The sequence below is a fragment of the Staurois parvus genome, unplaced genomic scaffold (assembly GCF_062004578.1).
Source record: "Staurois parvus isolate SC_StPar_1 unplaced genomic scaffold, SC_StPar_1.0 ptg000603l, whole genome shotgun sequence".
Lineage (NCBI taxonomy): Eukaryota > Metazoa > Chordata > Amphibia > Anura > Ranidae > Staurois > Staurois parvus.
The window spans coordinates 21,067-93,155 of record NW_028318399.1 but is presented as its reverse complement, the minus strand read 5'-3'; the positions used below and the strand labels follow the sequence as shown (position 1 = coordinate 93,155).

The window sequence follows — 72,089 nt, the reverse complement described above, 5'->3', positions numbered from 1 at the left end:
GAAACTCGAAAAATGAGAATCTGGTGCAAAAGTTCATTTATTTCAGTGCAGCAACTTAAAAGGTGAAACTAATATATGAGACTCATTACATGCAAAGCAAGATAGTTCAAGCCGTGATTTGTCATCATTGGGATGATTATGGCTTACAGCTCATGAAAACCTCAAATCCACAATCTCAGAAAATGAGAATATTGTGAAAAGGTGGAATAATCTCGGCTCAAAGTGTCCCACTCTAATCAGATAATTAAGCCATAACACCTGCAAAGGGTTCCTGAGCCTTTAAATGGTCTCTCAGTCTGGTTCAGTAGGAATCACAATCATGGGAAAGACTGCTGACCTGACACCATCACTGACACCCTCCATAAGGAGGGAAAGCTTCAAAAGGGAATTGCAGAAGAAGTTGGATGTTCCCAAAGTGCTGTATCAAAGCACATTAATAGAAAGTTATGTGGAAGGGAAAAGTGTGGAAGAAAAAGGTGCACAAGCAGCAGGGATGACCGCAGCCTAGAGATGATTGTCAGGAAAAGGCCATTCAAAAGTGTTGGGGACTTTCACAAGGAGTGGACTGAGGCTGGAGTCAGTGCATCAAGAGCCACCACACACAGACAGATCCTGGACATGGGCTTCAAATGTCGTATTCCTCTTGTCAAGCCGCTCCTGAACAACAAACAACGTCAGAAGTGTCTTACCTGGACTAAAGAAAAACAGACCTGATCTGTTGCTCAGTGGTCCAAAGTCCTCTTTTCTGATGAGAGCAACTTTTGCATCTCATTTGGAAACCAAGGACCCCGAGTATGGAGGAAGGATGGAAAGGCCCAAGGACCCCGAGTATGGAGGAAGAATGGAGAGGCACAAGGACCCTGAGTATGGAGGAAGAATGGAGAGGCCCAAGGACCCCAAGTATGGAGGAAGAATGGAGAGGCACAAGGACCCCGAGTATGGAGGAAGAATGGAGAGGCACAAGGACCCCGAGTATGGAGGAAGAATGGAGAGGCCCAAGGACCCCAAGTATGGAGGAAGAATGGAGAGGCCCAAGGACCTCGAGTATGGAGGAAGAATGGAGAGGCCCAAGGACCCCGAGTATGGAGGAAGAATGGAGAGGCCCAAGGACCCCGAGTATGGAGGAAGAATGGAGAGGCACAAGGACCCCGAATATGGAGGAAGAATGGTGAGGCACAAGGACCCCGAGTATGGAGGAAGAATGGAGAGGCCCAAAAACCCCGAGTATGGAGGAAGAATGGAGAGGCCCAAGGACCCCGAGTATGGAGGAAGAATGGAGAGGCCCAAGGACCCCGAGTATGGAGGAAGAATGGAGAGGCACAAGGACCCCGAGTATGGAGGAAGAATGGAGAGGCACAAGGACCCCGAGTATGGAGGAAGAATGGAGAGGCCCAAGGACCCCAAGTATGGAGGAAGAATGGAGAGGCCCAAGGACCTCGAGTATGGAGGAAGAATGGAGAGGCCCAAGGACCCCGAGTATGGAGGAAGAATGGAGAGGCCCAAGGACCCCGAGTATGGAGGAAGAATGGAGAGGCACAAGGACCCCGAATATGGAGGAAGAATGGTGAGGCACAAGGACCCCGAGTATGGAGGAAGAATGGAGAGGCCCAAAAACCCCGAGTATGGAGGAAGAATGGAGAGGCCCAAGGACCCCGAGTATGGAGGAAGAATGGAGAGGCCCAAGGACCCCGAGTATGGAGGAAGAATGGAGAGGCATGCTTGAAGTCCAGTGTGAAGTTTCCACAGTCTGTGTTGATTTGGGGAGCCATGTCATCTGCTGGTGTTGGCCCACTGTGCTTCATTAAGTCCAGGGTCAACACAGCCGTCTACCAGGAGATTTTGGAGCACTTCATGCTTCCTTCCGCAGACCAGCTTTATGGGGATGCTGACTTCATTTTCCAGCAGGACTTGGCTCCGCCCACACTGCCAAAAGCACCAAAACCTGGTTCAATGACCATGGGATTACTGTGCTTGATTGGCCAGCAAACTCGCCTGACCTGAACCCCATAGAGAATCTATGGGGCATTGCCAAGAGAAAGATGAGAGACATGAGACCGAACAATGCAGAAGATCTGAAGGCCGCTATTGAAGCATCCTGGTCTTCCATAACACCTCAGCAGTGCCACAGGCTGATAGCTTCCATGCCACGCCGCATTGAGGCAGTAATTGCTGCAAAAGGGGCCCAAACCAAGTACTGAGTACATATGCAGCTTCTACTTTTCAGAGGTCCGATATTGTTCTATGTACAATCCGTGTTTTATTGATTGCATGGAATATTCTCATTTTCTGAGATTGTGGATTTGGGGTTTTCATGAGCTGTAAGTCATAATCATCACAATGATGACAAATCACGGCTTGAACTACTATCTTGCTTTGCATGGAATGAGTCTCATATATTAGTTTCACCTTTTAAGTTGCTGCACTGAAATAAATGAACTTTTGCACCATATTCTCATTTTTTGAGTTTCACCTGTATGTATGTTAGTAAGAATTATTTTTGGGCTGCTCCCTAGTATATATTACTTGTATTTTCCTGATTATAGACCATTGAGGTTTTGAACCTTCAGCCATTTTTTGCGCCCCCATATCTGGCCTGTGGAGCGGCCCCTTGCCTTGTGGAATATACAGAGGAGGCCTACCCCTTACATACGGAGGGTGTTGCTGCTGCACGGTGCATATTGATATCATATGTAAGTCGTATTATGTTAATATATGATTGTGCTTCTTTTTCTTTTTTTCTTGACTAGTGCACCCGAGATAGGTTCATCCAGACCCCACTACACCACCATTACCCTTCCATACCAATCCCCTTTACTTACTATACTTAACAGAAAACACAACACCAATTTTGGAGTAAATGGCCAGCACGGCCTTTTATTAACCAATCAAGTTTAAACACATCAACCATTCCTTATAACAGAAAACATAAAGAGTTGTCGTTGATCTTTGAAGGCACCACCAAAACGATCCGAAATGCACCTGCGGACAACCATATTCCACTAGGCCTCCAGCCGCAACCAACCAGCTCGGAGACAACCATACCGTCCGCAGTGCAGCACCACCACCTTCCAGTTAAACCTTGGTTAACTGGGAATGTTCCCGGGCACACCATACCAACGATGGGTCCCACACCATTTTGTACCTCCAAGATAAGAACCGCCTCCAAAGACCAACCACCGCCCAGGAACCAAAATCACCCCCCCCCCCAGGAGGAACACAACATTCACCAAACAGGGCGGGCGGGAGGGAAGCTCTCTTTCCCACGTCCAGATCCCAACTGACGCCCCTCCCCAGAACACTCCACCCTAAAGTGCAGGAGACCCCACCTACACTCTCCTCTACCAACCAGATCCCCCAGCTATCCTTTACCAACCCTAATACTAACATTAACCCTCACACGTCTTCCTTCCCACTCTGGGCCTAGTCATGCCTGCCCTGCGCTAATTCTTTTCTTCTTTTTCCGCTGCGGGCATTTCTTTTTGTTATAATTATATGTTGTAATCTGATTTCTTTTAGATTTTACTACTAAGCCCCTGAGGAAGTGATCATTGTCGCAAAACATGTTGGGCCATTTTCCTGTGATTTAATGTCCCCCCCCCATGGGATTCATCTGGTGGCTATTATGTCTCCAACCACAGAGGTGTTCTTTGTACACGGTGGGCTGTGGGACATGGTCTGCGGGGATAGTATAACTATGATCTTTTAACTGCAAAATGTTTTTCCACGACTTATTGTCATAATAAAGTACAAATGATTTTACCAGGATGTGTTTGGAATCTCTGTGCCTTTAAAGTCCATTTGCAACCTTTTTCCTGCCCTTTCCCTTCAAATTTTGATTATTACAATTAGGACGTGGCACTCAAATATTACTTCAGTTCTGGAAGTGATCTGCCACCCGGATACACTCCAATTTATTCTTGTGTTCCATTCTCTGACTCATGCTGTAGTATGTCCCAAGTCTCTGACAGTCTCCTGTAACAAGTCCCCAATCTCTCACTATTTCTGGTGTCCATTCTCTGACTCAAAATTTGAAGGGAAAGGGCAGGAAAAAGGTTGCAAATGGACTTTAAAGGCACAGAGATTCCAAACACATCCTGGTAAAATCATTTGTACTTTATTATGACAATAAGTCGTGGAAAAATATTTTGCAGTTTAAAAGATCATAGTTATACTATCCCCGCAGACCATGTCCCACAGCCCACCGTGTACAAGGAACACCTTTGTGGTTGGAGACATAATAGCTAGAGATGAGCGAAGTATTCAAAAATTCGATTCGGCTGATTCGCCGAATTTCAGGAAGAAATTCGATTCGATGCGAATTTATTCGCTACGAAGATAACTTATAAAAAGGGTTTCTAGGCTTCAGAGAGCCTTTAAATTAGTGCAGAACACTGTACCTTTAATTTAAATGCCCTTGGAGATGAGGAAGGAAAAGGAGAAGGAGAAGGATGAGAAGAAGGAGAAGGAGAAGGATGAGAAGAAGGAGAAGGAGAAGGATGAGAAGAAGGAGAAGGATGAGAAGAAGGAGAAGGAGAAGGAGAAGGATGAGAAGAAGGAGAAGGAGAAGGATGAGAAGATGGAGAAGGAGAAGGATGAGAAGAAGGAGAAGGAGAAGGATGAGAAGAAGGAGAAGGATGAGAAGAAGGAGAAGGAGAAGGATGAGAAGAAGGAGAAGGAGAAGGATGAGAAGAAGGAGAAGGATGAGAAGAAGGAGAAGGATGAGAAGAAGGATGAGAAGAAGGATGAGAAGAAGGAGAAGGATGAGAAGAAGGATGAGAAGAAGGAGAAGGATGAGAAGAAGGATGAGAAGAAGGAGAAGGATGAGAAGAAGGAGAAGGATGAGAAGAAGGATGAGAAGCAGGAGAAGGATGAGAAGAAGGATGAGAAGAAGGAGAAGGAGAAGGATGAGAAGAAGGAGAAGGATGAGAAGAAGGAGATGGAGAAGGATGAGAAGAAGGAGAAGGATGAGAAGAAGGAGAAGGAGAAGGATGAGAAGAAGGATGAGAAGAAGGAGAAGGATGAGAAGAAGGATGAGAAGAAGGAGAAGGATGAGAAGAAGGATGAGAAGAAGGAGAAGGATGAGAAGAAGGAGAAGGAGAAGGATGAGAAGAAGGAGAAGGATGAGAAGAAGGAGAAGGAGAAGGATGAGAAGAAGGAGAAGGATGAGAAGAAGGAGAAGGATGAGAAGAAGGATGAGAAGAAGGATGAGAAGAAGGAGAAGGATGAGAAGAAGGATGAGAAGAAGGAGAAGGATGAGAAGAAGGATGAGAAGAAGGAGAAGGATGAGAAGAAGGAGAAGGATGAGAAGAAGGATGAGAAGAAGGAGAAGGATGAGAAGAAGGATGAGAAGAAGGAGAAGGATGAGAAGAAGGAGAAGGAGAAGGATGAGAAGAAGGAGAAGGATGAGAAGAAGGAGAAGGAGAAGGATGAGAAGAAGGAGAAGGATGAAGAAGGAGAAGGATGAGAAGAAGGAGAAGGATGAGAAGAAGGATGAGAAGAAGGAGAAGGATGAGAAGAAGGAGAAGGATGAGAAGAAGGATGAGAAGAGGATGAAGAAGAAGGAGAAGGATGAGAAGAAGGATGAGAAGAAGGAGAAGGATGAGAAGAAGGATGAGAAGAAGGAGAAGGATGAGAAAGAAGAAGAAGGATGAGAAGAAGGAGAAGGATGAGAAGAAGGAGAAGGATGAGAAGAAGAAGAAGGATGAGAAGAAGGAGAATTCCAAGCCGGCAAAAAGTGTATCTGCAGAGCTCCGCTATTTCTTAGGCTATTTCTGACAGTTCTGTGACATTCACTCCATACAGCGGTTGAAAGCCGGCAAAAAGTGTATCTGCAGAGCTCCTCTAAGTGTATCTGCAGAATAGAGGAGCTCTGCAGATACACTTTTTGCCGGCTTGGAATTAATCTTATTTTCATCCTACTTCTTCTTCTTCTTCTTCTTCATCCTCATCCTCTTCTTCTTCTAAGGATGAGGATGAAGAAGAAGAAGAAGTAGGATGAAAATAAGATTAATTCCAAGCCGGCAAAAAGTGTATCTGCAGAGCTCCTCTAAGTGTATCTGCAGAATAGAGGAGCTCTTCAGATACACTTTTTGCCGGCTTGGAATTATTCTTATTTTCATCCTACTTCTTCTTCTTCTCAGGATGAGGATGAAGAAGAAGAAGAAGAAGAAGTAGGATGAAAATAAGAATAATTCCAAGCCGGCAAAAAGTGTATCTGCAGAGCTCCTCTATTCTGCAGATACACTTAGAGGAGCTCTGCAGATACACTTTTTGCCGGCTTGGAATTATTCTTATTTTCATCCTACTTCTTCTTCTTCTTCTTCATCCTCATCCTCATCCTCTTCTTCTTCTTCTGAGGATGAGGATGAAGAAGAAGAAGAAGAAGAAGTAGGATGAAAATAAGAATTCCAAACCGGCAAAAAGTGTATCTGCAGAGTTCCTCTATTTCTGACAGTTCTCTGACAGCTCCTTCACATGTACAGCGGTTGAAACATCTGTTTCCGAATAAAAACATCTGTATCCTAAATGGAAACAAATAGATACAATGTTTCAACCGCTGTACATGTGTTCCTTCTGTCAGAGAACTGTCAGAAATAGCGGAGCTCTCTGCAGGGACACTTTTGCCGGCTGATCGGGAAAAATCCGATTCGCGCACCCGAAGTAGGCTAATATTCGGATTCGCCCTGAAATTCGGATTTTTCCTGAAATTCGTATCGAATTCCGGTTCGCCTGGTTCGATTCACTCATCTCTAATAATAGCCACCAGATGAATCCTATGGGGGGGGCATTAAATCGCAGGAAAATGGCCCAACATGTTTCACGACAATGATCGCTTCCTCAGGGGCATAGTAGTAAAATCTAAAAGAAATCAGATTACAACATATAATGATAAAAAAAAAGAAAAAAGAAAAAGAAGTACAAGGTTCAAAACCTCAATGGTCTAGAATCAGGAAAATACAAGTCATATATACTAGGGTGCAGCCCCAAAATAATTCTTAGTTACATACAGTATGTATACTTGCAAGAGAAATAAAATGTCTCCTAAATTGGCCATCCCAGCAATGATAGTAGTGTGTTCAGCGTTACCTTTAATAGAAGTATTTGTATCACAAGTCAAGCATTTCCTCAGGAAAAAGAGCCAATCCTCCCAGGAAGCAACAATTGCCAAAGGAAAAGGAGGGAGATAACCTCAGATATTCAAAAGCTGAAAACTTTGAAAAAACATCTATGTAGGACGGATAACTAACCCCCCAAGTAGTCACTTGTATAATATCACCAACTATAATGACATACCAGCTAGGAGAAGATGACTCCCAGTCAGGGGCGGACTGACCATTTGGAAACTCTGGCACTGCCCGAGGGCCCGGGATCAGTAGGGGGCCCCATGAGATGCCCCTGGTACCTTTTTCATAGGCTTGTTTAAGTTTGGGCGAGGACACAGGGTCCCCATGATTTCCTATTACCTGGGGGCCCCATGAGTTGTCAGTCTGCCCCTGGTCCCAGTCACGATAATGCGGCAGGACAATACACCTGGGCCTGCTCGTCAATTATATGGGGGTATCACAAAAGTGTTGGCCCAACCGCAATCTTTCACCAGGAGGCAGGTCTAAGGGTGTAAATATAAATAAAGACAGTTTAATATCTTATGCGTCTCTCAGTGTATATTAATTCATCCCAATAAGTTCAAAAAGGCATCTGACCACAAAGCTCAGTTTGATCCAGCAAGGAAGCAACCACACCCCCAGAGGGCACAAGAAAAAGTCTACACCGCAAGGCTAGTAAATCTGGTAACTGGCAGGGCTTCACCTCCCTAAAAGAATGACATTGGGTGGCAGAGGCGGGCTGACCATTCGAGAACTTGGGTACTGCCCGAGGGCCCGGGGTCAGTAGGGGGCCCCATGAAATGCCCCTGGTACTTTTTTATAAGCTTTTTTTGAGTGTGGGCAAGGACACAGGGGCCCCATGATCCCCTATTACCTGAGTTGTCAGTCCGTCCCTGCTGGGTGGCTAGTGGACCTAAGCCTATATAGTGCCCCAGGCGCGGCGCGTCCACGTCATGATGCTGGCGTACCACTGCCATCCGGCGCAGCGGGCTCGGCACGCAGAGGTGCATGGGAAGGGACGGAATGTCCCTACCCAGCCGCGGAAGTCCGGCCCCTAGCAGGAGGGCCACAAAGGATACCGCAGTCACTCAGCCGCATTTTGGGCCCAAACGATGGCCCGGGTCCAGTGAACCACAAATGTGCAATAGCAGGTCCAACAGCCAAAGGCCATAGTGGGAAACAGCAGCAGGATGCATATCCATATACAGACAAATTCACAATTTATACAACATTAATGCTGCAACAGCATAATATCCAACATTATAAATAGAGTCAACATGATAATAAAGTTTACAAACAGGACATCGGTTGTATCAGGACTGGGCTATATGAGTAGGGGAAGTATCATACACAGTTATAATGATCCCCACAATATAGTCACTACATTACGATGGTGACCCAAAGGAATATACAAAACCATAAAGATTTATGGGAATTAGAGAATAGAAAGGATTCATGGAAACACAGTGTATCATAATATATTTCTGGGAAGATTATCTACGTATTTAAAGCCCACATGTCTTACAAAATAGCAATAAGGTCACCAAAAGAGGAGAATCCCTAATAATTGCTAAAATGTCATGTACATTCAGTCCAAAGGAGAACAAGACCAAAAACAAGACCATAAAATAGCCACCAATCAGTCTTATCATTTGCTTTATAATAAATTTGATACTTCACAGGCTAAATTTACGGTCTTGGAGGTGGTTGCCGGGGACCCACGTGGTGGTAATTGGGATCAAAAAGTACTATGTAAAGAAACTGTGTGGATTGAACGACTTAATGCAACTAGAGATGAGCAAATCGAAGTAGGCGAAGTGGAATTCGAGTCGAATATCGGAAAATTTTCGATTTGCGCCGAATCCGAAAAATAGCCTACTTCGGACGCGCGAATCAAAATTTTTCCTAAAATGGCGGCGGACATGTGCGGCGACGGAGCGGGGATGTCTGGGAAGGCGCGCAGACAAGGCGCGCTGACCCATAATGCATTCATTAATGACATGTGATCGCATTAGCCAATCAGCAGCCAGCCAGCCAGCACTGTGTAATGGTCGAGCTATAAATAGCGGCCATTTTAGAATTCTTCATTTGCCTGCAGTCATTGAACAGAGGCAGACCGCTCTGTATTAGGGACAGGGACAGAGTTAGGGCCACAGAAACGTTACTTGGGGACAGAGAAACGTTACTTAGGGACAGAGAACCATTACTCAGGGACACAGAATTGTTAATGAGGGCCACAGAATCGTTACTTAGGGCCAAAGAAACGCTAGTTAGGGCCACAGAATTGTTACTCAGGGACAGACAGAATTGTTACTGAGGGCCAGAGAATTGTTACTTAGGGCCACAGAAACGTTATTAGGGCCACAGAATTGTTACTCAGGGACAGACAGAATTGTTAATGAGTGCCAGAGAATTGTTACTTAGGGCCACAGAAACTTTAGTTAGGGCCACAGAATTGTTACTCAGGGACAGACACAGAATTGTTACTGAGGGCCACAGAACTGTTACTTAGGGCCACAGAAACGTTATTAGGGCCACAGAATTGTTACTCAGGGACAGACAGAATTGTTACTGAGTGCCAGAGAATTGTTACTTAGGGCCACAGAAACTTTAGTTAGGGCCACAGAATTGTTACTCAGGGACAGACACAGAATTGTTACTGAGGGCCACAGAACTGTTACTTAGGGCCACAGAAACGTTAGTTAGGGCCACAGAATTGTTACTCAGGGACAGACACAGAATTGTTACTGAGAGCCACAGAACTGTTACTTAGGGCCACAGAAACGTTATTAGGGCCACAGAATTGTTACTCAGGGACAGACAGAATTGTTACTGAGTGCCAGAGAATTGTTACTTAGGGCCACAGAAACTTTAGTTAGGGCCACAGAATTGTTACTCAGGGACAGACACAGAATTGTTACTGAGGGACACAGAACTGTTACTTAGGGCCACAGAAACGTTAGTTAGGGCCACAGAATTGTTACTCAGGGACAGACACAGAATTGTTACTGAGGGCCACAGAATTGTTTCTTAGGGCCACAGAAACGTTACTCAGGGACACAGAATTGTTACTGAGGGCCACAGAACAGTTACTTAGGGCCACAGAATTGTTACTTAGGGACAGACACAGAATTGTTACTCAGGGACACAGAATTGTTACTGAGGGCCACAGAACCGTTACAAAGGGCCACAGAAACACTACTCAGGGACACAGAATTGTTACTGAGGGCCACAGAACCGTTACTTAGGGCCACAGAAACGTTACTCAGGGACACAGAATTGTTACTGAGGGCCACATAACCGTTACTTAGGGCCACAGAATTGTTACTCAGGGACAGACACAGAATTGTTACTGAGGGCCACAGAACCGTTACTTAGGGCCACAGAAACGTTACTCAGGGACACAGAATTGCTACTGAGGGCCACATAACCGTTACTTAGGGCCACAGAATTGTTACTCAGGGACAGACACAGAATTGTTACTGAGGGCCACAGAACCGTTACTTAGGGCCACAGAATTGTTACTCAGGGACACAGAATTGTTACTGAGGGACACAGAACTGTTACTTAGGGCCACAGAATTGTTACTTGGACAGACACAGAATTGTTACTCAGGGACACAGAATTGTTACTGAGGGCCACAGAACCGTTACTTAAGGCCACATAAACGTTACTCAGGGACACAGAATTGTTACTGAGGGCCACATAACCGTTACTTAGGGCCACAGAATTGTTACTCAGGGACAGACACAGAATTGTTACTGAGGGCCACAGAACCGTTACTTAGGGCCACAGAAACGTTACTCAGGGACACAGAATTGTTACTGAGGGCCACAGAACCGTTACTTAGGGCCACATAAACGTTAATCAGGGACACAGAATTGTTACTGAGGGCCACATAACCGTTACTTAGGGCCACAGAATTGTTACTCAGGGACAGACACAGAATTGTTACTGAGGGCCACAGAACCGTTACTTAGGGCCACAGAAACGTTAATCAGGGACACAGAATTGTTACTGAGGGCCACAGAACTGTTACTTAGGGCCACAGAATTGTTACTTGCACAGACACAGAATTGTTACTCAGGGACACAGAATTGTTACTGAGGGCCACAGAACCGTTACTTAGGGCCACATAAACGCTAATCAGGGACACAGAATTGTTACTGAGGGCCACAGAACCGTTACTTAGGGCCACAGAATTGTTACTCAGGGACACAGAATTGTTACTGAGGGCCACAGAACTGTTACTTAGGGCCACAGAATTGTTACTCGGACAGACACAAAATTGTTACTCAGGGACACAGAATTGTTACTGAGGGCCACAGAACCGTTACTTAGGGCCACATAAACGTTAATCAGGGACACAGAATTGTTACTGAGGGCCACAGAACCGTTACTTAGGGCCACAGAATTGTTACTCAGGGACACAGAATTGTTACTGAGGGCCACAGAACTGTTACTTAGGGCCACATAAACGTTAATCAGGGACACTGAATTGATACTGAGTGCCACAGAACCGTTACTTAGGGCCACAGAATTGTTACTCAGGGACACAGAATTGTTACTGAGGGCCACAGAACTGTTACTTAGGGCCACAGAATTGTTACTCGGACAGACACAGAATTGTTACTCAGGGACACAGAATTGTTACTGAGGGCCACAGAACCGTTACTTAGGGCCACATAAACGTTAATCAGGGACACAGAATTGTTACTGAGGGCCACAGAACCGTTACTTAGGGCCACATAAACGTTAATCAGGGACACAGAATTGTTACTGAGGGCCACAGAACCGTTACTTAGGGCCACAGAATTGTTACTCAGGGACACAGAATTGTTACTGAGGGCCACAGAACTGTTACTTAGGGCCACAGAATTGTTACTCGGACAGACACAGAATTGTTACTCAGGGACACAGAATTGTTACTCAGGGACACAGAATCGTTGAATTAAAGAGTATGTCAGACAACATGCAGAGGAGTGGCAGAGGAGGCAATGTTTTAGGAGCGAGCAGACGTGGCAGCAGAGGAAGGGGTCGAGGCAGCACTATTCGCAGCCAGAGGCCAGTGCTCCCGGTGTCATCCAGCGGTCGTGTCTCCACCGACAACCCTGCCGTCATCGATTGGTTGGCTCGGTCATCTTCCTCTTCCCAGGTCACCTCTGACACCTACAGCCAACGGTCGGTGGGTACGTCAGACACAACCGTTAGTTGGCATGGCCCGGGAGCAAGCCCACTGAAATCACATGTCCTCTACCTGCCCCTGTCCTTTGCTGTTCCCTCACCAAGCGATGTATCGCATGCTGTGGGCTCAGCCCCACTGTACAGTGAGGAAGAGCTAACAGAGGGCGGTCAGGAACGGGGGGAGACATCCGCCTTTTCAGCAGCCAGGCGAAGAAGTACTGGCGAGGAGAGTGGCCCGGTAGCCGGTCTAGAGACAGGTCTGTCTCCTGACCCAGACGCAGCCGAGGGGGCTAGTAGTGAGGCGGAGACCCTACTTGATGATGAGGAGGTTGATCGCACTTGGCTGCCTCGTCGTCATCAGGCAATTTCTTCCGCATCATCAGGAGAAGAGGGTGCCAGCTTGGCAGCGAGCGAACAGTCGGTGGGTTGCCCCGGGAGGCAGCAGGGTCGCATCAGTGTCAGTGGAGCCAAACGGCCACGGAGTAGAGCACCAGCTCCACTGCAGCCTACCACCACGGCCAGTAGTGGTGCCGGTGTGCACGGAGGAAGTAGCAGTCAGCCAGTGAGGAGTAGCGGGGGCAAAGTTTCCTACTCGGTGGTGTGGCAATTTTTCGTCAAGCCTCCCGAGGAAGTAAACGTAGCCGTATGTCGGCTATGTGGCCAGAAATGCAAGCGTGGCCAGGGGGCCCATGTGGGACTACAGCGTTGCGTCAGCATATGCAGCATCACCATTCGGTGGCCTGGGAAAACCGTGATAAAGATACGGCGGTTCTGCCTGCCCCAGCCCCCGCTCCATCACCCGCTCCGTTACTTGCTCCGTCACCCGACGTCATCAATCGCCCTCTATCAGCCAGTCAAGGCTCCAACACCTCTGCTGAGGGGAGTTGTCGCTCGTTGGCATCTTCTGCTCGTTCAGATGCTCCTTCTCCTGCTACTCCTCTTCTCGGATTCCGTCAACAGTCTTTCTTGGAATCCGTTTCCAAGAGACAACAGTTTGCGAGCACGCACCCGACGGTGCAAAAGCTGAACGTCCTCCTGTCCAAGTTGCTGGTGCTGCAGTCCCTCCCTTTCCAAGTGGTGGACTCAGCACCTTTCCGAGAAATGATGGCTTGTGCCGCGCCGCGGTGGAGAGTGCCAAGCCATCATTTCTTCGCCATAAAGGCAGTGCCAGCCCTGCATTCACATGTAGAAGAGATGGTGGGCCAGTCTTTGAGCATGTCGGTCTCTGCCAAAGTGCACGGCAGCGCCGACGTGTGGAGCTGTAACTACGGTCAGGGACAGTACATGTCATTTACGGCCCACTGGGTGAACGTGGTGCCGGCACAGCCGCACCAGCAACTTGGACAGGTCACGACGCTTTTGCCTCCACGTTTGCACGTCCTTGGTCCAGCAAACATGTCCGCCTCTACCACCTCTTCTTCCGCCGTGTCCTCAGCCGCCACCCCCGTGCCAAGTCCCATTACCCGACCGGCATATCACATGTGCAGGGCGCAACGGTGTCACGCTGTGCTGCACCTGGTATGCCTTGGCGAACGTAGTCACACAGGGGAGGAACTTCTGAGTGTAATGAACAGAGAAATCAACAGATGGTTGTCTCCGCGCACACTGAAAATCGGAACCATGTTGACCGACAACGGAAAGAACATGGTGTCTGCTCTGCGTCAAGGAAGGTTGTGCCATGCGCCATGCATGGCTCACGTGTTCAATCTGGTTGTCAAGCGGTTCCTAAAATCCACCATCCCACTGCAAGACATCCTTAAAATGTCACGTAAACTGTGCATGCATTTCAGCCATTCCTACACCGCAAAGCACACCCTCCTTGAGCTGCAGCGGCAGAACGGAATTCCACATCATCGCCTGATCTGCGACGTTGCAACAAGGTGGAATTCAACCCTACACATGTTAGACCGCCTTTACGAGCAGCGAAAGGCCATCACCGATTTCCTGATGTTACAAGCGGATAAAGGTACTCCCTGTGTAACTTCGATGTCAGCCATTGGCAGCTCATGCGTGACACCTGCCGCTTGCTCAGGCCCTTTGAGGAGGCCACGCTATTCGTGAGTCGGCAGGACTATGGGATGAACGACGTCATTCCTCTGTTGCACGTCCTGGAACAAATGCTGTTAACAATGGCTGGTCAGGGTGCGGTAGACGTGGCGCACAGATCTCAACGCCACATGACCCCTGTGGGGGCAGGACAGGAAGAAGAGGAGGAGGTAGAGGAGGACATTTGTGCTCAGGAATTATTGAGTGAAATGGGTGGTTTTTCCACTCAGCGGACAGGAGTGGAGGAGCAGGAGCATCTGGTAGAGGAGGAGGAGGAGGAGACAGAGGACCCAGACGCACCGTGGCAGTATGCTGTGGAGATGGAGGCAGGGAGTCCCTCGCATTCCTTGGCACAAATGGCCCATAGCATGCTCGGTTGCTTGCGTAGCGACAGCCGAATAATAACCATCAGACAGAGGGATGACTTTTGGCTGTCCACCTTGTTGGACCCTCGCTATCGTTCCAAAATGGTGGCCTTTTTCACACCTGCTGAGAGGGAGGCCAAAATTACGTACTATAAAAACCACCTATGTAGTCAGTTGGTCTCTGCCTTTGTGCGCCAACGTCCATCCTCAGACACTGTGGGCCCTGTGCGCTCGCGTTCCGCTGCCATGGCAGCAGGGGAGGGGTGGGGTGGTAGGAGCAGTGGCAGCTCCACCAGCAGCGGCTGCCTCAGTCTGCAGTCGATGATGAGTAGCTTTCTTCACCAGCGCAGTGAGGAAACTACTAACCAGCCGCAGCAGCAGTAGCAGCATCAGGTGGACCTGGAGCAGGAGCTCAAACAACAGGCTTGGGCCTACTTGGACAGCACCCTGCCAACCGAGGTAGACAATCCCCTTGACTACTGGGCAACGAAACTTGACCTTTGGCCCCAACTAGCTGAATTTGCCCTTGAAAGGCTGTCATGCCCGGCCAGTAGCGTGGCATCGGAGCGCGTGTTTAGTGCGGCAGGAGGTATTGTAACTCCGCGGAGGACACGACTGTCCACCCAAAGTGTGGAGAGACTCACGTTTGTGAAAATGAATCAGGCGTGGATTAGTCTGGATTTCAAACCACCAGTTCCTGACACAACTGACTAAATCCGCCATGAATCATGCCCCAAACATGTGCCACTTTCAGGTCTCCTCACACACTGCTGGTGTGTTCCATTTTTTGTCATAGGGTGCTGGCAGATTACGGGCCTCCCATTGCTGCTGTCTCCATCGCCACACTCTGCCATGTGCCACATTCAGGTCTCTTCACACTGCTGGTGTGTTGAATTTTTTGACATAGGGTGCTGGCAGATTACGGGGCTCCCATAGCTGCTGCCAGGCCCCTAATCTGCCATGGGCCCCTGTACCGCCTCCTCATGCTGCTGCCAGGTCCACAGTCTCTCATGCCATGTGCCACTTTCCGGTCTCCTCACACTGCTGGTGTGTTGAATTTTTTGACATAGGGTGCTGGCAGATTACGGAGCTCCAATAGCTGCTGCCAGGCCCCTAATCTGCCATGGGCCCCTATATACCGCCTCCTCATGCTGCTGCCAAGTCCAGAGTCTCTCATGGGTCCCTGTACGGCCTCCCATTGCTGCTGTCTCCATCGCCACACTCTGCCATGTGCCACTTTCCGGTCGCCTCACACACTGCTGTTGTGTTCAATTTTTTGACATAGGGTGCTGGCAGATTAGGGGCCTCCCATAGCTGCTGCCAGGCCCCTAATCTGCCATGGGCCCCTATACCGCCTCCTCATGCTGCTGCCAAGTCCAGAGTCTGTCATGGGTCCCTGTACGGCCTCCCATTGCTGCTGTCTCCATCGCCACACTCTGCCATGTGCCACATTCAGGTCTCTTCACACTGCTGTTGTGTTGAATTTTTTGACATAGGGTGCTGGCAGATTACGGGCCTCCCATAGCTGCTGCCAGGCCCCTAATCTGCCATGGGCCCCTGTACCGCCTCCTCATGCTGCTGCCAGGTCCACAGTCTCTCATGCCATGTGCCACTTTCAGGTCTCCTCACACACTGCTGTTGTGTTCAATTTTTTGACATAGGGTGCTGGCAGATTACGGGCCTCCCATAGCTGCTGCCAGGCCCCTAATCTGCCATGGGCCCCTATATACCGCCTCCTCATGCTGCTGCCAAGTCCAGAGTCTCTCATGGGTCCCTGTACGGCCTCCCATTGCTGCTGTCTCCATCGCCACACTCTGCCATGTGCCACATTCAGGTCTCTTCACACTGCTGTTGTGTTGAATTTTTTGACATAGGGTGCTGGCAGATTACGGGCCTCCCATAGCTGCTGCCAGGCCCCTAATCTGCCATGGGCCCCTATATACCGCCTCCTCATGCTGCTGCCAAGTCCAGAGTCTCTCATGGGTCCCTGTACGGCCTCCCATTGCTGCTGTCTCCATCGCCACACTCTGCCATGTGCCACATTCAGGTCTCTTCACACTGCTGTTGTGTTGAATTTTTTGACATAGGGTGCTGGCAGATTACGGGCCTCCCATAGCTGCTGCCAGGCCCCTAATCTGCCATGGGCCCCTATATACCGCCTCCTCATGCTGCTGCCAAGTCCAGAGTCTCTCATGGGTCCCCTGTACGGCCTCCCATTGCTGCTGCCAGGAGGCAGCAGGGTTGCAGCAGTGTCAGTGGAGGCAAACGGCCACGGAGTAGAGCACCAGCTCCACTGCAGCCTACCACCACGGCCAGTAGTGGTGCCGGTGTGCACGGAGGAAGTAGCAGTCAGCCAGTGAGGAGTAGGGGGGCAAAGTTTCCTACTCGGCGGTGTGGCAATTTTTCGTCAAGCCGCCCGAGGAAGTAAACATAGCCGTATGTCGACTATGTGGCCAGAAAGTCAAGCGTGGCCAGGGGGCCCATGTTGGGACTACAGCGTTGCGTCAGCATATGCAGCGTCGCCATTCGGTGGCCTGGGAAAACCGTGATAAAGATACGGCGGTTCTGCCTGCCCCAGCCCAGGGTTCCATTTTGTCATAGGGTGCTGGCAGATTACGGGCCTCCCATAGGTGCCGCCAGGCCCCAAATCGGCCATGGGCCCCCGTACCGCCTGGTCACGCTGCTGCTGGTCCCACAGTGTGACCTGGGTCCCTGTACGGCCTCCCATTGCTTCCACTCTGCCATGTGTCACTTTGAGGTCTCCTCACACTCCTGTGGTTTTCCATTTTGTCATAGGGTGCTGGCAGATTACGGGCCTTCCATAGGTGCCGCCAGGCCCCAAATTGGCCATGGGCCCCCGTACCGCCTGGTCACGCTGCTGCTGAGCCCACAGTGTGACCTAGGTCTCTGTACGGCCTCCCATTGCTTCCACTCTGCCATGTGCCACTTTCAGGTCTCCTCACACACTGCTGTTGTGTTGAATTTTTTGACATAGGGTGCTGGCAGATTACGGGCCTCCCATAGCTGCTGCCAGGCCCCTAATCTGCCATGGGCCCCTATATACCGCCTCCTCATGCTGCTGCCAAGTCCAGAGTCTCTCATGGGTCCCTGTACGGCCTCCCATTGCTGCTGCCAGGAGGCAGCAGGGTCGCAGCAGTGTCAGTGGAGGCAAACGGCCACGGAGTAGAGCACCAGCTCCACTGCAGCCTACCACCACGGCCAGTAGTGGTGCCGGTGTGCACGGAGGAAGTAGCAGTCAGCCAGTGAGGAGTAGCGGGGGCAAAGTTTCCTACTCGGCGGTGTGGCAATTTTTCGTCAAGCCGCCCGAGGAAGTAAACATAGCCGTATGTCGACTATGTGGCCAGAAAGTCAAGCGTGGCCAGGGGGCCCATGTTGGGACTACAGCGTTGCGTCAGGCATATGCAGCGTCGCCATTCGGTGGCCTGGGAAAAACCGTGATAAAGATACGGTGGTTCTGCCTGCCCCAGCCCAGGGTTCCATTTTGTCATAGGGTGCTGGCAGATTACGGGCCTCCCATAGGTGCCGCCAGGCCCCAAATCGGCCATGGGCCCCCGTACCGCCTGGTCACGCTGCTGCTGAGCCCACAGTGTGACCTGGGTCCCTGTACGGCCTCCCATTGCTCCCACTCTGCCATGTGCCACTTTCAGGTCTCCTCACACTCCTGCGGTTTTCCATTTTGTCATAGGTTGCTGGCAGATTACAGGCCTCCCATAGGTGCCGCCAGGCCCCCAAATCGGCCATGGGCCCCCGTACCGCCTGGTCACGCTGCTGCTGAGCCCACAGTGTGACCTGGGTCCCTGTACGGCCTCCCATTGCTTCCACTCTGCCATGTGCCACTTTGAGGTCTCCGCACACTCCTGCGGTTTTCCATTTTGACATAGGTTGCTGGCAGATTACAGGCCTTCCATAGGTGCCGCCAGGCCCCAAATCGGCCATGGGCCCCCGTACCGCCTGGTCACGCTGCTGCTGAGCCCACAGTGTGACCTGGGTCCCTGTACGGCCTCCCATTGCTTCCACTCTGCCATGTGCCACTTTGAGGTCTCCTCACACTCCTGTGGTTTTCCATTTTGACATAGGTTGCTGGCAGATTACAGGCCTTCCATAGGTGCCGCCAGGCCCCAAATCGGCCATGTGCCCCCGTACCGCCTGGTCACGCTGCTGCTGGTCCCACAGTGTGACCTGGGTCCCTGTACGGCCTCCCATTGCTTCCACTCTGCCATGTGCCACTTTGAGGTCTCCTCACACTCCTGCGGTTTTCCATTTTGACATAGGTTGCTGGCAGATTACAGGCCTTCCATAGGTGCCGCCAGGCCCCAAATCGGCCATGGGCCCCCGTACCGCCTGGTCACGCTGCTGCTGAGCCCACAGTGTGACCTAGGTCCCTGTACGGCCTCCCATTGCTTCCACTCTGCCATGTGCCACTTTCAGGTCTCCTCACACTCCTGTGGTTTTCCATTTTGACATAGGTTGCTGGCAGATTACAGGCCTTCCATAGGTGCCGCCAGGCCCCAAATCGGCCATGGGCCCCCGTACCGCCTGGTCACGCTGCTGCTGGTCCCACAGTGTGACCTGGGTCCCTGTACGGCCTCCCATTGCTTCCACTCTGCCATGTGCCACTTTGAGGTCTCCTCACACTCCTGCGGTTTTCCATTTTGACATAGGTTGCTGGCAGATTACAGGCCTCCCATAGGTGCCGCCAGGCCCCAAATCGGCCATGGGCCCCCGTACCGCCTGGTCACGCTGCTGCTGAGCCCACAGTGTGACCTGGGTCCCTGTACCGCCTCCCATTGCTCCCACTCTGCCATGTGCCACTTTGAGGTCTCCTCACACTCCTTTGGTTTTCCATTTTGACATAGGTTGCTGGCAGATTACAGGCCTTCCATAGGTGCCGCCAGGTCCCAAATCGGCCATGGGCCCCCGTACCGCCTGGTCACGCTGCTGCTGGTCCCAGAGTGTGACCTGGGTCCCTGTACGGCCTCCCATTGCTTCCACTCTGCCATGTGCCACTTTGAGGTCTCCTCACACTCCTGCGGTTTTCCATTTTGACATAGGTTGCTGGCCTCCCATAGGTGCTGCCAGGCCCCAAATCGGCCATGGGCCCCCGTACCGCCTGGTCACGCTGCTGCTGAGCCCACAGTGTGACCTGGGTCCCTGTACCGCCTCCCATTGCTCCCACTCTGCCATGTGCCACTTTCAGGTCTCCTCACACTCCTGCTGGTTTCCATTTTGTCATAGGTTGCTGTATGGCCTCCCATTGCTGCTGCCTCCACCGCCACACTGTGGCTCCAAACACTGGTTTTGGCCCCGTGACTGGCCAAATGAGTGAAATGTGCGGTGATTCTAAGATCGACGGCACTCATCTGCATGTCATACTGACTGACAGTATTATTTCTCTTCCCCAGTAGACTCCAAGGGAATTTAAATTAAAGGTACAGTGTTCTGCACTAATATAAAGTCTCTCTGAAGCCTAGAAACACCCTTTTTTAAGTTAAATTCACAGCGAATATATTCGACTCGAAACGAATATTGTCCACGAATTCGCCGAATCAGTCGAATCGAATTTTTGAATACTTCGCTCATCTCTAGTCGCTATATTTCAGAGTTTTGTTTTATTGTATCCCTATTACAGTAGCAGTATTTAGTAAAATTGTTTTGAAGACTGCACATGTACTCACTAGAATATGGTGATATTTGGAGGATCTTGCTCATGGTGTAGTGCTGTCCAGTGAGTTCAGACCACCCGGGAAACAATGTTTCCATTCTCCGTGGCAATTCTTTCCCATTCCAAAAAACGGCCTTTGAACACATCTGTCTACATTTTCCGAGTAGAGGCACCATTTCTGACATTCATGCCTCCCTATCTGTAAGGAGCTCATCTCGCTCTCATCCGTACATCTCCAAATGGGAACGTGATCTCACAATTTCCATAGATTTAGAGGACTGGAGCAAGGCCTGGTCCGCTGTAGCCAAATACTCTTTCAACACCATGGAGGCGGCCTACAAAGTCCTCCACTGGCTGGTACGGAGTCCCTGCTCACATAGCTCACTAGTACACATCATATAGTGATAGATGGTTCAAGGGCTGTGGCCAACATGTAGATGAGATCCATATATGGTGGTCCTGCCCCCACCTGGTGTGCTTCTGGTCATGATGGGTCTACAGGCTGCTATCGACCCTGTTTCATATATCCTTCTGCAAGGACCCCCGGAATACACTTCACTGCCCACTCCCTGGCCTCTTCTTCTACCAGCAGAAGTTGGCCTCAATGTAGAGTTATGCACCTTGAGGTCATCACAGAGGACAAGGGGGCGCTCTTTACTTCTGGAGGAAAATAAATTTAAGCTCCAAGCACAGAAATGTTTCTTCACAGTAAGAGCTGTGAGAATGTGGAATAGACTCCCTCAGGAGTTGGTTGTGGCCAGCTCAGTGGATTGCTGCAGGAAAGTCCTGGATTCTTTCTTGGATACACAGAATATAACTGGATATAACATTTATAGGGAAAGTTGATCCAGGGAATATCTGATTGCCTCTCGGAGGATCAGGAAGGAATTTTTTTTCCCTTGCTGTAGCAAATTGGATCATACTTTGCTAGGGGTTTTTTTTTGCCTTCTTCTGGATCAACTGTGGGTGCAGGAATATAGCTTTTTTTAATGGTTGAACTGGATGGACTTTTGTATTTTTTCAGCCAGACTAACTATGTAACTATGTACATCCCAGGAACCAACAGGCAGGAGGATGTGAGGATACGTACGTATAACTTTTTTTTTCTTTAATGGTTGAACTGGATGGACTTTTGTCTTATTTCAGCCAGACTAACTATGTAACCTCTTCAAAGCAGCAAAATGCACCATTGCCAGGGCTTGGAAGAAGTCCTCTGTTGGGTTCACGGAGATGAAGAGCATCTTGACCACCCTTATGGTTTATGAGAAAATGACTAGTATAATCCACGACTCCCACTCTAAATTCCTCAAAGTGTGGAACCCATGGTGGTCTTATGCTCTCCCCACTGCCCTCAACTAGCACCTTTTCCTGCTTCTACCTGACTTTGCTTCCTTCTTTCTTCCCTCTTTCTCCCTCTCTCTTCCTCTCTCTTCCTTCCCTTCCCATCTTTCCTTCCCTTCCACCCCCCTTTTTTCTTTCTCACTTCCCTTATTAGACTGCCTTCCCCCCTACCTAGGAGGGGGAATACCCACCCCCTCCACTTTGTCAAGCCCTGGGTCCTTGCGTCCAGTTGTATGTGGCCACTTCCGGCACTGGCTGCTGGATGCTATTGCCTCCCTATACTTGGGATCTGCCTGAAAAAAGACTTGTTTGTTATCACGTTTTCTTTATTTTTTTTTTAACATGTTCCCTGCGTGGGACTTCTCTGCTCAGTTTGTACTTTGATATTATTACTGAATAAAAATCATTATACCAGAAGAACGGGGATAGAGAATAGGGTGAGCCTTGGGATACCCAGAACTAGTGCAAGTTGAACTGAGGAGACTCTTCAGTAGCAGGGGCGGACTGACCATTTGGAAACTCGGGCAGTGCCCGAGGGCCCGGGGTCAGTAGGGGGCCCCATGAGATGCCCCTGGTACCTTTTTCATAGGCTTTTTTGAGTTTGGGCAAGGACACAGGGGCCCCATGATCCCCTATTGCCCGGGGGCCCCATGAGTTGTCAGTCCGCCCCTGTTCAGTAGATCGAACTTCTTCCAAGTAGGCCTCTAATATCAGAGTATGTGGACATACAGCTTCAGGGGATCCCACACTGGAAACTGGAGCAACTGAACAACCCAGAAGGTTCTGGAAGGCAGGAAGGAGCAATCACATGAGCAGCCTGTGAAACCCAGAGCAGCCAAAAAAGGAAATAACCTGTTCCTCTGGCTACAAAGGAGCTAAATTCAATTTGCCTAATCGAGAAACAACCTAACTAGGAGGGTGCTACACAAGGTTGGCCAGTGGCTGCTCACCAGTCCTGTATAAGTAGAAGCTTTCCATCCCAGCACCAAGCACAAAGGTCTTCCCTCTTTCTCTCTGGTGGTATCTTCAGCATATTGCTCTTTACTGCACAGCAGGCTTCCCACAGTTGAGGTTGCAATCCAAGGCTCAAGGATGGTGACCACTCTGCTTCCCCACTCTGGTGACCACATGGTGACCACTCTGCTTCCCCACTCTGGTGACCACATGGTGACTACTCTGCTTCTCTACTCTGGTGACCACATGCTGACCACTCTGCTTCTCTACTCTGGTGACCACATGCTGACCACTCTGCTTCCCCACTCTGGTGACCACATGGTGACCACTTTGCTTCCCCACTCTGGTGACCACATGGTGACCACTCTGCTTTCAGAAAAAGCTGTCCTTCTCACTGCACACAATAGGGGTTAAGGTCTATATGAGCTCTGGTCTCCCTGCAGGAAAAGAAACCTCTTCCTCCTTCCACCTATGAAAGTCACTCCAGTCCCTCGCCTATAACCACCTGCCCTCCGGAAGAATTTCCCCCCCCCCCCCATGACCATGGCCATTTGTTGCTGTTTTTTACTGCGCTACTTTAACTGGCAATTGCTCGGTCATGCAACACTGTACCCATATGAAATTTAAATAATATTCTTACACAAATTGAGCATGCTATTTGAACAACATTGAAGGTTTTTATTATATAAACAATAAAAAATCTGAAAAAAACAACTATGTTTTCTATTTTTTGTCATAAAAAAAATTAAAAAACCGCATCTCTTCATAGTGTTCTGCTAAATATGCCTGGTAACAGATATCCCAATAAGTGTATATTGATTCTTTTGCATGAAAGTTATATCATCTACAGAAGATGGCATAGATACTGGAATTTCTATTTATTGTTTTTTATGCTTCTAAAGGCGGCAATCAGTGACTTATAGTGGAACTGTGATAGTACGGCGGGCAATCTGACACCAGCTGACACTTTGTGGGAAATGACTAACTGCCACTGACATCTCCAGTGACATTAATACAGTGATCAGTGCTAATACTATACACTGACACTGTACTAATGATTGGGAAGGGGTTAACATTTGGGGCAATCAAAGGGTTAACTGTGTGCCTAATAGTGCTTGGTGCATTTGCTATATTCTGTTTTTACTAAGGGATGTGCTGTTTTTTTATTACCTGCTTTGCAGGGCACAAAAACTGGCACATGCCCACTGACAGGGCAGAGCTCTGTGTTGTTTACATTCCTGTCTTTCTCTCCACCGATTAGTGAGTCCCGTCCAGAAATCATTGGCCAGGATCCACTGATCGGCTTGTGCTGTAAATCATTACAGCACAGCCGGAGCGGCGGGTGCACATGCGCGTCCCCTACCCAGAAGTGCTGGATCGAGTATCAGGTACGTGATCTGGCACAGGAGAGCTTCTCTGCCACCGTGCTCCTACGTAAGGTGGTCGGCAAGAGGTTAATATCTCTCTTTTGGGAACTGATGCTTTCCAGCCAGCCTATGATATTGCTCAGTCTCTCCTGCAAACTACATTTCCCACAATCCTCCCTGATATGCTTCAGAGCCTCTCTTGTGATCCGTGTTCCCCGGGCGCCCTCTACTGGATGGAGGCAGAAGTAACACTGGCTGTATCTGTGTAGAAGTCCTTTATGGAGCAGCAAAAGCCAGAGTGAAACTTCAGCTCCTCCTCTGCTGCCATATTAGTAGTGGGCTTCATCATATTACAATTTTCATTTCCTAACTATTCATTTCTCAATATATGTTTTTATGGTTTTATTATAATTTTGGACATAGGACTTGGCTCCCTGACTGATAACCCCAACATCAGGACAGCCCCGCCAGCTAAACATATGTGCCTGGAGCCACCCTGAGCCAATCATGGAATAACGACTCTGAGTGATTGCAGTGTTTGTGTTGTACTCTTTGTGCTCAATATTTATGGAGAGAGGTGTGAGCGGGGAGTCTCCTCTAAGGAGAGGGAGGTGTGGGATCTTCCCATTGATATTTGTAGAGGAGGAAAGTGAAAGAAGATGAGGAGTATATAAGAGGGGAGCCAGGACTGGAGGAGGCAGACACAACGCAGAGACCATGGCTGGTGCTCCAGGGACAGGTAGGACTACATGTTGGTATAATCAGGGGGCATTGTAGGGGGAATCATGGGAGATTCATGGCCGGTGAAGACACCTCCAGACTATATACAACATAACAGAACCGACTCTTTATTAGTCACATTGTTGGAGGAAAGACGGCTTCTCTCTATATTTGGGTGCAATGTGAGAATTGTAACATTTTATATCCCGGATAATGAGAGGTTGTGATGTTGGTGTCCAGTGAATCCGCGGTTCTGATTGATTGACCTGTTTATTGATTACATTTATTCAGTAACATTGATACAAATCATTAATCAATTGAAACATCTTCCAGTAGATTTGATTTACGGAATTCTTCATTCCTATTATTATTGATCACTTTGTAACTTTATTGTTTTCAAAATTTTACATTACAAACTCCTACATATTTATTCAGGAAGCAGGGATAGAATGCTCCCTTCTCCTCTCCTCCTCCTCTCCTCCCTTCCCCTCTCCTCAGCTCTTCTCCTCTCCTATCCTCCCTTCCCGTCTCCTCCCCTCTCTTCTCCTCTCCTCTCCTCCTCCTCTCTCCTCCCTTCCCCTTTCCTCAGCTCTTCTCCTCTCCTCTCCTCCTTTCCCTTCTCCTCAGCTCTTCTCCTCTCCTCTCCTCCCTTCCCCTCTCCTCAGCTCTTCTCCTCTCCTCCCTTCCCCTCTCCTCCTCTCCCCTTTCCTCTCCTCTCCTCCCTTCCCCTCTCCTCTCCTCCCTTCTCTTCCCCTCTCCTCACCTCTCCTCTCCTCCCTTCTCTTCCCCTCTCCTCACCTCTCCTCTCCTCCCTTCCCTTCCCCTCTCCTCTCCTGTCCTCCCCTCCCTTCCCCTCTTCTCTCCTCTTTTCTCCTCTCCCCTCTACCCCCCTCTCCTCTCCTGTCCTCCTCTCCTCTCCCCTCCCCTCCTCCACTTCCCTTTTTTTTCTTAGTTCTTTTCCTTTCCCCTCCTTTCCTTTTTTTTCTCCCTTTATTTTTCTTTTACTTTCCTTTCTTTTTTCTTTTCTTTTCTTTCCTTTTCCATTTTCCTTTTCCTTTTCTTTTGCTTTATTTCCTTTTCCATTTTCTTTTATTTTTTCCCCTTTTTTTCCTTTTCTTTCATTTTCCCTTTTCTTCTCCTTTCTCTTTTTTTCTTTTATTTCCTTTCCCCTTTTCTCCCTTTCTTTCCTTTTTTTCTTTCTTTTTCCCTTCTGTTTTCTCTTCCTTTCTTTCCTTTCCTTTCTTCCTTTTCTTTTTCTTTCTTTCCTTTCCTCTTCCTTTTTCTTTTCTTCACTTTTGTTTTCCTTACTTTTTAATTTTCCTTTATTTCCTTTTCTTTCTTTTTTCAATTTCTTTTCCTTTCCTTTTTTTTTCTTTCTTTCCTTTTCCTTCATTTTCTCTTTTCTTCTCCTTTCTTGTTTTCTTTTCTTTCCTTTCCCCCTTTTTCCCTTTCTTTCCTTTTTCCTTTTTTTCTTTTCTTTTCTTTCTTTCTTTTTCCCTTCTGCTTTCTTTTCTTTTCTTCTCTTTTCTTTTCCTTTCCTGTTCTCTCTTTTCCATTTCTTTTCCTTTCTTTCCTTTTCTCTTCCTTACTAAACCACAGGCTGGTAGTTTAGCCCCTCGCCTACCGGTCACTGTCACCCCCTTCCTGTCCAGGCCAATTTTCAGCTTTCAGCGTTGTCGCACTTTTAATGACAATTGCGCCATCATGCAACATTGTACCCAAATGACATTTTTATAATTTTTTTCACACAAATAGAACTTTCTTTTGATGGTAGTTAAACACCACTGGGGGGTTTTATTTTTTGCTGCATTATAAATGAAGACTTTTGCAAACAGGTAATATATCTCCTTCACTGATGGGCATTGATAGGCAGCACTGATGGGCAGTGATGGGGCGGCACTGGTGGGCATTGATGAGGAGGCACTGATGGACACTTATGGGCACTGATAGGCAGCAATGATGGGCACTAATAGCCAGCACTGCGGAGCACAGATTGGCAGCACTGATGGGCAGCACTGTTGGACACTTTTGTGGCTGTACTGATAATCAGTGTTTTTAGTGATATACCCCAAGGTTCAGTGTTATTAGTGGGGTACCCCAAGGTTCAGTGTCATTAGTGGTGTGCCCCAAGGTTCAGTGTTATTAGAGGTGTACTCCAAGGTTCAGTGTTCTTAGAGGTGTACCCCAAGGTTCAGTGTTATTAGTGGTGTACCCCAAGGTTCAGTGTTCTTAGAGGTGTGCCCCAAGGTTCAGTGTTATTAGTGGTGTACCCCAAGGTTCAGTGTTATTAGTGGTGTACCCCAAGGTTCAGTGTTCTTAGAGGTGTGCCCCAAGGTTCAGTGTTCTTAGAGGTGTGCCCCAAGGTTCAGTGTTATTAGTGGTGTACCCCAAGGTTCAGTGTTATTAGTGGGGTACCCCAAGGTTCAGTGTCATTAGAGGTGTGCCCCAAGGTTCAGTGTCATTAGTGGTGTACCCCAAGGTTCAGTGTTCTTAGAGGTGTGCCCCAAGGTTCAGTGTTCTTAGAGGTGTGCCCCAAGGTTCAGTGTTATTAGTGGTGTACCCCAAGGTTCAGTGTTATTAGTGGTGTACCCCAAGGTTCAGTGTTATTAGTGGTGTACCCCAAGGTTCAGTGTTATTAGTGGGGTACCCCAAGGTTCAGTGTCATTAGTGGTGTACTCCAAGGTTCAGTGTTATTAGTGGTGTACCCCAAGGTTCAGTGTTATTAGTGGGGTACCCCAAGGTTCAGTGTTATTAGTGGTGTACCCCAAGGTTCAGTGTTATTAGTGGGGTACCCCAAGGTTCAGTGTTCTTAGAGGTGTACTCCAAGGTTCAGTGTTATTAGAGGTGTACCCCAAGGTGCAGTGTTCTTAGAGGTGTGCCCCAAGGTTCAGTGTTATTGGTGGTGTACTCCAAGGTTCAGTGTTCTTAGAGGTGTGCCCCAAGGTTCAGTGTCATTAGAGGGGTACCCCAAGGTTCAGTGTCATTAGTGGGGTACCCCAAGGTTCAGTGCCATTAGTGGTGTACCCCAAGGTTCAGTGTTCTTAGTGGTGTACTCCAAGGTTCAGTGTTCTTAGTGGTGTACCCCAAGGTTCAGTGTTCTTAGTGGTGTACTCCAAGGTTCAGTGTTATTAGTTTGGTACTCCAAGGTTCAGTGTCATTAGAGGTGTACTCCAAGGTTCACTGTTATTAGTGGGGTACCCCAAGGTTCAGTGTCATTATGCTGGGAGGAGTGACGATGGGTGGAGTAAGAGGGTTTATGCTGAGAGGAATGATTTGGGGGGTAGATTTAGGGATTTTATGTTGAGAGGTGTGATTTGAGGAGGGGGTAGGATGGAGTGGACAATTTATGCTGATTTGTGCTGGAAGGGGAATTTGGGGTGGGGTATTTGTGCTAAAAGGAAAAAGAATTTGTGCTGGGAGGAGGGGTTGGAGGGGGATTTGTTCTGGGATCGGTAATGGGGGGGGGGGGGGATCTGTGCTGGGGGCATATGGATTTGAAGATAATTTGGGGGGATGGGAAGAAGATGTGTGTTGAGATGTGGAATGGGAGATTGTGCTTGGGGGGTTTGGAGGGGGGGATAGGATTTGTTTTGGGAGGAAGGAAGAGAATTTGTGCTGGGAGGTGGGACATTTTGGGGAGCAAAGATTGCACTGGAAGGGGTAAGTGTGCATATTAGTGCTGAATTTGTTTTCGGGGGGGGGGGAGGTGTATTTTTTCTGAACAGGTAAAGCATGGGAGAGTTTTGCATGCAGGGAGAATTTTACACTCTCCTGACCCCAACACTGTGCATTACACTCCTATACTCTTTTGTTTTGTACTCCTGACTCCTACTATGCTTTGCACACTCCTGAACCCTGCATTCTGTGCATTACATACTCCTGTCCCCTGCAGTCTGTGCATTACATACTCCTGTCCCCTGCAGTCTGTGCATTACATACTCCTGTCCCCTGCTCTCTGAGTATCATGTATTCCTAAACCTGGCACTGACTACAGCACTCTTTACGTTACATACTCCTGATACTTGCATTCAGTGCATTACATACTCTTGATACTTGCATTCTGTGCATTACATACTCCTGATACTTGCATTCAGTGCATTACATACTCCTGATACTTGCATTCAGTGCATTACATACACTTGAACCCTGCATTCCGTGCATTACATACACTTGAACCCTGCTCTCTGAGTGTCATGTACTCCTAAACCTGGCACTAAGTACAGCATTCTGTGCATTACATATTCCTGATCGTTGCATTCCCTGCATTACATATTCCTGTCCCCTGCATTCCGTGCATTACATACTCCTGATACTTGAACACATTACATCACACACCCTGGACCCCTGCACTCTGTGGTATGTATTCCTAACCCTGACTCTCACCCTGTGCGCTGTATACTCCTGACCCCTGCACCCTGAGAGACTCCTCCAGTATATACACTATATTGTACATTACATACTTCTCTCCAAAGTCTTCATTGCCTCAACAGTTTCCGGTTGCTAAGCAGTTCCTGACTGTTAATGAAGTTCCTCCTTAGGATAGCCTCAGCCTTCAGTGTGTTCAGAGCCATATGTACTGGAAGGTTTTTTAAGTGATTTTTCTGAGGTTTATATGTCTCTGTGAGACCCTCGCTTTTGGCACAGAGATCAAAGCATATTTTGTAGGTACAAGGAAGACCGGACTTTGTTTACCCATGCCCCTTAGTCCACTCCCACTGTTAGGTTTGGCCACACCCACTTTTTGCCACTGTATGCTTAGCCCACAGCAGGTCACCATCTCCATAAAGTGTCCCTCATTCTCAAGTTGTAAAGTTGGGAGGTATGCAATACTGATCCATCTCTCATCATTCATGGAACCCTGTCGGAGTTTCTCTCTTACTTTGCTTTAGCTGGTTAAGACCTGGGAGCAGGTAGCAGCCAACCAATCTCTACCATCAGGAGCTCTGAAGAAGCCTGCCTACTCCTTAGACTCCACTCCTGGGTGATCCCAGCCATGGTCAGGATACGCTTCCTCCAGTTGTAGTTGGCAGATCCCAGATAGCTTGCTTGGTCCTGCCAAACACAGCCAGAAAAAGCCTACCCTGACTACAACTGCGTTCACTGAGGAGCGAAGTGTAACGCAGCGTTTCCCAACCCCTTTTAAGTTGCAGCACACTATACACTCTTCAGACACCCCAGTCTAAAATGTAAAAAAAAATACAATTTTCTTATCAATGGGAAACCTGAGCCTGGGATGATGTACACAACCACCTCAGTGATGTTAACTTCACATTAGAAGCCCACCATCACATCAGAGGTCCCCCTCCCACCACATCAGAGGTCCCCTTCCCATCACATCAGAGTCCCCACTGTTTGTGAAGACCCCTCAACACATCAGAGTTCCTCCATGACAGATCCCTCTTGATAGAGTCCTCTCCACACATCAGAGTTCCCCCAGTCACAGTTGCCCCATCACAGAGCCCCACAATCATGCAGTCCCCCAATCACAGAGCTCCCAATTACACAGCTCCCCCATCACAGGCCCTTCCAAACACACAGTCTCCTCTTCACCTCTGAGCCCGACCTTATGGCTTCAGCAGCATGGCAGAGTGCAGGAGGCAGAGCAGGTCTGGAGATGGAATTTCTCCTGAATTTTGGGTTTGGCCCTGCTTACTGCCTGCCCTGGATCAGCATCTTGATTTGCCATGGTGCAGGCCAGGCGGACAAGCCACCAACACCATAGCAATGAATGACACAATGCATCCTGCCCTAGATCATCATTGGTTGTTATGATGCTGGCGACTGGCCTGACAACACCATAGGAAATCATGATGCTGATCCAGAGAAAACTGGGTCTTCTCCAGAACTCCTGATGGTGCAGATGGGTTGGCATTGATAAATGTTGCTCGGACAAGAATGGCTGATCTGAGCACAGCTTAAATAGAGTCACTAGGCTGGGCAAAGACTGGTCCTATATCATATAGCAGGTTACATTTGGTGACACCTAAATCTGTCAGAGTCAGGTGAAAACAGTCCACCAGTCAATGGGACCACAAATGACAGTTCAAATTTGCTCCTGACACAGAAAATATTGAGCATGGCAGCACAAAGACTTCCCAGGCACAGCGTGCAATCTCTACCTCCCGGAGCTCAGCCACTGAGGCTTCAGAGGGAGAGACTGTGCACTGCAGTATATTATGCTGAGGACATGCCTTTATTAAAGTAGGGGGGCATGTAGTACGGGGATAATTTATTCCCTAGTTCCCTAGCTGTGGGCCCCTTCTTTACGGGATGTGACCTGTTGTTCCTGCCCCTCTAGCAGAACCCCCATACAGTTAGGTCCATATAGTATATATTTGGACACAGACAAAATTTTAGTTTTTTCAGGTATTTACCAAAACATATTCAAGCTCTAGTTCCCTAATGGATATGGGTGAAAGTGTGTACTCTCAGGTTTAATTTGAGGGTATGTACATCAAAATTGGAGGAAGGGTTTAGGAATTACAGCTCTTAAGAGTAGCAATCCCCCCTTTTTCAAGGTCTTATACCCAAGGGTAACGTGCCTAGCCACCACATCGGGGCAGGCGTGAAATGAGCACAGCAAACAGGTACTTGCAGTTGGCGGACAGGCAGAGTAGTTCAATGGCAGTCCAGGTCAAAAGGCGGGCAGAGTTCATAGAATAGTCGATATCCAATCTGAGTCATCAGTGAGGGAATCCAGACAGCAGAGCAGGACAGACAAACAGGGAGATTGAGCATGTGTAACCAGCGCTATCACAAGCATGAGACTGTAGGCTTGGCTGGCTTAAATCAGGTTTGGTCTCCACCCAGACACTGGCCACAGCAATCACCTTGCAGGTGGATGGACAAACAGGGAGAATGCATCATACCCAAAACCAGGATGCTGGAATGAGACCAGCAGCTGACATGAACAGGAGCGCTACAAGCTCCTGACTAGAGATGAGCGAAGTATTCAAAAATTCGATTCGACTGATTCGGCGAATTCGTGGAAAAAATTTGATTCGAGTCGAATATATTCGCTGTGAATTTAACTTAAAAAAGGGTGTTTCTAGGCTTCAGAGAGACTTTATATTAGTGCAGAACACTGTACCTTTAATTTAAATGCCCTTGGAGTCTGCTGGGGAAGAGAAATAATACTGTCAGTCAGTATGACATGCAGGTGAGTGCCGTCGATCTTAGAATCACCGCACACTTCACTCATTTGGCCAGTCACGGGGCCAAAACCAGTGTTTGGAGCCACAGTGTGGCGGTGGAGGCAGCAGCAATGGGAGGCCATACAGCACCCTATGACAAAATGGAAACCAGCAGGAGTGTGAGGAGACCTGAAAGTGGCACATGGCAGAGTGGGAGCAATGGGAGGCGGTACAGGGACCCATGACACACTGTGGACCCAGCAGCAGCGTGACGAGGCGGTCCGGGGGCCCATGGCAGATTTGGGGCCTGGCAGCACCTATGGGAGGCCTGTAATCTGCCAGCAAGCTATGACAAAATGGAAACCAGCAGGAGTGTGAGGAGACCTGAAAGTGGCACATGGCAGAGTGGGAGCAATGGGAGGCGGTACAGGGACCCATGACACACTGTGGACCCAGCAGCAGCGTGACGAGGCGGTCCGGGGGCCCATGGCAGATTTGGGGCCTGGCAGCACCTATGGGAGGCCTGTAATCTGCCAGCAACCTATGACAAAATGGAAACCAGCAGGAGTGTGAGGAGACCTGAAAGTGGCACATGGCAGAGTGTGGCGATGGAAACAGCAGCAATGGGAGGCGGTACAGGGACCCATGACACACTGTGGACCCAGCAGCAGCGTGACGAGGCGGTACGGGGGCCCATGGCAGATTTGGGGCCTGGCAGCACCTATGGGAGGCCTGTAATCTGCCAGCAACCTATGACAAAATGGAAACCAGCAGGAGTGTGAGGAGACCTGAAAGTGGCACATGGCAGAGTGGGAGCAATGGGAGGCGGTACAGGGACCCATGACACACTGTGGACCCAGCAGCAGCGTGACGAGGCGGTCCGGGGGCCCATGGCAGATTTGGGGCCTGGCAGCACCTATGGGAGGCCTGTAATCTGCCAGCAACCTATGACAAAATGGAAACCAGCAGGAGTGTGAGGAGACCTGAAAGTGGCACATGGCAGAGTGGGAGCAATGGGAGGCGGTACAGGGACCCATGACACACTGTGGACCCAGCAGCAGCGTGACGAGGCGGTCCGGGGGCCCATGGCAGATTTGGGGCCTGGCAGCACCTATGGGAGGCCTGTAATCTGCCAGCAACCTATGACAAAATGGAAACCAGCAGGAGTGTGAGGAGACCTGAAAGTGGCACATGGCAGAGTGTGGCGATGGAAACAGCAGCAATGGGAGGCCGTACAGGGACCCATGACACACTGTGGACCTAGCAGCAGCGTGACGAGGCAGTACGGGGGCCCATGGCAGATTTGGGGCCTGGCAGCACCTATGGGAGGCCTGTAATCTGCCAGCAACCTATGACAAAATGGAAACCAGCAGGAGTGTGAGGAGACCTGAAAGTGGCACATGGCAGAGTGTGGCGATGGAAACAGCAGCAATGGGAGGCGGTACAGGGACCCATGACACACTGTGGACCCAGCAGCAGCGTGACGAGGCGGTCCGGGGGCCCATGGCAGATTTGGGGCCTGGCAGCACCTATGGGAGGCCTGTAATCTGCCAGCAACCTATGACAAAATGGAAACCAGCAGGAGTGTGAGGAGACCTGAAAGTGGCACATGGCAGAGTGTGGCGATGGAAACAGCAGCAATGGGAGGCCGTACAGGGACCCATGACACACTGTGGACCCAGCAGCAGCGTGACGAGGTGGTCTGGGGGCCCATGGCAGATTTGGGGCCTGGCAGCACCTATGGGAGGCCTGTAATCTGCCAGCAACCTATGACAAAATGGAAACCAGCAGGAGTGTGAGGAGACCTGAAAGTGGCACATGGCAGAGTGTGGCGATGGAAACAGCAGCAATGGGAGGCCGTACAGGGACCCATGACACACTGTGGACCTAGCAGCAGCGTGACGAGGCGGTCCGGGGGCCCATGGCAGATTTGGGGCCTGGCAGCACCTATGGGAGGCCTGTAATCTGCCAGCAACCTATGACAAAATGGAAACCAGCAGGAGTGTGAGGAGACCTGAAAGTGGCACATGGCAGAGTGGGAGCAATGGGAGGCGGTACAGGGACCCATGACACACTGTGGACCCAGCAGCAGCGTGACGAGGCGGTCCGGGGGCCCATGGCAGATTTGGGGCCTGGCAGCACCTATGGGAGGCCTGTAATCTGCCAGCAACCTATGACAAAATGGAAACCAGCAGGAGTGTGAGGAGACCTGAAAGTGGCACATGGCAGAGTGTGGCGATGGAAACAGCAGCAATGGGAGGTGGTACAGGGACCCATGACACACTGTGGACCCAGCAGCAGCGTGACCAGGCGTTCCGGGGGCCCATGGCAGATTTGGGGCCTGGCAGCACCTATGGGAGGCCTGTAATCTGCCAGCAACCTATGACAAAATGGAAACCAGCAGGAGTGTGAGGAGACCTGAAAGTGGCACATGGCAGAGTGGGAGCAATGGGAGGCGGTACAGGGACCCATGACACACTGTGGACCCAGCAGCAGCGTGACGAGGCGGTCCGGGGGCCCATGGCAGATTTGGGGCCTGGCAGCACCTATGGGAGGCCTGTAATCTGCCAGCAACCTATGACAAAATGGAAACCAGCAGGAGTGTGAGGAGACCTGAAAGTGGCACATGGCAGAGTGTGGCGATGGAAACAGCAGCAATGGGAGGCCGTACAGGGACCCATGACACACTGTGGACCTAGCAGCAGCGTGACGAGGCGGTCCGGGGGCCCATGGCAGATTTGGGGCCTGGCAGCACCTATGGGAGGCCTGTAATCTGCCAGCAACCTATGACAAAATGGAAACCAGCAGGAGTGTGAGGAGACCTGAAAGTGGCACATGGCAGAGTGTGGCGATGGAAACAGCAGCAATGGGAGGCGGTACAGGGACCCATGACAAACTGTGGACCCAGCAGCAGCGTGACGAGGCGGTCCGGGGGCCCATGGCAGATTTGGGGCCTGGCAGCACCTATGGGAGGCCTGTAATCTGCCAGCAACCTATGACAAAATGGAAACCAGCAGGAGTGTGAGGAGACCTGAAAGTGGCACATGGCAGAGTGTGGCGATGGAAACAGCAGCAATGGGAGGCCGTACAGGGACCCATGACACACTGTGGACCCAGCAGCAGCGTGACGAGGTGGTCTGGGGGCCCATGGCAGATTTGGGGCCTGGCAGCACCTATGGGAGGCCTGTAATCTGCCAGCAACCTATGACAAAATGGAAACCAGCAGGAGTGTGAGGAGACCTGAAAGTGGCACATGGCAGAGTGTGGCGATGGAAACAGCAGCAATGGGAGGCCGTACAGGGACCCATGACACACTGTGGACCCAGCAGCAGCGTGACGAGGTGGTCTGGGGGCCCATGGCAGATTTGGGGCCTGGCAGCACCTATGGGAGGCCTGTAATCTGCCAGCAACCTATGACAAAATGGAAACCAGCAGGAGTGTGAGGAGACCTGAAAGTGGCACATGGCAGAGTGTGGCGATGGAAACAGCAGCAATGGGAGGCCGTACAGGGACCCATGACACACTGTGGACCTAGCAGCAGCGTGACGAGGCGGTCCGGGGGCCCATGGCAGATTTGGGGCCTGGCAGCACCTATGGGAGGCCTGTAATCTGCCAGCAACCTATGACAAAATGGAAACCAGCAGGAGTGTGAGGAGACCTGAAAGTGGCACATGGCAGAGTGGGAGCAATGGGAGGCGGTACAGGGACCCATGACACACTGTGGACCCAGCAGCAGCGTGACGAGGCGGTCCGGGGGCCCATGGCAGATTTGGGGCCTGGCAGCACCTATGGGAGGCCTGTAATCTGCCAGCAACCTATGACAAAATGGAAACCATCAGGAGTGTGAGGAGACCTGAAAGTGGCACATGGCAGAGTGTGGCAATGGAAACAGCAGCAATGGGAGGCGGTACAGGGACCCATGACACACTGTGGACCCAGCAGCAGCGTGACCAGGCGTTCCGGGGGCCCATGGCAGATTTGGGGCCTGGCAGCACCTATGGGAGGCCTGTAATCTGCCAGCAACCTATGACAAAATGGAAACCAGCAGGAGTGTGAGGAGACCTGAAAGTGGCACATGGCAGAGTGGGAGCAATGGGAGGCGGTACAGGGACCCATGACACACTGTGGACCCAGCAGCAGCGTGACGAGGCGGTACGGGGGCCCATGGCAGATTTGGGGCCTGGCAGCACCTATGGGAGGCCTGTAATCTGCCAGCAACCTATGACAAAATGGAAACCAGCAGGAGTGTGAGGAGACCTGAAAGTGGCACATGGCAGAGTGTGGCGATGGAAACAGCAGCAATGGGAGGCGGTACAGTGACCCATGACACACTGTGGACCCAGCAGCAGCGTGACGAGGCGGTACGGGGGCCCATGGCAGATTTGGGGCCTGGCAGCACCTATGGGAGGCCTGTAATCTGCCAGGAACCTATGACAAAATGGAAACCAGCAGGAGTGTGAGGAGACCTGAAAGTGGCACATGGCAGAGTGGGAGCAATGGGAGGCGGTACAGGGACCCATGACACACTGTGGACCCAGCAGCAGCGTGACGAGGCGGTCCGGGGGCCCATGGCAGATTTGGGGCCTGGCAGCACCTATGGGAGGCCTGTAATCTGCCAGCAACCTATGACAAAATGGAAACCAGCAGGAGTGTGAGGAGACCTGAAAGTGGCACATGGCAGAGTGTGGCGATGGAAACAGCAGCAATGGGAGGCCGTACAGGGACCCATGACACACTGTGGACCCAGCAGCAGCGTGACGAGGCGGTCCGGGGGCCCATGGCAGATTTGGGGCCTGGCAGCACCTATGGGAGGCCTGTAATCTGCCAGCAACCTATGACAAAATGGAAACCAGCAGGAGTGTGAGGAGACCTGAAAGTGGCACATGGCAGAGTGTGGCGATGGAAACAGCAGCAATGGGAGGCCGTACAGGGACCCATGACACACTGTGGACCCAGCAGCAGCGTGACGAGGCGGTCCGGGGGCCCATGGCAGATTTGGGGCCTGGCAGCACCTATGGGAGGCCTGTAATCTGCCAGCAACCTATGACAAAATGGAAACCAGCAGGAGTGTGAGGAGACCTGAAAGTGGCACATGGCAGAGTGTGGCGATGGAAACAGCAGCAATGGGAGGCCGTACAGGGACCCATGACACACTGTGGACCCAGCAGCAGCGTGACCAGGCGTTCCGGGGGCCCATGGCAGATTTGGGGCCTGGCAGCACCTATGGGAGGCCTGTAATCTGCCAGCAACCTATGACAAAATGGAAACCAGCAGGAGTGTGAGGAGACCTGAAAGTGGCACATGGCAGAGTGTGGCGATGGAAACAGCAGCAATGGGAGGCCGTACAGGGACCCATGACACACTGTGGACCCAGCAGCAGCGTGACGAGGTGGTACGGGGGCCCATGGCAGATTTGGGGCCTGGCAGCACCTATGGGAGGCCTGTAATCTGCCAGCAACCTATGACAAAATGGAAACCAGCAGGAGTGTGAGGAGACCTGAAAGTGGCACATGGCAGAGTGTGGCGATGGAAACAGCAGCAATGGGAGGCCGTACAGGGACCCATGACACACTGTGGACCCAGCAGCAGCGTGACGAGGCGGTCCGGGGGCCCATGGCAGATTTGGGGCCTGGCAGCACCTATGGGAGGCCTGTAATCTGCCAGCAACCTATGACAAAATGGAAACCAGCAGGAGTGTGAAGAGACCTGAAAGTGGCACATGGCAGAGTGTGGCGATGGAAACAGCAGCAATGGGAGGCCGTACAGGGACCCATGACACACTGTGGACCCAGCAGCAGCGTGACCAGGCGGTCCGGGGGCCCATGGCAGATTTGGGTCCTGGCAGCACCTATGGGAGGCCTGTAATCTGCCAGCAACCTATGACAAAATGGAAACCAGCAGGAGTGTGAGGAGACCTAAAAGTGGCACATGGCAGAGTGTGGCGATGGAAACAGCAGCAATGGGAGGCGGTACAGGGACCCATGACACACTGTGGACCCAGCAGCAGCGTGACGAGGCGGTCCGGGGGCCCATGGCAGATTTGGGGCCTGGCAGCACCTATGGGAGGCCTGTAATCTGCCAGCAACCTATGACAAAATGGAAACCAGCAGGAGTGTGAGGAGACCTGAAAGTGGCACATGGCAGAGTGTGGCGATGGAAACAGCAGCAATGGGAGGCCGTACAGGGACCCATGACACACTGTGGACCCAGCAGCAGCGTGACGAGGCGGTCCGGGGTCTCATGGCAGATTTGGGGCCTGGCAGCACCTATGGGAGGCCTGTAATCTGCCAGCAACCTATGACAAAATGGAAACCAGCAGGAGTGTGAGGAGACCTGAAAGTGGCACATGGCAGAGTGGGAGCAATGGGAGGCGGTACAGGGACCCATGTCACACTGTGGACCCAGCAGCAGCGTGACAAGGCGGTACGGGGGCCCATGGCAGGTTTGGGGCCTGGCAGCACCTATGGGAGGCCTGTAATCTGCCAGCAACCTATGACAAAATGGAAACCAGCAGGAGTGTGAGGAGACCTGAAAGTGGCACATGGCAGAGTGTGGCGATGGAAACAGCAGCAATGGGAGGCCGTACAGGGACCCATGACACACTGTGGACCCAGCAGCAGCGTGACCAGGCGGTACGGGGGCCCATGGCAGATTTGGGGCCTGGCAGCACCTATGGGAGGCCTGTAATCTGCCCACAACCTATGACAAAATGGAAACCAGCAGGAGTGTGAGGAGACCTGAAAGTGGCACATGGCAGAGTGGGAGCAATGGGAGGCGGTACAGGGACCCATGTCACACTGTGGACCCAGCAGCAGCGTGACCAGGCGGTACGGGTGCCCATGGCAGGTTTGGAGCCTGGCAGCACCTATGGGAGGCCTGTAATCTGCCAGCAACCTATGACAAAATGGAAACCAGCAGGAGTGTGAGGAGACCTGAAAGTGGCACATGGCAGAGTGTGGCGATGGAAACAGCAGCAATGGGAGGCCGTACAGGGACCCATGACACACTGTGGACCTAGCAGCAGCATGAGGAGGCGGTACAGGGGCCCATGGCAGATTTGGGGCCTGGCAGCAGCAATGTGAGGCCCGTAATCTGCCAGCATCCTATGACAAAATGGAACCCAGCAGCAGTGTGAGGAGACCTGATAGTGGCACATGGCAGAGTGTGGCGTTGGAGATAGCAGCAATGGGAGGCGGTAAAGGGACCCATGACACACTGTGGACCTGGCAGCAGCGTGAGGAGGCGGTACAGGGGCCCATGGCAGATTAGGGGCCTTGCCGCAGCAATGTGAGGCCCGTAATCTGCCAGCATCCTATGACAAAATGAAACACACCAGCAGTGTGAGGAGACCTGAAAGTGGCACATGGCATGACACACTGTGGACCTTGCAGCAGCGTGAGGAGGCGGTACAGGGGCCCATGGCAGATTCTGGGCCTGGCCGCAGCAATGTGAGGCCCGTAATCTGCCAGCTTCCTATGACAAAATGGAACCCAGCAGCAGTGTGAGGAGACCTGATAGTGGCACATGGCAGAGTGTGGCGTTGGAGACAGCAGCAATGGGAGGCGGTACAGGGACCCATGACACACTGTGGACCTGGCAGCAGCGTGAGGAGGCGGTACAGGGGCCCATGGCAGATTAGGGGCCTGGCCGCAGCAATGTGAGGCACGTAATCTGCCAGCATCCTATGACAAAATGAAACACACCAGCAGTGTGAGGAGACCTGAAAGTGGCACATGGCATGACACACTGTGGACCTTGCAGCAGCGTGAGGAGGCGGTACAGGGGCCCATGGCAGATTAGGGGCCTGGCAGCAGCTATGGGAGGCCCGTAATCTGCCAGCACCCTATGACAAAATGAAACACACCAGCAGTGTGAGGAGACCTGAAAGTGGCACATGGCATGACACACTGAGGACCTTGCAGCAGCGTGAGGAGGCGGTACAGGGGCCCATGGCAGATTACGGGCCTGGCCGCAGCAATGTGAGGCCCGTAATCTGCCAGCATTCTATGACAAAATGGAACCCAGCAGCAGTGTGAGGAGACCTGAAAGTGGCACATGGCATGACACACTGTGGACCTGGCAGCAGCATGAGGAGGCGGTACGGGGGCCCATGGCAGATTAGGGGCCTGGCAGCAGCAATGGGAGGCGGTACAGGGACCCATGAGACACTGTGGACCTTGCAGCAGCGTGAGGAGGCGGTACAGGGGCCCATGGCAGATTAGGGGCCTGGCAGCAGCTATGGGAGGCCCGTAATCTGCCAGCACCCTATGACAAAATGGAACCCAGCAGCAGTGTGAGGAGACCTGAAAGTGGCACATGGCAGGGGCATGATTCATGGCGGATTTAGTCAGTTGTGTCAGGAACTGGTGGTTTGAAATCCAGACTAATCCACGCCTGATTCATTTTCACAAACGTGAGTCTCTCCACACTTTGGGTGGACAGTCGTGTCCTCCGCGGAGTTACAATACCTCCTGCCGCACTAAACACGCGCTCCGATGCCACGCTACTGGCCGGGCATGACAGCCTTTCAAGGGCAAATTCAGCTAGTTGGGGCCAAAGGTCAAGTTTCGTTGCCCAGTAGTCAAGGGGATTGTCTACCTCGGTTGGCAGGGTGCTGTCCAAGTAGGCCCAAGCCTGTTGTTTGAGCTCCTTCTCCAGGTCCACCTGATGCTGCTGCTGCTGCTGCTGCTGCGGCTGGTTAGTAGTTTCCTCACTGCGCTGGTGAAGAAAGCTACTCATCATAGACTGCAGACTGAGGCAGCCGCTGCTGGTGGAGCTGCCACTGCTCCTACCACCCCACCCCTCCCCTGCTGCCATGGCAGCGGAACGCGAGCGCACAGGGCCCACAGTGTCTGAGGATGGACGTTGGCGCAGAAAGGCAGAGACCAACTGACTACATAGGTGGTTTTTATAGTACGTTATTTTGGCCTCCCTCTCAGAAGGTGTGAAAAAGGCCACCATTTTGGAACGGTAGCGAGGGTCCAACAAGGTGGACAGCCAAAAGTCATCCCTCTGTCTGATGGTTATTATTCGGCTGTCGCTACGCAAGCAACCGAGCATGCTATGGGTCATTTGTGCCAAGGAATGCGAGGGACTCCCTGCCTCCATCTCCACAGCATACTGCCACGGTGCGTCTGGGTCCTCTGTCTCCTCCTCCTCCTCCTCTACCAGATGCTCCTGCTCCTCCACTCCTGTCCGCTGAGTGGAAAAACCACCCATTTCACTCAATAATTCCTGAGCACAAATGTCCTCCTCTACCTCCTCCTCTTCTTCCTGTCCTGCCCCCACAGGGGTCATGTGGCGTTGAGATCTGTGCGCCACGTCTACCGCACCCTGACCAGCCATTGTTAACAGCATTTGTTCCAGGACGTGCAACAGAGGAATGACGTCGTTCATCCCATAGTCCTGCCGACTCACGAATAGCGTGGCCTCCTCAAAGGGCCTGAGCAAGCGGCAGGTGTCACGCATGAGCTGCCAATGGCTGACATCTAAGTTACACAGGGGAGTACCTTTATCCGCTTGTAACATCAGGAAATCGGTGATGGCCTTTCGCTGCTCGTAAAGGCGGTCTAACATGTGTAGGGTTGAATTCCACCTTGTTGCAACGTCGCAGATCAGGCGATGCTGTGGAATTCCGTTCTGCCGCTGCAGCTCAATGAGGGTGTGCTTTGCGCTGTAGGAATGGCTGAAATGCATGCAAAGTTTACGTGACATTTTAAGGATGTCTTGCAGTGGGATGGTGGATTTTAGGAACCGCTTGACAACCAGATTGAACACGTGAGCCATGCATGGCGCATGGCACAACCTTCCTTGACGCAGAGCAGACACCATGTTCTTTCCGTTGTCGGTCAACATGGTTCCGATTTTCAGTTTGCGCGGAGACAGCCATCTGTCGATTTCTCTGTTCATTACACTCAGAAGTTCCTCCCCTGTGTGACTACGTTCGCCAAGGCATACCAGGTGCAGCACAGCATGACACCATTGCGCCCTGCACATGTGATATGCCGGTCGGGTAATGGGACTTGGCACGGGGGTGGCGGCTGAGGACACGGCGGAAGAAGAGGTGGTAGAGGCGGACATCTTTGCTGGACCAAGGACGTGCAAACGTGGAGGCAAAAGCGTCGTGACCTGTCCAAGTTGCTGGTGCGGCTGTGCCGGCACCACGTTCACCCAGTGGGCCGTAAATGACATGTACTGTCCCTGACCGTAGTTACAGCTCCACACGTCGGCGCTGCCGTGCACTTTGGCAGAGACCGACATGCTCAAAGACTGGCCCACCATCTCTTCTACATGTGAATGCAGGGCTGGCACTGCCTTTTTGGTGAAGAAATGCCGGCTTGGCACTCTCCACCGCGGCGCGGCACAAGCCATCATTTCTCGGAAAGGTGCTGAGTCCACCACTTGGAAAGGGAGGGACTGCAGCACCAGCAACTTGGACAGGAGGACGTTCAGCTTTTGCACCGTCGGGTGCGTGCTCGCAAACTGTTGTCTCTTGGAAACGGATTCCAAGAAAGACTGCTGACGGAATCCGAGAAGAGGAGTAGCAGGAGAAGGAGCATCTGAACGAGCGGAAGATGCCAACGAGCGACAACTCCCCTCAGCAGAGGTGTTGGAGCCTTGACTGGCTGATAGAGGGCGATTGACGTCGGGTGATGGAGCAAGTAACGGAGCGGGTGATGGAGCGGGGGCTGGGGCAGGCAGAACCGCCGTATCTTTATCACGGTTTTCCCAGGCCACCAAATGGCGACGCTGCATATGCTGACGCAACGCTGTAGTCCCAACATGGGCCCCCTGGCCACGCTTGACTTTCTGGTCACATAGTCGACATACGGCTACGTTTACTTCCTCGGGCGGCTTGACGAAAAATTGCCACATCGCCGAGTAGGAAACTTTGCCCCCGCTACTCCTCACTGGCTGACTGCTACTTCCTCCGTGCACACCGGCACCACTACTGGCCGTGGTGGTAGGCTGCAGTGGAGCTGGTGCTCTACTCTGTGGCCGTTTGGCTCCACTGACACTGCTGCGACCCTGCTGCCTCCTGGGCAACCCACCGACTGTTTCGCTCGCTGCCAAGCTGGCACCCTCTTCTCCTGATGTTGCGGAAGAAATTGCCTGATGACGACGAGGCTGCCAAGTGCGATCAACCTCCTCATCATCAAGTAGGGTCTCCGCCTCACTACTAGCCCCCTCGGCTGCGTCTGGGTCAGGAGACAGACCTGTCTCTAGACCGGCTACTGAGCCACTCTCCTCGCCAGTACTTCTTCGCCTGGCTGCTGAAAAGGTGGATGTCTCCCCCCGTTCCTGACCGCCCTCTGTTAGCTCGTCCTCACTGTACAGTGGGGCTGAGCCCACAGCATGCGATACTTCGCTTGGTGAGGGAACAGCAAAGGACAGGGGCAGGTAGAGGACACGTGATTTCAGTGGGCTTGCTCCCGGGCCATGCCAACTAACGGTTGTGTCTGACGTACCCACCGACCGTTGGCTGTAGGTGTCAGAGGTGACCTGGGAAGAGGAAGACGACCGAGCCAACCAATCGATGACGGCAGGGTTGTCGGTGGAGACACGACCGCTGAATGACACCAGGAGCACTGGCCTCTGGCTGCGACTAGTGCTGCCTCGACCCCTTCCTCTGCTGCCACGTCTGCTCGCTCCTAAAACATTGCCTCCTCTGCCACTCCTCTGCATGTTGTCTGACATACTCTTTAATTCAACGATTCTGTGTCCCTGAGTAACAATTCTGTGTCCCTGAGTAACAATTCTGTGTCTGTCCCTGAGTAACAATTCTGTGGCCCTGAGTAACAATTCTGTGTCCCTCAGTAACAATTCTGTGTCCGAGTAACGTTTCTGTGGCCCTAAGTAACGGTTCTGTGGCCCTCAGTAACAATTCTGTGTCCCTAAGTAACAATTCTGTGTCCCTCAGTAACAATTCTGTGTCTGTCCCTGAGTAACAATTCTGTGTCCCTAAGTAAAGTTTCTGTGGCCCTAAGTAACGGTTCTGTGGCCCTCAGTAACAATTCTGTGTCCGAGTAACGTTTCTGTGGCCCTAAGTAACGGTTCTGTTGCCCTCAGTAACAATTCTGTGTCCCTCAGTAACAATTCTGTGTCTGTCCCTGAGTAACAATTCTGTGTCCCTAAGTAACGTTTCTGTGGCCCTAAGTAACGGTTCTGTGGCCCTCAGTAACAATTCTGTGTCCCTGAGTAACGTTTCTGTGGCCCTAAGTAACGGTTCTGTGTCCCTCAGTAACAATTCTGTGTCCCTCAGTAACAATTCTGTGTCTGTCCCTGAGTAACAATTCTGTGGCCCTCAGTAACAATTCTGTGGCCCTGAGTAACAATTCTGTGTCTGTCCCTGAGTAACAATTCTGTGTCCCTAAGTAACGTTTCTGTGGCCCGAAGTAACGGTTCTGTGGCCCTCAGTAACAATTCTGTGTCTGAGTAACGTTTCTGTGGCCCTAAGTAACGGTTCTGTGTCCCTGAGTAACAATTCTGTGTCCCTGAGTAACAATTCTGTGTCTGTCCCTGAGTAACAATTCTGTGTCCCTAAGTAACATTTCTGTGGCCCTAAGTAACGGTTCTGTGGCCCTCAGTAACAATTCTGTGTCCGAGTAACGTTTCTGTGGCCCTAAGTAACGGTTCTGTGGCCCTCAGTAACAATTCTGTGTCCCTCAGTAACAATTCTGTGTCTGTCCCTGAGTAACAATTCTGTGTCCCTAAGTAAAGTTTCTGTGGCCCTAAGTAACGGTTCTGTGGCCCTCAGTAACAATTCTGTGTCCGAGTAACGTTTCTGTGGCCCTAAGTAACAATTCTGTGTCCCTCAGTAACAATTCTGTGTCCCTGAGTAACAATTCTGTGTCTGTCACTGAGTAACAATTCTGTGGCCCTAAGTAACGGTTCTGTGGCCCTCAGTAACATCTCTGTGTCCCGGAGTAACAATTCTGTGTCTGTCCCTGAGTAACAATTCTGTGGCTCTAAGTAACGTTTCTGTGGCACTAAGTAACGGTTCTGTGGCCCTCAGTAACAATTCTGTGTCCCTGAGTAACGTTTCTGTGGCCCTAAGTAACGGTTCTGTGGCCCTCAGTAACAATTCTGTGTCTGTCCCTGAGTAACAATTCTGTGGCCCTAAGTAACGTTTCTGTGGCCCTCAGTAACAATTCTGTGTCCCTGAGTAACGTTTCTGTGGCCCTAAGTAACGGTTCTGTGGCCCTCAGTAACAATTCTGTGTCCCTCAGTAACAATTCTGTGTCTGTCCCTGAGTAACAATTCTGTGTCCCTAAGTAATGTTTCTGTGGCCCTAAGTAACGGTTCTGTGGCCCTCAGTAACAATTCTGTGTCCCTGAGTAACGTTTCTGTGGCCCTAAGTAACGGTTCTGTGGCCCTCAGTAACAATTCTGTGTCCCTCAGTAACAATTCTGTGTCTGTCCCTGAGTAACAATTTTGTGGCCCTAAGTAACGTTTCTGTGGCCCTAAGTAACGGTTCTGTGGCCCTCAGTAACAATTCTGTGTCCCTGAGTAACGTTTCTGTGGCCCTAAGTAACGGTTCTGTGGCCCTCAGTAACAATTCTGTGTCCCTCAGTAAGAATTCTGTGTCTGTCCCTGAGTAACAATTCTGTGGCCCTAAGTAACGTTTCTGTGGCCCTAAGTAACGGTTCTGTGGCCCTCAGTAACAATTCTGTGTCCCTGAGTAACGTTTCTGTGGCCCTAAGTAACGGTTCTGTGGCCCTCAGCAACAATTCTGTGTCCCTCAGTAACAATTCTGTGTCTGTCCCTGAGTAACAATTCTGTGGCCCTAAGTAACGTTTCTGTGGCCCTAAGTAACGGTTCTGTGGCCCTCAGTAACAATTCTGTGTCCCTGAGTAACGTTTCTGTGGCCCTTAGTAACGGTTCTGTGGCCCTCAGTAACAATTCTGTGTCCCTTAGTAACAATTCTGTGTCTGTCCCTGAGTAACAATTCTGTGGCCCTAAGTAACGGTTCTGTGGCCCTCAGTAACAATTCTGTGTCCCTGAGTAACGTTTCTGTGGCCCTAAGTAACGGTTCTGTGGCCCTCAGTAACAATTCTGTGTCTGTCCCTGAGTAACAATTCTGTGGCCCTAAGTAACGTTTCTGTGGCCCTAAGTAACGGTTCTGTGGCCCTCAGTAACAATTCTGTGTCCCTGAGTAACGTTTCTGTGGCCCTAAGTAACGGTTCTGTTGCCCTCAGTAACAATTCTGTGTCCCTCAGTAACAATTCTGTGTCTGTCCCTGAGTAACAATTCTGTGGCCCTAAGTAACGTTTCTGTGGCCCTAAGTAACGGTTCTGTTGCCCTCAGTAACAATTCTGTGTCCCTGAGTAACGTTTCTGTGGCCCTAAGTAACGGTTCTGTGGCCCTCAGTAACAATTCTGTGTCCCTCAGTAACAATTCTGTGTCTGTCCCTGAGTAACAATTCTGTGGCCCTAAGTAACGTTTCTGTGGCCCTAAGTAACAGTTCTGTGGCCCTCAGTAACAATTCTGTGTCCCTGAGTAACGTTTCTGTGGCCCTAAGTAACGGTTCTGTGGCCCTCAGTAACAATTCTGTGGCCCTCAGTAACAATTCTGTGTCTGTCCCTGAGTAACAATTCTGTGGCCCTAAGTAACGTTTCTGTGGCCCTAAGTAACGGTTCTGTGGCCCTCATTAACAATTCTGTGTCCCTGAGTAACGTTTCTGTGGCCCTAAGTAACGGTTCTGTGGCCCTCAGTAACAATTCTGTGTCCCTCAGTAACAATTCTGTGTCTGTCCCTGAGTAACAATTCTGTGGCCCTAAGTAATGTTTCTGTGGCCCTAAGTAACGGTTCTGTGGCCCTCAGTAACAATTCTGTGTCCCTGAGTAACGTTTCTGTGGCCCTAAGTAACGGTTCTGTGGCCCTCAGTAACAATTCTGTGTCCCTCAGTAACAATTCTGTGTCTGTCCCTGAGTAACAATTCTGTGGCCCTAAGTAACGTTTCTGTGGCCCTAAGTAACGGTTCTGTGGCCCTCAGTAACAATTCTGTGTCCCTGAGTAACGTTTCTGTGGCCCTAAGTAACGGTTCTGTGTCCCTCAGTAACAATTCTGTGTCCCTCAGTAACAATTCTGTGTCTGTCCCTGAGTAACAATTCTGTGGCCCTAAGTAACGGTTCTGTGGCCCTCAGTAACAATTCTGTGTCCCTGAGTAACGTTTCTGTGGCCCTAAGTAACGGTTCTGTGGCCCTCAGTAACAATTCTGTGTCTGTCCCTGAGTAACAATTCTGTGGCCCTAAGTAACGTTTCTGTGGCCCTAAGTAACGGTTCTGTGGCCCTCAGTAACAATTCTGTGTCCCTGAGTAACGTTTCTGTGGCCCTAAGTAACGGTTCTGTTGCCCTCAGTAACAATTCTGTGTCCCTCAGTAACAATTCTGTGTCTGTCCCTGAGTAACAATTCTGTGGCCCTAAGTAACGTTTCTGTGGCCCTAAGTAATGGTTCTGTTGCCCTCAGTAACAATTCTGTGTCCCTGAGTAACGTTTCTGTGGCCCTAAGTAACGGTTCTGTGGCCCTCAGTAACAATTCTGTGTCCCTCAGTAACAATTCTGTGTCTGTCCCTGAGTAACAATTCTGTGGCCCTAAGTAACGTTTCTGTGGCCCTAAGTAACAGTTCTGTGGCCCTCAGTAACAATTCTGTGTCCCTGAGTAACGTTTCTGTGGCCCTAAGTAACGGTTCTGTGGCCCTCAGTAACAATTCTGTGTCCCTCAGTAACAATTCTGTGTCTGTCCCTGAGTAACAATTCTGTGGCCCTAAGTAACGTTTCTGTGGCCCTAAGTAACGGTTCTGTGGCCCTCATTAACAATTCTGTGTCCCTGAGTAACGTTTCTGTGGCCCTAAGTAACGGTTCTGTGGCCCTCAGTAACAATTCTGTGTCCCTCAGTAACAATTCTGTGTCTGTCCCTGAGTAACAATTCTGTGGCCCTAAGTAACGTTTCTGTGGCCCTAAGTAACGGTTCTGTGGCCCTCAGTAACAATTCTGTGTCCCTGAGTAACGTTTCTGTGGCCCTAAGTAACGGTTCTGTGGCCCTCAGTAACAATTCTGTGTCCCTCAGTAACAATTCTGTGTCTGTCCCTGAGTAACAATTCTGTGTCCCTAAGTAACGGTTCTGTGTCCCTCAGTAACAATTCTGTGTCCCTGAGTAACGTTTCTGTGGCCCTAAGTAACGGTTCTGTGGCCCTCAGTAACAATTCTGTGTCCCTCAGTAACAATTCTGTGTCCCTAAGTAACGATTCTGTGGCCCTAAGTAACGATTCTGTGGCCCTAAGTAACGATTCTCTGTCCCTAAGTAACGTTTCTGTGGCCCTAACTCTGTCCCTAATACAGAGCGGTCTGCCTCTCTTGAATGACTGGAGGCAAATGGAGAATTCTAAAATGGCCGCCATTTATAGCTCGACCATTACACAGTGCTGGCTGGCTGGCTGGCTGCTGATTGGCTAATGCGATCACATGTCATTAATGAATGCATTATGGGTCAGCGCGCCTTGTCTGCGCGCCTTCCCAGACATCCCCGCTCCGTCGCCGCACATGTCGCCGCCATTTTAGGAAAAATTTCGATTCGCGCATCCGAAGTATGCTAATTTTCGGATTCGGCGCGAATCGAAATTTTTCCAATATTCGAAACGAATTCCACTTCGCCTACTTCGATTCGCTCATCTCTAGTATTTACATCCAAATCAGGTGAACGGTGTAGGAATTACAACAGTTGGCATATGTGCCTCCCACTTGTTAAGGGACCAAAAGTAATGGGACAGAATAATAATCATACATCAAACTTTCACTTTTTAATACTTTGTTGAAAATCCTTTGCAGTCAATTACAGCCTGAAGTGTGGAACGCATAGACATCCCCAGACGCTGGGTTTCATCCCTGGTGATGCTCTGCCAGGCCTCTACTGCAACTGTCTTCAGTTCCTGCTTGTTCTTGGGGCATTTTCCCTTCAGTTTTGTCTTCAGCAAGTGAAATGCTCAATCGGATTCAGGTCAGGTGATTGACTTGGCCATTGCAGAACATTCCACTTCTTTGGTTGCTTTTGCAGTCTGCTTTGGGTCATTGTCCATCTGCACTGTGAAGCGTCCAATGAGTTGTGAAGCATTTGGCTGAATATGAGCAGATAATATCCCCGAAACACTTCACAATTCATCCGGCTGCTTCTGTCAGCAGTCACATCATCAATAAATACAAGAGAAGCAGTTCCATTGGCAGCCATACATGCCCACGCCATGACACTACCACCACCATGATCACTGATGAGGTGGTATGCTTAGGATCATGAGCAGTTCCTTCTCCATCCTCTTCTCTTCCCATCACTCTGGTACAAGTTGATGTCGGTCTCATCTGTCCATAGGATGTTGTTCCAGAACTGTGAAGGCTTTTTTAGTTGTCGTTTGGCAAACTCTAATCTGGCCTTCCTGTTTTTGAGGCTCACCAATGGTTTCCATCTTGTGGTGAACCCTCTGTATTCACTCTGGTGAAGTCTTCTCTTGATTGGTGACTTTGACACACATACACCTACCTCCTGGAGGGTGTTCTTGATCTGGCCAACTGTTGTGAAGGGTGTTTTCTTCACCAGGGAAAGAATTCTTCGCTCATCCACCACAGTTGTTTTCCGTGGTCTTCCGGGTCTTTTGGTGTTGCTGAGCTCTCCGGTGCGTTCCTTCTTTTTAAGAATGTTCCAAACAGTTGTTTTGGCCACGCCCAATGTTTTTGCTATCTCTCTGATGGGTTTGTTTTGTTTTTTTAGCCTAATGATGGCTTCACTGATAGTGACAGCTCTTTGGATCTCATCTTGAGAGTTGACAGCAACAGATTCCAAATGCAAATAGCACACTTGAAATGAACTCTGGACCTTTTATCTGCTCATTGTAATTGGGATAATGAGGGAATAACGCACACCTGACCATGGAACAGCTGAGAAGCCAATTGTCCCATTACTTTTGGTCCCTTAACAAGTGGGAGGCACATATGCAAACTGTTGTAATTCCTACACGGTTCACCTGATTTGGATGTAAATACCCTCAAATTAAAGCTGACAGTCTGCAGTTAAAGCACATCTTGCTCGTTTCATTTCAAATCCATTGTGGTGGTGTATAGAGCCAAAAATGTTAGAATTGTGTCAATGTCCCAATATTTATGGACCTGACTGTATGTCCTCTGCCCTGCTGACCCCACGTACACTGCCACACTGACCCCTGTCCACTCCCCTTCTGACTAACCGTCCTCTGCCCTGCTGACCCCGCGTACACTGCCATACTGACCCCTGTCCACTCCCCTTCTGACTGCCTGTCCTCTGCCCTGCTGACCCCCTGTACATTGCCCTACAACTGCTGATCTCTGCCCTTTGCTCTGATAATTCCTGTCCTCTGCCCTGCTGACCCCCTGTACACTGGCATACAAACTGCTGAACTCTGCAATACACTACCATACTGACCCTTGTCATCCTCTCTGCTGACTGCCTGTCCTCTGCCCTGCTGACCCCCTGTACACTGCCCTACAACTGCTGATCTCTGCCCTTTGCTCTGATAATTCCTTTCCTCTGCCCTGCTGACCCCCTGTACACTGCCCTACAACTGCTGATCTCTGCCCTTTGCTCTGATAATTCCTGTCCTCTGCCCTGCTGACCCCCTGTACACTGTCCTACAACTGCTGATCTCTGCCCCTTGCTCTGATAATTCCTTTCCTCTGCCCTGCTGACCCACTGTACACTGCCCTACAACTGCTGATCTCTGCCCTTTGCTCTGATAATTCCTTTCCTCTGCCCTGCTGACCCCCTGTACATTGCCCTACAACTGCTGATCTCTGCCCTTTGCTCTGATAATTCCTGTCCTCTGCCCTGCTGACCCCCTGTATACTGGCCTACAAACTGCTGAACCCAGCAATACACTACCATACTGACCCCTGTCCTCCGCTTTGCTGACTTCTCATCCTCTGCCCTACTGACCCCCTGTACACTGCCCTACAACTGCTGATCTCTGCCCTTTGCTCTGATAATTCTTGTCCTCTGCCCTGCTGACCCCCTGTATACTGGCCTACAAACTGCTGTCTCCTGCAATACCCTACCATACTGACCCTTGTCCTCCATTTTGCTGACTGACCGTCCTCTGCCCTGCTGACCCCCTGTACACTGTCCTGCAACTACTGATCTCTGCCCTTTGCTCTGATAATTCCTGTCCTCTGCCCTGCTGACCCCCAGTACACTCTGCTACTGATTCCTGTTTTTGCATGCTGCCCTGCTGACCTCCTATCCTCTGTCCCCTAACATTTTTTACTGCACCCTCATATAAGACCAGCTAGATCCAACCCTGAATCCCACCATATTCACCTATCATTGGCATCCCAGTGTTTGATACCCCACCTTTTGAACTTAGTTTTGTTTGTTCCCCAATTACCCCTACTTAGTCCTTACATTTCTCTCTGAATCCACCCTTCTTGCCCCCCCTCCCTTTGCCTTTCCCTAACGGTGATTATACTGGTTCTAGTTTGAAAGCGGAATGGTAGTGGGAGCCAATGACAGGTATTAGAAGGCTCTACTGTGTTTCTCACAAATTAAATGGGAGGGTGGGGTTTGGTTCATTTTAGCCCACCTCACCATAACCTGTTGGGTTGTTCTCCTTTGTATAATTTTCAATGTTTGGTGACTTCTTATTTTTACCGTATAAAGAAGTTGTCAATAATTGTTTCTTGATTTTATAGGTAAACAAGGAGTTTTTTCTATAGTAGAAGATTGTAAAAAGTCTCTACTACTGAAACTAAACAAGTACTTGAGCAGCAAAAGCAAGGCTGGATTCCTGACCATTTACAAGATGAACATGCAGCGTGTGCAGCACCAGAAGATATGGGAATATGGAACACCAAAGGCCGATAAGAAAAACAAAGTGATCATGATGGTTGGGGAAACCGGATCTGGTAAAACAACCTTGATTAACACTATGGTCAACTGTATCTTTGGTGTGGATTGGAAGGATGATCATCGCCTCCAACTAATTGAGGAGAGTAGTGAGAGGACTCAAGCTCACAGCCAAACATCAAGTGTCACCATCTACCAGATCAACCACGAAGATAACTTCCAAATCCCGTACTCCATAACCATCATTGACACTCCGGGGTTTGGAGACACCAGAGGGATAAGCTACGATGAGAAAATCATGCAGAAGATAAGAGAATTTTTTTCCAAATGCAAATTTACGGAAATTGATGCTATTTGCTTTGTGGTCCAGTCTACTTTGGCTCGGTTAACTCCAACACAGGTGTACATCTATGACAATGTTTTGTCTATATTTGGTAATGACATCAAGGATAATATAGTCTTCTTCACAACTTTTGCCGACGTCCAGGAACCAAACGTCCTCTCGGCAATTGTGGAAGCTGACGTTCCCTGTGCCAAATCTAAAGATGGAAAACCTGTGTATTTTAAGGTCAACAACAGCATGGTGTACGCTAATAACCACTCCGAAAAAGTGGATGACTATGCGTGCATGACTCATGAAATACAGTGGATGATGGGAATGAGGAGCATTAAGGAATTTCTTTTACACTTTTTGCCTGGAATAGCCAGTAAAAATTTAAACTTAACAAAGAAAGTTTTAGCAGAAAGACATGCTTTGGAGGTAGTTTTGGATGGACTTGTCCAAAAAATTGAGGAGGCAATGTTTAAACAGCATGAACTGGAAGAAACCAAAAAAAATCTGCATGAACACAAGACGGATATTGAAAAGAACGAGCATTTTCAATTTGAGGTGACAGAAACCGTAAAAAAAAAGATAGAGTCTGAGAATGAATACTCAACCAACTGTCGTGAGTGCAACTCTACATGTCACCGAGACTGCCTCGTGTATTTTGACTCCCTGGTTTATTTTTGTGAAGTTTTTAATGTGAAGGGAAATTGTCGTGTGTGCGGACATAAGTCTGCCACACACTTTTCAGAAGCATCTTACTGGCAAACTCTCGTTAACAAAAAAATTAAAAGTTATTTTGAAGTAAAAGAAAGATATGAAAAGGAGGAGAAGAAGACGATGACCCCGGAAAAGGTTCTCCAAAAATTGAAGGATGACATTAAGAAGGCAGAGGATGAAGCCCAGGATCTTATTCAGAAGGTTGCCAAGATCCTCAAACGTCTCCAGGAGATCGCCTTAAAGCCGAACCCAATGTCTGCTGTGGATTACATCCGGCTACTCATCCAAAAAGAGGGGCTGGAAGGAAAGAGTGGATTCATGGAGAGAATTAAAATGCTGGAAGAAGCCATTAAAAAATGTAATATTAAAAGTAATATTCAATGTCAAGGAGCAGGTGCCAGCTTTGACACAGTTGTCAATCAGGATAGTCCCAAATAGAGAACAGATAGAAAGTAGGTGGGAAAATATATGTTTATGCCTACAGCTACTTACTGGTTTTTTTTTTCTTGACCAATACAAAAAAAAGTAGAGCAAATAAAATCAGTGAATTGGTGGACAGGCAAAGCTCATAGTATTTAGTCGCATTCAACTTGACTTGTTCTCTTTGAGGCGTTGACTGCCCCGTTGTACGCTGTGATTTTATGTGATAGAAGGCTTAAATGCTATCTTGAGTCTGGGTCCAATGTCAACTATTTAGAACCATCTATACATGAGCCTAAGTGGGTTAACATACCACTCCACCAAACGATGTGCCTACTTGTATATCCCGGAATTGATTTTTTTTACTTGATTGTATAATCTTTTAAACCTTTCTACTATCAATACTCCTTGTTGGTCCTGAAGAACCGGATGAAACCGTGAAACGCGTAGACCTACGTTCAAGGGCATACAGTAATGCATTGGAAGATTTATGATATTCGTGATTTTATCTTATGCACAATCTGACATCATGTCTACATTTTAAAGATATATATTTGAATAAAATTGATTCTTTTATACACGTCCCAGCCACTTTATTAGGTCCACCTTGCTAGTACTGGGTTTGACCCCCCTTTTGCCTTCAGAACTGCTTTAATTCTTCATGGCATAGATTAAACAAGGTGTTGGAAACATCAGAAATAAATATCTAGGGAGAGACGGACAGTTATCAGGGGTGGTCCAAGGAAAGTCTCCTATTCCAAACTCCCCACCTAGCTTGCAAAATGGATGCTGCTGATTGGAGCTTAGTATATTCCACCCATAGAGAAGAGTGTGGAGTTGGGAGGTAATTTGTTCTCTGGGACTTTTATCCCCTACAGAGAAGGGAGGGGGTCCATGTCTGAAAATATTTTTTGGCCTGGTCTCTCAAAGACAAGGTGAGAGTTTCCATCTGTTGAATGTCACAAACCTTAGTAAACCAGTACTCTACACTCTCCATTGGGTCCACCTTGCTAGTACAGATTTGGACCCCCTTTTGCCTTCAGAACTGCCTCCATTCTTCGTGGCATAGATTGAACAAGGTGTTGGAAACATTCCTCAGAGATTTTGGTCCATATTGACATGGTAGCATCACACAATTACTGCACATCCATGAACTGTGGACACAAGGCAGAATGGATCCATGCTTTCATGTTGTTTATGCAAAATGTTGACCCTACCATCTGAATGTTGCAGCTGAAATCCAGGACTCCTCAGGGCAGGCAATGTTTTTCTTATCTTCTATTGTCCAATTATGTTGAGGCTGTGTGAATTGTAGCCTCCGTTTCCTATTCTTAGTGGTTGGGAGTGGCACCCGGTGTGGTCTTTTGCTGCTGTAGCCCATCTGCTTCAAGGTTGGATGAGTTGTGCATTCAGAGATGGTATTCTGCATACCTTGGTTGTAACGAGGGGTTATTTGAATCACTGTTGCCTTTCTATCATCTCTAACCAGTCTGCCCATTCTCCTGTGACATCAACAAGGAATTTTCCACCACACAACTGCCGCTCACTGGATATTTTCTCTTTTTAAGACCATTCTCTGTAAACTCTAGAGATGGTTGTGCTCAGGGGCGGACTGACAACTCATGGGGCAATAGGGGATCATGGGGCCCCTGTGTCCTTGCCCAAACTCAAAAAAGCCTATAAAAAAGGTGCCAGGGGCATCTCATGAGGCCCCCTACTGACCCCGGGCCCTCGGGCAGTGCCCGAGTTTCCAAGTGGTCAGTCCGCCTCTGGTTGTGCATGAAAATCCCAGTAGATCAGCAGTTTTTTAAATAATCAGACCAGCCCGTCTGGCACCAATAACCATGCCACGTTCAATTGCACTTGAAAGAATAATGCCCCATTGTTGTTGTCAGTGGAAGGAATAGTACTCCATCATTGGTGTCAGTGAGAGGAATAGTTCCCCTATCCCTGGTGTCAGTGGAAGGAATTGTGCCTTGTATCAGAGGGAGGAATAGTGCCTCAGGAGCAAAGTAAAGGGAAACTGCAAGCTGCATCTGCCTGCAGGCCACAGTTTGTAGCAGGTGCGTAACTATAGGGGTTGCAGTTGCAACCTGGCCTCATGCTCCAGGGGGCCTTTGCGGCCTGTTGTACACCTGCATAGGAGGGGCGGTGGGGGCGACAGCTGCAGGAGGAAAGTGGAGGGCATCAGTTCCTCTATAAGTCGCCAATCCTATCCAGGTCCTGCTGCCAGGTCTGTGTGCGATGTCCAGCTTGTCCTACAAATGCCTAAGGAACTCCCGCACCACCTCACTGATATGCTCCGCATTCATCTGCCGATTGAAGTTCGCAGTGCTCAGCACTGTGTGAGGGATCACTGGAGGGAGCGGGGTGGTGATGGAGGGGGGGATTGGGACATGATGGTCTGGTAGTGCGGGAGAGGAGCCGACAGCAACCAAGGGCCACCTAGGCCTGTGACAGCATGGTCGGGTTAATATTAACCCCGCCCCACTCCCCTGAGCCCACCCTGCCCCCCCCCTTCCATGAGCCATTTACGGTCAGTGGGAGGGGGGAAAGAGGAGGTGTCATGAGGGTTTAGAGACTTGTAACCCTGCCCTCTCTCACTGAGCCAGCTCTGCCCTCCTGTCCCGGAGCCTTACACCTGTCAGTGGGTGGGGTAAAGAGGACCTGTCTTGGGGGAGGGGATTAGAGATTGGTAACCCCACCATCCTTTTCCTGAGCCATACACCAGTCAGTGGGAGGGGTATAGAGGACCTGTCTTGGGGGAAGGGGATTAGAGATTGGTAATCCCACCCCCCTGTCCTTGTGCCTACCCCACCATCCTTTTCCTGAGCCATACACCAGTCAGTGGGAGGGGTAAAGAGGACCTGTCATGGGGAAGGGGATCCAGAGAAGGCTGAACTACAAGCCCAGAAGTGGGGGGGAGGGAAAACAAAGTTTTACTTACACCCGACTACCATCTATGACTGACCTCCAAGAGTGGGGGGTGTTAAGGAACAATATTTTATATATGATATATATATATATATAAATATATAATATGACCCACCTCCAATCTTTGACTGACCCTGGGGGTGTATTTATACCCGGTAATACTCCCCCAATGACAATAGAGTTTATATGTGACCAGTGGCGTAACTACAGGGGTCGCAATTGTGACCCGACCCCATGTTCCAGGAAGCCCATACAGCACCCATGTACACATTAATAGGAGGGGCAGTGGGGGCGGCATATAGAGGAACCGATGCCCTCCATTTTCTTCCTGTAACAGCGACTGCAGGAGGAAAATGAAGGGCATCGGTTCCTCTACATACCGTCCCTCCTATCCAAGTCCTGCTGCTCCCCAGGCCCCAGGATCAGAGGGAAGGGCCCCAGCCAGGGGTAGGGGGGCCCTTCATGGTTTCTTGTACCAGGGCCCTGAAGGTTCTAGTTACACCACTGGTTTAGAGACCACTGGTATAAATAATACTCTGCAACCACTGAAGGAGCCTTATCCCAGTACAGGTATTGAGCGGGAAATGATTGACTTCGAAAGGAAATATTGTTGACCCTGTAAAATAACTGATCATCCGTTGGGTAATGGGGAATGGATATATTCTTGAAATGGGTGGAAGAAGACAAGTGTATAAACTGGGGTGCCTTGATATGGGTTTGCATTTAGACTAAGGGCTAGAGCTACCCGGGAGGTTTTTATGTGGCCCCATAATTATAGGGTTAGCAAATGATCCTGACGCAGATGGAACAAACGGCTCTCAATGAAAGTCCCAGACCAACGATGCTCCGACCATGCTCCACGCCACCGATCAGTACAAAATACGGCACGCTGCTCACTCCCAGTGATTGATCCATGAATGAGCCACCAACTATCTCCTCTGTAACTCTAGACCAGGAGTCTCCAAGCTATGGCCCTCCAGGTGTTGAGGAACTGCAAGTCCCATGAGGCCTTGCAAGACTCTGATAGCCACAGGCAAGACTCCCAGAGACAGAGGCATAATGGGACTTGTAGTACTTCAACAGCTGGAGGGCCATAGTTTGGAGACCCTTGCTGTAGAACAACTCAAGTGTGTTAAATCTGACATACAAGAAAACAGTGAAAATGAGCAGATGAAATGCATATATGTCAGCAAGACCGGGACTAGGGGTGGGCAGGAGGAGCGGCTGCCCTGGGCACTGTGTTATCATGTGACTCTGGGGGGGAGGGGATTTGTGTTGGGAGGGGGAATTGGGGGGGGGGGCAGCTGGGAGCAAGAACTGTTCTAGGAGGGGAAATTTGGGGAGGTGTGCTAGGAGTGGTGATTTGTTGGAGTGTGGCTTCCTCGTGCGGAGCGATGCGTTTCAGCCAATGGTCCCCTTTTCCGGCAAGTCTTCCAGTGCTCTGCAAAGGCGGGTATTAGAGCTCAAAGACAATCCTTCCCCTGTCCCTCCCTCTCCAAGCTCCTCCTCCTCGCCGGTGATTGCTGGATTTGTAGCAAAGGGAAAACACACAGGCGGCCAATCACCGGCGAGGAGGCGGAGCATGGAGAGGAGGAGCAGAGTGGCAGCGTGAAGATCGAAGAAGCTGATCGGAGTGAGGGACCAGCCAGAGCCAGTGAATAGAAGGAGAGTGGCCGGAGAAGGAAGACAGCTGATCGGCTATTCCTCCCACTGACACCAAGAATGGGGCACTATTCCTCCCACTGACACCAATGAGGGGACACTATTCCTCCCACTGACACCAATGATGGGGCACTATTCCTCCCACTGACACCAATGATGGGGCACTATTCCTCCCACTGACACCAATGATGGGGCACTATTCCTCCCACTGACACCAATGATGGGGCACTATTCCTCCCATTGACACCAATGATGGGGCACAATTGATCTTTTATTTAAAAGAATCAAGCAACAGAATTTTATACAAAAGTAAAAAACATAACCATAGTACAGTCATACAACAGAAAACAAAAGGAATGTACAGTCATGTCCAGAATATACAATATATACAGAGTTTACTACCAACATTTTCAGACTATTGAAAACTATTTTCATAAAGCAACAGAGAGGGCCTAAGAGGCACAACCCATCGCCTATGTACATCATCTATGTACGCCCGTCACCTATGTACACCTATCATCTATGTACGCCCGTCACCTATGTACACCTATCATCTATGTACGCCCATCACCTATGTACATTTATCATCTATGTACGCCCGTCACCTATGTACACCTATCATCTATGTACTCCCGTCACCTATGTACATCTATCATCTATGTACGCCCATCACCTATGTACACCTATCATCTATGTACGCCCATCACCTATGTACACCTATCATCTATGTACGCCCGTCACCTGTGTACACCTATCATCTATGTACACCATCACCTGTGTACGCCCGTCACCTGTGTACACCCGCCACCTGTGTACACCCGTCACCTGTGTACTCCCGTCACCTGTGTACGCCCGTCACCTGTTGTCAAGGATTCGCTTAAAACGATCACCCTGTCACGTGTCCACCACACGCCACGCCCACAGCGACTAGCTAACCGTGACGCACGCGTGCGGCCGAGACAGGGTGGTAAAGAGGGGGAATAAAGAGATTTACACTTAAATATCTCAAACCGTATATAAGATCAGCCGTGATACCTTTTCACAGCCCGCACTACCTCTGGCCACCACCAGATGGAGACTCCACTCCAATCCAGCTGGTCGGCCACACACTGGCAGATACGATCTTACATACAACCTGATGCCCTGATTAGAGTTGAGGACCAGCTTAGTAATCACACACCCTTCTAAAGGTCCCTTCAGCTATCCTAGCTTGAACCCCGGTGTTGATAACCCTTCCACTGTCCACACACCCCCACACCAGACGCACCACAAAGGTAGCCTGCCACCACCCAACAGTTTATCCGCAGAATGGTCTGTTGAGACACCACACACATACAGATCTCCGTCTGGCAGATCTGTTACCTTTGCAATCTGCGTGCAATCTGCCCACTCACAGTGCAGTTGCATACAGATTGGCAATGAGCTTAACCGAGCGTTTTAAAGGCACTAAAATACAATACAATATAACCCAATCTAATCTCTCCAATCTAGTCTCTCTGATCTAATCTCTCCGAAGATATGAGCACGTGCTTAAATACACAGAAGTTCACTAATTAATTTTAAGATTTAATTTCCCAAAGTGGGCAGTGCATAAAATATGTACAAAAGATAAAAGGTTACAGCAAATACAAAGATATAAGAAGACACACAAATGACTAATTACTATAAAATAAAAGGGAATAAAAAGACAGAATAACACTTTACCCTGCGGCTGGAGCAAGCCAGAAACTTGGCAATCCGCTAGTCAATCGAACCAGCTCCGTACGAATCACCCTGTCCAAATGTCCATGCGTTCAATTTATGGCGATTTGGACATGGGCGGCACATTAGTCTTCGGCCAATTGACTCTGGGGGAGGTGGTCCTGACCTGCCCACAAGAGGTACTGTGTATGGACCTGCCCAAGTTCAATTGGGCCGAGACTGGCCTGAACACCAAGTCGGGGATTGGATTTCTGACACCGGCGCATCAGCCCGATCGCAACAGTACCAAACACCATCCGACTGTCGCACCCCCGCGTCATCTAACCCTTCCATGCATTTCCCTGGCTTCCTCCCCAAGCCACAAATATGATTCTTATATGTAAATGTAGCGCACAGATTGGTCTGCACAAAGGAAGCATTTCCATCTCTCTCCAACTAATATTTTGGCTTTTATAAGAGATTAAACATACTTCTTTGATGTGAATATTACTTATAGAACTTTCTACAAAGGGCAGACAGTCTGTCTGCTGTCACTGACTTTCCCAGAAGGTGATAACCTGATTGACACACAAAAGTTGTCACCTCCAGGAACCTGGCTTTAGACTAATTAATGCTAAATGATGATTGGGTCTGTAAGGCCTATTGAGGAATTGTGTATAATACACATCTGACCCCAGACCATTTGTTTGTATCTTCTATTAATTTCCCTACTGCCCAGGGGCTCAATGTACATCCTTAATGACCAGACTGTTCCTGCACACACCTTTGTAATGAAAGGGCCTGACATAATCTAATCTACTCAACCTGTCATGGCTATGATACCATATTTCCACTCAAATCTTACATGTCCGTTACAATAAATCTTACATGTACATTACATCTCCCCTCTTCCAGATGACGCATAGCTGAGCCTAAATGGGTCGGCTAACGCGTCTACATAGAAGGTTCCCTAGGTTGGGGGGGGGGGAAGTTCTCCCAACTAAAGTTTGACACCGCTGACAGCTCAGCCCATCCCCCTGCCGATGGGGAAGGGCTTCTGCCCAGCTCTCTGACTGATCCCAAAGGGTTTGGGTCACCACTGGCCAGCAGATCCCCCTGCGGATCCATTTCATCTGCTGGCCCCCGACTATCAACTGGACGGGTACTGGCAAACCTGTCATTGTGCACTGTCAACATTTCCAGCCACTGGCCAGGGTCATCTGGTGGTTCGCCATTGGCTGCGACACCCAGATGCCTGAGCCTGACATAAGGTTGTTCCTGGGTGATCTGGACCTGGTTCCATGGCTTGGATACCAGAACCTCCACCCTTGGACCTGTCTCCCACACTTCTGCTCTTTCTGCCTCAGCCAGAGACCGGTCAGCACAACCCCTGAGTTCCTCCGGGCTGACATCAAACCTATCAGCCAGCAAGAATACAGGGTTGTCAGCTCCAGCCTCTGAGAAAGCAGATTCAGAGGGGGTCAATGTTCCCCCATCATCCTGTGATCCTCCCCTTGCTGTGCACAGCAATGAGTCCTCAATCATGATACTCATAGCTGTGGGGACAAAGGATAAATCCACAGACTTTACTCCACCAGGGGTCATCCTCTGACCCGTGCCACACCCTTCTACTCTGTCCTCCTCAGCAGAACATCTGCCAGCACCACACCTGAGCTCCTCCAGGCCAACCTCAAACCTATCAGCCTGGAAGGACTCAGTGATGTCAGCTGCAGCTGCTGAGGTGGAAGACACTGATTGGGCTGAATTTGCCCCAACATCCTGCAGACTTCCCTCTGCAACACACAGAAATGAGTCTGCACTGGCAGCACCCATGACTGTGGTGACAGAGGGGAAGGTTACAGAAGGAAAAATTCCACTAGGGGTTGTCCTCTGACCCAAGTCACACACTTCTACCCCGTCCTCAGCAGAGCGTCTGTCAGCACCCATGAGTTCCTCTGGGCTGGCATCAGATGTAACAGCCTCTGGGAACTTGGTGTCATCAGCCACAGCTACTGAGGGGGTAGAGTCAGAATGAATCAGACTTAAACCCTCACACTGTGGTCCCTCCTCTGTGCACCACAGCCCAGGATCCAAAATGGCATTAGTGGTATCTGTGGTGTCAGGGGAGCAGACAACAGAGAACTTCATCCCACAAGGGGCGAGGGGCACACAACACTGGTCTACTGAAACCCAATGTGCCTTTTCCCTGGGGACTTCAGAAGAACATTCTGTTGCTTTACATAGGGGTAAACAACCAAATTCCTTTTCCCCATGCACCCCCATCCTGCTATCCACCACTGGCGGTCCTTCAGCCAGACCCCTGAGATCCTCTGGGCTGCCGTCAATTCTCACAGCTCCAGGGGACTCAGAGCTATCTGCCACAGGTGCCAGGTGGACAACAGTCTGAGGAGACCTTAGGCCCTCTGGGCCATGTTCACAAGGGTCCAACCCAGCTAGATTGGGCCCTTCCACAGACAGTTCCTCTGTAGCAGTGGGCAATGACTGGTCCGGGGCCACCTGGTGGGCACCCCGAGTCACCACTGCACCAGAGGGAAGGTCTGCCTTGCACATGTCATTACATTCATCATCACATAAACCATTATCAGTTGCAGAGTCCTCTGTGATTTTAAACTCTTCTCCAGGCCTTGACTCCAGACATCCACTAGAGCCAGGCCCTGGTACACAGTCCTTCACCCTCTGACCCTCCCCAGAATCCCCAGTCTTCATGGAGTCTTCAATCAGTCTTTTACATGAGTCCAGGGCCTCAGGTGGTGAGGTAGGTTCTAGGGGTGCTTGATATGGCTCATAATGGGCTACCAACCGTCCCAGGTCAGTACCCAATAATACTCTCGTGGGAATGGCATCTGTTACACCCACTTTTCTCATTCCTCTCCCAGCTCCCCAGTCTAAATAAACACAGGCCGTGGGGACAGCTGGGTTGATGCCCCCAACCCCCTTTACAGTCATGGTCTTACCAGGAATAAGATCCTCAGGGCTCACCAGTTCTGGATGCACTAAAGTCACCTCCGCTCCGCTGTCCCTCAGGCCGGTGGTAACTCTGCCACCCACAGTGACAGGCTGCATGTTATCGGCGAGCCCTCTTGCATTCCTGGAAACACACAAAACAGTAGACTCCAGGCGGGTTGTCTTGGTAGAAGGTGGGACAGCCTTCTTTTTCTCAGGGCAGGATACACTGAGATGACCTATCCGGTGGCACAAAAAACCTCTCCGGGTATCCACAGTTGTTGGGGCGGCTCCTAAAGGTCTGGATGCCTTGGTCTTCTGGATGTCCGGAGAAGAGCGGCCGGTTGCCTTTCCTCCCTTCCAGCTGGGTTCAGTAGTCCTCCAGGTGCTAGGCATTCTGTTAGCCGCATAGGAGTCAGCTATTTCTGCTGCTTGATCCACTGTCTTGGGATCTCGGTCAAGTACAAACTGCCTGACCTCAAAAGGACATGTCTGTAGGAACTGGTCCTTAATCATGAGTTCCTGTAGGGCGCCAAAGGTGCTTACGGACAGTCCCTTTAGCCATTGCTGGAAAGCAGTGCGCTGACTGCAGACGAGGTCCATGTAGCTGTCATTAGGACCTCGATGCAATGTCCTGAAACGCTTGCGGTACACCTCTGGCGTGAGCTGGTACCGTTTAACAATGGCCTGTTTAAGAGTCTCATAGTCCCTTTCTTGGCCCTCCGGAAGACTCAGAAGCACATCCAGGGCCTTGCCTTTCAGCCCTGGGATGAGGTACTGTGCCCATTGCTCCTTGGGCAGGAGGTATTGACGACAAGTCCTCTCAAACCCTTGTAAAAAAGTGTCCATATCCCCATCCACGTCCATGGTGGGGAATTTGTCCAGGGAAACTCTGTGTATCCGTTCTTCCCTGGACTCAGTGTTACCAGCGGACCGGTTCTGCTGCAGCCGGAGTTTTTCTAGCTCCAGTTCATGTCGCCATTGTCCTTCCCGATCTTTTCGTCTGTCCTCTGCTTCCCGGCGCTCCGAAATGAACTTGATGCGTAATGCTTCACTGACTGGGCCCAGCAGCTGTAGATCATCCCGCAGGGACAATGAATGGGCTTCCAGTTGGCTCTCTCGGATGGCACCACGATCCACATCCGGTGACTGGGAAAGCGGCTGTTCCACATCCTGTGGCTCCACATCCACGTCTCGCTCCTCCCCGTCTTTCTCGACCAGGGCATGGATCATCTGCTCCTTTGTCTGGTCCCTTGTGGTCGGGATACCTCTGATCTCGCACAGATTCATCAGGTCATCTCGACTTTGCTTCTTGTAGCTGATTACTGTCTCAGCCATTTTGCCAAAATAAAAGATAGAAAAGAAAAACAAAGAAAGGGGGGGGGGGAGCAAATAGCCAAGTATGTCTTCTACAAAACAAAAATTATGCACTGAGTGAGCTTCTGTAGGTCAGTCACTTCTACCAAGCTTCTAACCTTTAGTACATGGGTTAAATGAATAAACCATGCACTAATGTACTAAGCAGATCCCACTGCTGCCACCAACTGTCAAGGATTCGCTTAAAACGATCACCCTGTCACGTGTCCACCACACGCCACGCCCACAGCGACTAGCTAACCGTGACGCACGCGTGCGGCCGAGACAGGGTGGTAAAGAGGGGGAATAAAGAGATTTACACTTAAATATCTCAAACCGTATATAAGATCAGCCGTGATACCTTTTCACAGCCCGCACTACCTCTGGCCACCACCAGATGGAGACTCCACTCCAATCCAGCTGGTCGGCCACACACTGGCAGATACGATCTTACATACAACCTGATGCCCTGATTAGAGTTGAGGACCAGCTTAGTAATCACACACCCTTCTAAAGGTCCCTTCAGCTATCCTAGCTTGAACCCCGGTGTTGATAACCCTTCCACTGTCCACACACCCCCACACCAGACGCACCACAAAGGTAGCCTGCCACCACCCAACAGTTTATCCGCAGAATGGTCTGTTGAGACACCACACACATACAGATCTCCGTCTGGCAGATCTGTTACCTTTGCAATCTGCGTGCAATCTGCCCACTCACAGTGCAGTTGCATACAGATTGGCAATGAGCTTAACCGAGCGTTTTAAAGGCACTAAAATACAATACAATATAACCCAATCTAATCTCTCCAATCTAGTCTCTCTGATCTAATCTCTCCGAAGATATGAGCACGTGCTTAAATACACAGAAGTTCACTAATTAATTTTAAGATTTAATTTCCCAAAGTGGGCAGTGCATAAAATATGTACAAAAGATAAAAGGTTACAGCAAATACAAAGATATAAGAAGACACACAAATGACTAATTACTATAAAATAAAAGGGAATAAAAAGACAGAATAACACTTTACCCTGCGGCTGGAGCAAGCCAGAAACTTGGCAATCCGCTAGTCAATCGAACCAGCTCCGTACGAATCACCCTGTCCAAATGTCCATGCGTTCAATTTATGGCGATTTGGACATGGGCGGCACATTAGTCTTCGGCCAATTGACTCTGGGGGAGGTGGTCCTGACCTGCCCACAAGAGGTACTGTGTATGGACCTGCCCAAGTTCAATTGGGCCGAGACTGGCCTGAACACCAAGTCGGGGATTGGATTTCTGACACCGGCGCATCAGCCCGATCGCAACAGTACCAAACACCATCCGACTGTCGCACCCCCGCGTCATCTAACCCTTCCATGCATTTCCCTGGCTTCCTCCCCAAGCCACAAATATGATTCTTATATGTAAATGTAGCGCACAGATTGGTCTGCACAAAGGAAGCATTTCCATCTCTCTCCAACTAATATTTTGGCTTTTATAAGAGATTAAACATACTTCTTTGATGTGAATATTACTTATAGAACTTTCTACAAAGGGCAGACAGTCTGTCTGCTGTCACTGACTTTCCCAGAAGGTGATAACCTGATTGACACACAAAAGTTGTCACCTCCAGGAACCTGGCTTTAGACTAATTAATGCTAAATGATGATTGGGTCTGTAAGGCCTATTGAGGAATTGTGTATAATACACATCTGACCCCAGACCATTTGTTTGTATCTTCTATTAATTTCCCTACTGCCCAGGGGCTCAATGTACATCCTTAATGACCAGACTGTTCCTGCACACACCTTTGTAATGAAAGGGCCTGACATAATCTAATCTACTCAACCTGTCATGGCTATGATACCATATTTCCACTCAAATCTTACATGTCCGTTACAATAAATCTTACATGTACATTACACCTGTGTACTCCCGTCACCTGTGTACGCCCGTCACCTGTGTACTCCCGTCACCTGTGTACGCCCGTCACCTGTGTACTCCCGTCACCTGTGTACGCCCGTCACCTGTGTACTCCCGTCACCTGTGTACGCCCGTCACCTGTGTACTCCCGTCACCTGTGTACGCCCGTCACCTGTGTACGCCCGTCACCTGTGTACTCCCGTCACCTGTGTACGCCCGTCACCTGTGTACTCCCGTCACCTGTGTACGCCCGTCACCTGTGTACTCCCGTCACCTGTGTATGCAGCCATTTTTCAAAAATTGAGCATCAAGGAAAAAAACTCGGGTGATAAGAGACAGACAGCCACACCCTATAAAGAGACTCCTGGTAGTCAGGGAGGCTTGAAACCCCCAACGCCTTCAACCAAGCCCCCCCCGACCCCACTTGTCTCTCTCAAGCACCCGAATCTTCCCCACCCCATGCAAAATGTCACACACCACCACCTGAACAGGAAGGATTGTACGCCGAGTGGTGACCTGACACCGTGTGTTCCAGGTGAAATAACAGACTACTAGACTAAGTAAAAAAAGTGTATCCAAACACAAAACCCCACCAGTGTTGAACGCTCCGTACACCCACTCAGCATAACCCCGCCTAGAGAGGAAAGGAGCACTGAGGGCCCGAGCCACTTCTTTGTATACCTCCATGTTAAAAGGGCAATGAAGCAGAAAATGGTCCATAGTCTCCTCCTCACCTGCACACTCCTCCAGAGGACAACCACGATCCATCTCACTGCGATATTTCAAATTGCCCCAAACATAGAGCCTCCCATGGAAGCACAGCCAGGCCAGATCCCTAAATTTAAGGGGAACTCTATCCAAATTAATCAGCCTTAACCCTTCCCTTATAATTTCCCCTGGGCAATCCCTTAAGGCCAGTGGGTCATGAAAGACTTCGCTCAAGACCCGGCTCATAAGGACTTTCCTCGGAGCGGATCTGAGATCTACAGCCTACAATCGCCACTGCAACTTCAGGCACGGAGAGACATAGGCTGGAAGCTGACCACGATGACCTCTGAGATTCTTCACTTGGCCACTGTCACGGTATAGGGGCCCCTGACAATTATTGATTCCATTTAATCCCCTTATTAATTCCCTGTATGTCCTCCGTGTCACTCCAAATGGCCAAATCCAATTACTGTGGCTTCCCCCTCCCAGCCAGCTTGCTGCATGTCTTCCAACTGCCCTAAATAATTCTCTGCACCAGTCCCTCTGATGTCCCTGGGGGGTCCAGTGTCATCCTGGCCACTCACTGTGTCCCCTGTCTCCAGCCCAATTCATCCCTGTGGTCCAGTAACCCCCCTTCACCTCTCATCCTGCCGCAGTGGGATGAGAGGTGTGGCTTTCACCACCCCTGCCACTATCTTCTCCCTCTCTGGCCCAGGCCGGAGAGGAGAAGGTGGCAAGGTTCACACCTCTCCGTGGAGAGGTGTGAACCTCCTGCAGGGATGTTCCAGGCTACGGCGTCTCGCTGACGCCACCTCAGCCCTGTCATCCACAACACGGGCACAGGAAGTTCCCGCACTTGCGGATGTCCCTGGACAAAGGCCACGCTCACAAGAGGCGTGGCCCTGTCCAGGGGGCGTGCCTCATTGCTGGGGGACGAGGCACACCAGCTCTGGCCCGCCCCGATTACCTAGACGACCAGGGAGCATCCCGCATCAGCTTAAGAAGCTGATGCCGGGCGCTCTGGTCATCTTCACTAGAGATGAGCGAAGTATTCAAAAATTCAATTCGGCTCATTCGCCGAATTCGCGGAATAAATTCGATTCGAGGCGAATATATTCGCTGCGAATTTAACTTATAAAAAGGGTGTTTCTAGGCTTCAGAGAGCCTTTATATTAGTGCAGAACACTGTACCTTTAATTTAAATGCCCTTGGAGTCTGCTGGGGAAGAGAAATAATACTGTCAGTCAGTATGACATGCAGATGAGTGCCGTCGATCTTAGAATCACCGCACACTTCACTCATTTGGGCAGTCACGGGGCCAAAACCAGAGTGTGGAGCCACAGTGTGGCGGTGGAGGCAGCAGCAATGGGAGGCCATACAGCACCCTATGACAAAATGGAACCCACCAGCAGTGTGAGGAGACCTGAAAGTGGCACATGGCAGAGTGTGGCGATGGAGACAGCAGCAATGGGAGGCCGTACAGGGACCCATGACACACTCTGGACCTGGCAGCAGCATGAGGAGGCGGTACAGGGGCCCATGACAGATTACGGGCCTGGCAGCAGCATGAGGAGTCGGTACGGGGGCCCATGGCAGATTATGGGCCTGGCAGCAGCAATGGGAGGCCATACAGCACCCTATGACAAAATGGAACCCACCAGCAGTGTGAGGAGACCTGAAAGTGGCACATGGCAGAGTGTGGCGATGGAGACAGCAGCAATGGGAGGCCGTACAGGGACCCATGACACACTCTGGACCTGGCAGCAGCATGAGGAGGCGGTACAGGGGCCCATGACAGATTACGGGCCTGGCAGCAGCATGAGGAGTCGGTACGGGGGCCCATGGCAGATTACGGGCCTGGCAGCAGCAATGGGAGGCCATACAGCACCCTATGACAAAATGGAACCCACCGGCAGTGTGAGGAGACCTGAAAGTGGCACATGACAGAGTGTGGCGATGGAGACAGCAGCAATGGGAGGCCGTACAGGGACCCATGACACACTCTGGACCTGGCAGCAGCATGAGGAGGCGGTACAGGGGCCCATGACAGATTACGGGCCTGGCAGCAGCATGAGGAGTCGGTACGGGGGCCCATGGCAGATTACGGGCCTGGCAGCAGCAATGGGAGGCCATACAGCACCCTATGACAAAATGGAACCCACCAGCAGTGTGAGGAGACCTGAAAGTGGCACATGGCAGAGTGTGGCGATGGAGACAGCAGCAATGGGAGGCCGTACAGGGACCCATGACACACTCTGGACCTGGCAGCAGCATGAGGAGGCGGTACAGGGGCCCATGACAGATTACGGGCCTGGCAGCAGCATGAGGAGTCGGTACGGGGGCCCATGGCAGATTACGGGCCTGGCAGCAGCAATGGGAGGCCATACAGCACCCTATGACAAAATGGAACCCACCAGCAGTGTGAGGAGACCTGAAAGTGGCACATGGCAGAGTGTGGCGATGGAGACAGCAGCAATGGGAGGCCGTACAGGGACCCATGACACACTCTGGACCTGGCAATAGCATGAGGAGGCGGTACAGGGGCCCATGACAGATTACGGGCCTGGCAGCAGCATGAGGAGTCGGTACGGGGGCCCATGGCAGATTACGGGCCTGGCAGCAGCAATGGGAGGCCATACAGCACCCTATGACAAAATGGAACCCACCAGCAGTGTGAGGAGACCTGAAAGTGGCACATGGCAGAGTGTGGCGATGGAGAAAGCAGCAATGGGAGGCCGTACAGGGACCCATGACACACTCTGGACCTGGCAGCAGCATGAGGAGGCGGTACAGGGGCCCATGACAGATTACGGGCCTGGCAGCAGCATGAGGAGTCGGTACGGGGGCCCATGGCAGATTACGGGCCTGGCAGCAGCAATGGGAGGCCATACAGCACCCTATGACAAAATGGAACCCACCAGCAGTGTGAGGAGACCTGAAAGTGGCACATGGCAGAGTGTGGCGATGGAGACAGCAGCAATGGGAGGCCGTACAGGGACCCATGACACACTCTGGACCTGGCAGCAGCATGAGGAGGCGGTACAGGGGCCCATGACAGATTACGGGCCTGGCAGCAGCATGAGGGGTCGGTACGGGGGCCCATGGCAGATTACGGGCCTGGCAGCAGCAATGGGAGGCCATACAGCACCCTATGACAAAATGGAACCCACCAGCAGTGTGAGGAGACCTGAAAGTGGCACATGGCAGAGTGTGGCGATGGAGACAGCAGCAATGGGAGGCCGTACAGGGACCCATGACACACTCTGGACCTGGCAGCAGCATGAGGAGGCGGTACAGGGGCCCATGACAGATTACGGGCCTGGCAGCAGCATGAGGAGTCGGTACGGGGGCCCATGGCAGATTACGGGCCTGGCAGCAGCAATGGGAGGCCATACAGCACCCTATGACAAAATGGAACCCACCAGCAGTGTGAGGAGACCTGAAAGTGGCACATGGCAGAGTGTGGCGATGGAGACAGCAGCAATGGGAGGCCGTACAGGGACCCATGACACACTCTGGACCTGGCAGTAGCATGAGGAGGCGGTACAGGGGCCCATGACAGATTACGGGCCTGGCAGCAACATGAGGAGTCGGTACGGGGGCCCATGGCAGATTACGGGCCTGGCAGCAGCATGAGGAGGCGGTACAGGGGCCCATGGCAGAGTGGCGGAGCGTAAGCAGCTAAAATTGAAGGCCATACAGAGGCCTATGTTAAAAAGTCCCCCCAGCAGCAGCGTGGAGAGACGACTATCAAGAGTCCAATGGCAGAGTGGCGGAGCAGAAGCAGCTTCAATTGAAGGCCATACACAGGCCTAGGTTTAAAAGTCCCTCACAGTTAATTCCAATAACGAACTCTACTCCTCCGTGCAATCTACTTACGGGACCCTGGGCAGGTCTGGGTCCAATTTGTGGTAGAGACTGGTTTTGTTCAGCCATGCTTGAGCGAGTAATAACAGGTCTGTGCTGCCCTTTGGTGTCTGGCTTAATGCGCACAACACTGAACGTCCCAGCGTTTGTCAACGATTTGCCGTTAAGTGCTGCAAACCCACTGAACCACGTTCATGAGGAGCCGGTACAGGGGGCCATGAATCAGTATGGACCTGGCAGCAGCGTGAGCAGACGACAGAGGCACATGGCGCAGGGTGGCGGTGGAGGCAGCATAATTCTGAAGCCATACACAGGCCTAGGTTAAAAAGCGGAAGCCGTCAGCAGCGTGAGCAGACGACAGAGGCACATGGCGCAGGGTGGCGGTGGAGGCAGCAGCAATGGAAGGCCATACAGCACCCTATCACAAAATGGAACCCACCAACAGTGTGAGGAGACCTGAAAGTGGCACATGGCAGAGTGTGGCGATGGAGAAAGCAGCAATGGGAGGCCGTAAAGGGACCCATGACACACTCTGGACCTGGCAGCAGCATGAGGAGGCGGTACAGGGGCCCATGACAGATTACGGGCCTGGCAGCAGCATGAGGAGTCGGTACGGGGGCCCATGGCAGATTACGGGCCTGGCAGCAGCAATGGGAGGCCATACAGCACCCTATGACAAAATGAAACCCACCAGCAGTGTGAGGAGACCTGAAAGTGGCACATGGCAGAGTGTGGCGATGGAGACAGCAGCAATGGGAGGCCGTACAGGGACCCATGACACACTCTGGACCTGGCAGCAGCATGAGGAGGCGGTACAGGGGCCCATGACAGATTACGGGCCTGGCAGCAGCATGAGGGGTCGGTACGGGGGCCCATGGCAGATTACGGGCCTGGCAGCAGCAATGGGAGGCCATACAGCACCCTATGACAAAATGGAACCCACCAGCAGTGTGAGGAGACCTGAAAGTGGCACATGGCAGAGTGTGGCGATGGAGACAGCAGCAATGGGAGGCCGTACAGGGACCCATGACACACTCTGGACCTGGCAGCAGCAAGAGGAGGCGGTACAGGGGCCCATGGCAGAGTGGCGAAGCGTAAGCAGCTTAAATTGAAGGCCATACAGAGGCCTATGTTAAAAATAATAACATGTTTGGGGCATGATTCATGGCGGATTTAGTCAGTTGTGTCAGGAACTGGTGGTTTGAAATCCAGACTAATCCACGCCTGATTCATTTTCACAAACGTGAGTCTCTCCACACTTTGGGTGGACAGTCGTGTCCTCCGCGGAGTTACAATACCTCCTGCCGCACTAAACACGCGCTCCGATGCCACGCTACTGGCCGGGCATGACAGCCTTTCAAGGGCAAATTCAGCTAGTTGGGGGCCAAAGGTCAAGTTTCGTTGCCCAGTAGTCAAGGGGATTGTCTACCTCGGTTGGCAGGGTGCTGTCCAAGTAGGCCCAAGCCTGTTGTTTGAGCTCCTGCTCCAGGTCCACCTGATGCTGCTGCTGCTGCGGCTGGTTAGTAGTTTCCTCACTGCGCTGGTGAAGAAAGCTACTCATCATCGACTGCAGACTGAGGCAGCCGCTGCTGGTGGAGCTGCCACTGCTCCTACCACCCCACCCCTCCCCTGCTGCCATGGCAGCGGAACGCGAGCGCACAGGGCCCACAGTGTCTGAGGATGGACGTTGGCGCAGAAAGGCAGAGACCAACTGACTACATAGGTGTTTTTTATAGTACTTTATTTTGGCCTCCCTCTCAGCAGGTGTGAAAAAGGCCACCATTTTTGAAC

At 50.5% G+C, this 72,089-nt stretch overlaps 2 protein-coding genes across 2 annotated transcripts; one reads left to right on the top strand and one right to left on the bottom strand.

Annotated features, from left to right (window-relative positions):
- Window positions 1-24,732: 24,732 nt before the first annotated feature.
- On the top strand, window positions 24,733-53,798 carry LOC149449814 (uncharacterized). The gene is made up of 2 exons (XM_089692731.1): window positions 24,733-24,782; window positions 51,604-53,798. The coding sequence occupies exons 1-2, from the start codon at window positions 24,761-24,763 to the stop codon at window positions 53,238-53,240; spliced, it is 1,659 nt and encodes a 552-aa protein (XP_089548857.1). The 5' UTR covers window positions 24,733-24,760; the 3' UTR covers window positions 53,241-53,798.
- A 6,654-nt stretch (window positions 53,799-60,452) lies between these two features.
- On the bottom strand, window positions 60,453-63,800 carry LOC149449813 (uncharacterized). Its single transcript, XM_089692733.1, has one exon. It carries the CDS (start codon window positions 63,798-63,800, stop codon window positions 60,453-60,455), a length of 3,348 nt encoding a protein of 1,115 aa, XP_089548859.1.
- Between the last annotated feature and the right edge of the window lie 8,289 nt (window positions 63,801-72,089).

Bases quoted from the DNA above. Each gene is read 5' to 3' on its own strand.
- LOC149449814 (XM_089692731.1), top strand. From the start codon at position 24,761: ATGGCTGGTGCTCCAGGGACAG. The intron at 24,783-51,603 runs GTAGGACTACAT...TTGATTTTATAG, and splicing joins GGCTGGTGCTCCAGGGACAG to GTAAACAAGGAGTTTTTTCT.
- LOC149449813 (XM_089692733.1), bottom strand. From the start codon at position 63,800: ATGGCTGAGACAGTAATCAGCTACAAGAAGCAAAGTCGAGATGACCTG.